General features: G+C 38.5%; 2 protein-coding genes across 3 annotated transcripts; both read right to left on the bottom strand.

Annotated features, from left to right (window-relative positions):
• Nucleotides 1-15,768: 15,768 nt before the first annotated feature.
• On the bottom strand, nt 15,769-23,647 carry FGA (fibrinogen alpha chain). Its single transcript, XM_032631779.1, has 6 exons — nt 23,538-23,647; nt 21,528-21,653; nt 20,564-20,747; nt 19,324-19,469; nt 17,399-18,737; nt 15,769-16,642 (listed from the first exon to the last, which is right to left on the bottom strand). Exons 1-6 carry the CDS (start codon nt 23,589-23,591, stop codon nt 15,933-15,935), a joined length of 2,559 nt encoding a protein of 852 aa, XP_032487670.1. The 5' UTR covers nt 23,592-23,647; the 3' UTR covers nt 15,769-15,932.
• Nucleotides 23,648-34,249: 10,602 nt separating this feature from the next.
• On the bottom strand, nt 34,250-42,720 carry FGG (fibrinogen gamma chain). 2 transcript variants are annotated; one of them, XM_032632840.1, is made up of 10 exons: nt 42,446-42,720; nt 42,300-42,344; nt 41,922-42,105; nt 41,717-41,810; nt 40,045-40,175; nt 39,612-39,745; nt 38,267-38,451; nt 36,535-36,812; nt 35,001-35,170; nt 34,250-34,472 (listed from the first exon to the last, which is right to left on the bottom strand). In XM_032632840.1, exons 1-10 carry the CDS (start codon nt 42,521-42,523, stop codon nt 34,458-34,460), a joined length of 1,314 nt encoding a protein of 437 aa, XP_032488731.1. In that variant the 5' UTR covers nt 42,524-42,720; the 3' UTR covers nt 34,250-34,457. The 2 variants fall into 2 exon arrangements, with proteins under 2 accessions (XP_032488731.1, XP_032488730.1); XM_032632839.1 differs by lacking the exon at nt 34,250-34,472 and having other exon boundaries at nt 34,683-35,170; nt 42,446-42,572.
• Nucleotides 42,721-72,089: the final 29,369 nt, after the last annotated feature.

Here is a 72,089-nt window from a genome sequence, read left to right as displayed (position 1 = left end):
ACACCCCAAAACACACCACCAGATGTGCACCTGCCCACCAGAAAGAAAAGGTCCATCCTCATCCATGAGAACACAGGCACTAGTCTCCTCCACCAGGAAGCCTACACAACCCACTGAACCAACCTTAGCCACTGGGGACAGACAGCAAAAACAACGGGAACTGCGAACCTGCAGCCAGAGAAAAGGGGACCACAAACACAGTAAGTTAAGCAAAATGAGGAGACAGAAAAACACACAGCAGATGAAGCAGCAAGGAAAAACCCCACCAGACCTAACAAACGAAGAGGAAATAGGCAGTCTACCTGAAAAAGAATTCAGAATAATGACAGTAAAGATGATCCAAAATCTTGGAAATAGAATAGAGAAAATACAAGAAACGTTTAACCACGACCTAGAAGAAATAAAGAGCAAACAAACAGTGATGAACAACACAATAAATGAAATTAAAAATTCTCTAGAAGGGATCAATAGCAGAATAACTGAGGCAGAAGGACGGATAAGTGACCTGGAAGATAAAATAGTGGAAATAACTACTGCAGAGCAGAATAAAGAAAAAAGAATGAAAAGAACTGAGGACAGTCTCAGAGACCTCTGGGACAACATTAAACGCACCAACATTCGAATTATAGGGGTTCCAGAAGAAGAAGAAAAAAAGAAAGGGACTGAGAAAATATTTGAAAAGATTATAGTTGAAAACTTCCCTAATATGGGAAAGGAAATAGTTAATCAAGTCCAGGAAGCACAGAGAGTCCCATACAGGATAAATCCAAGGAGGAACATGCCAACACACATATTAATCAAAGTATCAAAAAATTAAATACAAAGAAAAAATATTAAAAGCAGCAAGGGAAAAACAACAAATAACACACAAGGGAATCCCCATAAGGTTAATAGCTGATCTTTCAGCAGAAACTCTGCAAGCCAGAATGGAGTGGCAGGACATATTTAAAGTGATGAAGGAGAAAAACCTACAACCAAGATTACTCTACCCAGCAAGGATCTCATTCAGATTTGATGGAGAAATCAAAAGCTTTACAGACAAGCAAAAGCTAAGAGAAGTCAGCACCACCAAACGAGCTCGACAACAAATGCTAAATAACTTCTCTAAGTGGGAAACACAAAAGAAGAAAAGGACTTACAAAAACAAACCCAAAATAAATAAGAAAATGGTCATAGGAACATACATATCGATACTTAACTTGAACGTGAATGGAATAAATGCTCCAACCAAAAGACACAGGCTTGCAGAATGGACACAAAAACAAGACCCATCTACATGCTGTCTACAAGAGACCCACTTCAGACCTAGGGAGACATACATACTGAAAGTGAGTGGATGGAAAAAGATATTCCATGCAAATGGAAACCAAAAGAAAGCTGGATTAGCAGTTCTCATATCAGACAAAATAGACTTTAAAATAAAGACTATTAGAAGAGACAAGGAAGGACACTACAATGATCAATGGATCAATCCAAGAAGAAGATATAACAATTGTAAATATTTATGCACCCAACATAGGAGCACCTCAAATTATAAGGCAAATACTAACAGCCACAAAAGGGGAAATCGACAGTAACACAATCATAGTAGGGCACTTTAACACCCCACATTCACCAATGGACAGATCATCCAAAATGAAAATGAATAAGGACACACAAGCTTTAAATGATACATTAAACAAGATAGACTTAATTGATATTTATAGGACATTCCATTCAAAAACAGCAGAATACACATTATCCCCAAGTGCTCATGGAACATTCTCCAGGATAGATCATATCTTAGGTCACAAATCAAGCCTTGGTAAATTTAAGAATATTTAAATAGTATCAAGTATGCTTTCTGACCAGAATGCTATGAGACTAGATATCGATTACAGGAAAATATCTGTAAGAAATACAAACACATAGAGGCTAAGCAACACACTACTTAATAACCAAGAGATCACTGAAGAAATCAAAGAGGAAAACAAAAAATACCTAGAAACAAATGAAAATGAAAACACAAAGACCCCAAACCTATGGGAAGCAGCAAAAGCAGTTCTAAGAGGGAAGTTTATAGCAATACAACCATACCGTAAAAAACAAGAAACACCTCAAAGAAACAACCTAACCTTACACCTAAAGCAATTAGAGAAAGAAGAACAAAAAAAAACCCAGAGTCAGCAGATGGAAAGAAATCATAAAGATCAGATCAGAAATAAATGAAAAAGAAATGATGGAAATGATAGCAAGATCAATAACACTAAAAGCAGGTTCTTTAAGAAGATAAACAAAATTGATAAACCATTAGCCAGACTCATCAAGAGAAAGAGGGAGAAGATGTAAATCAATAGAATTAAAAATGAAAAAGGAGAAGTAACAACTGACACTGCAAAAATACAAAGGATCATGAGAGATTACTACAAGCAACACTATGCCAATAAAATGGACAAACTGGAAGAAATGGACAAATTCTTAGAAATGCACAACCTTCCGAGACTAAACCAGGAAGAAACAGAAAATATGAATAGACCAATCACAAGCACTGAAATGGAAACTGTGATTAAAAATCTTCAAACAAAAAAAAACCCAGGACCAGATGGCTTCATAGGTGAATTCTATCAAAAGTTTAGAGAAGAGATAACACCTATCCTTCTCAAACTTTTCCAAAATATAGCAGAGGGAGGAACACTCCGAAACTCATTCTACGAGGCCACCATCACCTGATACCAAAATCTGACAAAGATGTCACAAAGAAAGAAAACTACAGGCCAATATCACTGATGAACATAGATGCAAAAATCCTCAACAAAATACTAGCAAACAGAATCCAACAGCACATTAAAAGGATCATACACCATGATCGAGTGGGGTTTATCCCAGGAATGCAAGGAATCTTCAATATATGCCAATCAATCAATGTGATACACCATATTAACAAATTGAAGAATAAAAACCATACAATCATCTCAATCGATGCAGAGAAAGCTTTTGATAAAATTCAACACCCATTTATGATAAAAATCCTTCAGAATGTAGTCATAGAGTGAACTTTCCTCAACATAATAAAGGCCATATATGACAAAATCACAGCCAACATTGCCCTCAATGGTGAAAAATGGAAACCATTTCCACTAAGATCAGGAGTAAGACAAGGCTGTCCACTCCCACCATTATTATTCAACATAGTTTTGGAAGTTTTAGCCACAGCAATCAGAGAAGAAAAAGAAATAAAAGGAATTCAAACCCAAAAAGAAGAAGTAAAGCTGTCACTGTTTGCATATGACATGATACTATACATAAAGAATCCTAAAGATGCTACCAGAACTACTAGAGCTGAAAAACTATTAGAGCTACTCAATAAATTTGGTAAAGTAGTGGAATAAAAAAATTAATGCACAGAAATCTATAGCATTCCTATAAACTAATGATGAATTATCTTGAAAGTGAAATTAAGAAAACACTCCCACTTACCATTGCAATAAATAGAATAAAATATCTAGGAATAAACCTACATAAGGAGACATAATATCTGTATGAAGAAAATTATAAGACACTGATGAAAACAATTAAAGATAATACAAATAGATGGAGAGATATACCATGTTCTTGGATTTGAAGAAACAACATTATTAAAATGACTATACTACCCAAAGCAATCTACAGATTCAATGCAATCCCTATAAAACTACCACTGGCATTTTTCACAAAACTACAACAAGAAATTTCACAATTTATATGGAAAAACAAAAGACCCTGAATACCCAAAGCAATCTTGAGAAAGAAAACAGATCTGGAGGAGTCAGGCTCCCTGACTTCAGACTATACTACAAAGTTACAGTACAAAGCTACAGTAATCAAGACAGTATGGTACTGGCACAAAAACAGAAATATAGACCAATGGAACAGGATAGAAAGCCAAGAGATAAACCCACGCACCTATGGTCACCTTATCTTTGATAAAGGAGGCAAGAATATACAGTGGGGAAAAGACAGCCTCTTCAATAAGTGGTGCTGGGAAAACTTGACAGGTACATGTAAAAGAATGAAATTAGAACACTCCCTAATACCATACACGAAAATAAACTCAAAACGAATTAAAGACCTAAATTTAAGGCCAGATAGTATAAAACTCTTAGAGGAAAACATAGGCAGAACACTCTATGACATAAATCACAGTAAGATCCTTTTTGACCCACCTCCTAGAGAAATGGGAAAAAAACCAAAAATAAACAAATGGCAACTAATGAAACTTAAAAGCTTTTGCAGAACAAAGGAAACCATAAACAAGACCAAAAGACAACCCTCAGAATGGGAGAAAATATTTGCAAATGAAGCAACTGACAAAGGATTAATCTCCAAAACATACAAGCAACTCATGCAGCTATATATCAAAAAAACAACCCAATCCAAAAATGGGCAGAAAACCTAAATAGACATTTCTCCGAAGAAGACATACAGATGGCCAACAAACACATGAAAGAATGGTCAACATCATTAATCATTAAAGAAATGCAAATCAAATCTACAATGAGATATCATTTCACAACGGTCAGAATGTCCATCATCAAAAAATCTACAAACAATAAATGCTGCAGAGGGTGTGGAGAAAATGGCACCCTCTTGCACTGTTGGTGGGAATATAAATTGATACAGCCACTATGACGAACAGTATGGAGGTTCCTTAAAAATCTAAAAATAGAACTACCATACGACCCAGCAACCCCCCTACTGGGCATATACCCTGAGAAAACCATAATTCAAAAAGAGTCATGTACCAAAATGTTCATTGAAGCTCTATTTACAATAGCCAGAACATGGAAGCAACCTAAGCGTCCATCAACACATGAATGGATAAAGAAGATGTAGCACATATCTTCAATGGTATATTACTGAGCTATAAAAAGAAACGAAATTGAGTTATTTGTAGTGAGGTGGATGGACCTAGAGTCTGTCATACAGAATGAAGTAAGTCAGAAAGAGAAAAAAAAATACCATATGCTAACACATATATATGGACTCTAAAAAATAAAAAAAAAAAAAACTTGCTCCTGAGGAACCTAGGGGCAAGAAGGGAATAAAGACACAGACCTACTAGAGAATGGACCTGAGGATGTGGAGAGGGGGAAAGGTAAGCTGTGACAAAGTGAGAGAGTGGCATGGACATATATACCCTTCCAAACGTAAAATAGCTAGTGGGAAGCATCCACATAGCACAGGAGATCAGCTCAGTGCTTTGTGACCACCTAGAGTGGTGGGCTAGGGAGGGTGGGAGGGAGGTAGACGCAAGAGGGAAGAGATATGGGAACATATGTATATGTATAACTGATTCACTTTGTTATAAAGCAGAAACTAACACATCATTGGAAAGCAATTATACTCCACAAAAGTTGTTTAAAAAAAAAAACATATGTGCAGTCATGGAGTAGGTGAGACATTTTTTTTCTTTTTTGAATTTTTTTTTTTTTTTCCTGCAGGTGGGCCTCTCACTCTTGTGGCCTCTCCCGTTTCGGAGCACAGGCTCCGGACGCACAGGCTCAGCGGCCATGGCTCACGGGCTTAGCCGCTCCGCGGCAGGTGGGATCTTCCCAGACTGGGTCACGAACCCGCGTCTCCTGCATCAGCAGATGGACTCTCAAACACTGCGCCACCAGGGAAGCCCCGTTTTTGAATTTTATTTTATTTTTTTATACAGCAGATTCTTATTAGTCATCAATTTTATACACATCAGTGTATATATGTCAATCCCAATCACCCATTTCATCACACCATCATCCCCACTCTCCTACAGCTTTCCACCCTTGGTGTCCATACGTTTGTTCTCTACATCTGTGTCTCAACTTCTGCCCTGCAAACTGGTTCATCTGTACCATTTTTCTAGGTTCCACATACATGTGTTAATATACGGTATTTGTTTTTCTCTTTCTGACTTACTTCACCCTGTATGACAGTCTCTAGATCCATCCACGTCTCAACAAATGACACAATTTTGTTCCTTTCTATGGCTGAGTAATATTCTATTGTATATATATACCACACTTCTTCATCCATTCGTCTGTCAATGGGCATTTAGGTTGCTTCCATGACCTGGCTATTGTAAATAGTGCTGCAATGAACATTGGGGTGCATGTGTCTTTTTGAAATATGGTTTTCTCTGGGTATATGCCCAGTGGTGGGATTGCTGGATCATATGGTAATCCTATTTTTAGTTTTTTAAGGAACATCCATACTGTTCTCTATAGTGCCTGTATCAATTTACACTACAACCAATAGTGCAAGAGTGTTCCCTTTTCTCCACACACTCTCCAGCATTTGTTGTTTGTAGGTTTTCTGATGATGCCCATTCTAACTGGTGTGAGAAGATACCTCATTGTAGTTTTGATTTGCATTTCTCTAATAATTAGTGATGTTGAGCAGATTTTCATGTGCTTCTTGGCCTTCTGTATATCTTCTTTGGAGAAATGTCTATTTAGATCTTCTGGCCGTTTTTGGATTGGATTTTTGTTTCTTTAATATTGAGCTGCATGAACTGTTTATATATTTTGGAGATTAATCCTTTGTCCGTTGATAGTTTGCAAATATTTTCTCCCATTGTGACGGTTATCTTTTCATCTTGTTTATGGTTTCTTTTGCTGTGCAAAAGCTTTGAAGTTTCATTAGGTCCCATTTGTTTTTTGTTTTTTTTTTAAATTTCTGTTACTGTAGGAGGTGGATCAAAAAAGATCTTGCTGTGATTTATGTCATAGAGTGTTCTTCCTATGTTTTCCTCTAATAGTTTTATAGTGTCCGGTCTTACATTTAGGTCTTGAATCCATTTTGAGTTTATTTTTATTTATGGTGTTAGGGAGTGTTCTAATTTCATTCTTTTACATGTAGCTGTCCAGTTTTCCCCTCACAACTTATTGAAGAGACTGTCTTTTCTCCATTGTATATCCTTGCCTCCTTTGTCATAGGTTAGTTGACTATAGGTGTATGGGTTTATCTCTGGGCTTTGTATCCTGTTCCATTGATCTATATTTCTGTTTTTGTGCCAGTACCATATTGTCCTGATTACTGTAGCTTTGTAGTATAGTTTGAAGTCAGGGAATCTGATTCTTCCAGCTCCATTTTTTTCCCTCAAGACTGCTTTGGCTATTCGGGGTCATTTGTGTCTCCATGCAAATTTAAAAATTTTTTGTTCTAGTTCCATAAAAAAGGCCATTGGTAATTTGATAACAATTGAATTGAATCTGTAGACTGCTTTGGGTATTATAGTCATTTTCACAATATTGATTCTTCTAATCCAGGAACGTGGTATGTCACTCCATTTTTTGGTATCATCTTTAATTTCTTTCATCAGTGTCTTATAGTTTTCTACATACAGGTCTTTTGTCTCCCTAGGTAGGTTTATTCCTAGGTATTTTATTCTTTTTGTTGCAATGGTAAATGGCATTGTTTCCTTAATTTCTCTTTCAGATATTTCATCATTAGTGTATAGGAATGCAAGAGATTTCTGTCCATTAATTTTGTATCCTGCAACTTTACCAAATTCATTGATTAGCTCTAGTAGTTTTCTGGTGGCAGTTTTAGGATTCTCTATGTATAGTATCATGTCATTTGCAAACAGTGACAGTTTTACTTCTTCTTTTCTAATTTGTATGCCTTTTATTTCTTTTTCTTCTCTGATTGCCATGGCTATGACTTCCAGAACTCTGCTGAATAATAGTAGTCGGAGTGGACAACCTTGTGTTGTTCCTGATCTTACAGAAAATGCTTTCAGTTTTTCACCATTGAGAATGATTTTTGCTGTGGGTTTGTCATATATGGCCTTTATTATGTTGAGGTAGGTTCCCTCTATGTCCAGTTTCTGGAGAGTTTTTATCATAAATGGGTGTTGAATTATGTCAAAAGACTTTTCTGCATCTATTGAGATGATCATATGGTTTTTATTCTTCAATTTGTTAATATGGTGTATCACATTGATTGATTTGTGTATATTGAAGAACCCTTGCATCCCTGGGATAAATCCCACTTGATCATAGTGTATGATCCTTTTAAAGTGTTGTTGGATTCTGTTTACTAGTATTTTGTTGAGGATTTTTGCAGCTATATTCATCAGTGATATTGGTCTATAATTTTCTTTTTCTGTAATATCTTTGTCTGGTTTTGGTATCAGGGTGATGGTGGCCTCATAGAATGAGTTTGGGATTGTTCCTTCCTCTGCAATGTTTTGGAAGAGTTTGAGAAGGATGGGTGTTAGGTCTTCTCTAAATGTTTGATAGAATTCACCTGTGAAGCCATCTGGTCCTAGAATTTTGTTTTTTTGGAAGATTTTCCATCACAGTTTCAATTTCATTACTTGTGATTTGTCTCTTCACATTTTCTGTTTCTTCCTGGTTCAGTATTGGAAGGTTATACCTTTCTACGAATTTGTCCATTTCTTCCAGCTTGTACATTTTATTTGCATAAAGTTGCCTTTACTAGTCTCTTAGGATGCTTTGTATTTCTGGTGTGTCTGTTTTAACTTCTCCTTTTTCATTTCTAATTTTATTGCTTTGAGTCCTCTCTCTCTTTTTCTTGATGAGTCTGGCTAATGGCTTATCAATTTTGTTTATCTTCTCAAAGAACCAGCTCTTAGTTTTATTGATCTTTGCTATTGTTTCTATTTCATTTATTTCTGCTCTGAATTTCTGACCTTTCCTTCTGCTAACTTTGGGTTTTGTTTCTTTTTCTTTCTGTAGTTCCTTTAGGTGTAAGGTTAGATTGCTTATTTGCAGTTTTTCTTGTTTCTTGAGGTAGGCTGGTATAGCTATAAACTTCCCTCTTAGAACTGCTTTTCTGCATCCCTTAGATTTTGGATTGTCGTTTTTTCATTGTCATTTGTCTCTAGGTATTTTTTGATTTCCTCTTTGATGATCTGTCCATTAGTGTAAGTGAGGTTTTAAAGTCCCCCACTATTATTGTGTTACTGTTGATTCCCTCTTTTATAGCTGTTAACAGTTGCCTTATGTATTGAGGTGCTCCTATGTTGGGTGCATATATATTTATAATTGTTATATCTTCTTCTTGGATTGATCCCTTGATCATTATGTAGTGTTCTTCCTTGTGTCTTGTAACATTCTTTATTTTAAAGTCTATTTTATCTGATATGAATATTGCTACTCCAGCTTTCTTTTGATTTCCATTTGTATGGAATATCTTTTTCCATCCCCTCACTTTCAGTCTGTATGTTTCCCTAGGTGTGAAGTGGGTCTCTTGTAGACAGCATATAGATCAGTTTTTGTATCCATTCATCAAACCTGTTTCTTTTGGTTGGAGCATTTAATCCATTTGTGTTTAAGGTAATTTTTGATATGTGTGTTTCTCTGACTGTTTTCTTAATTGTTTTGGGTTTGTTTTTGTAGGTTCTTTTCTTCTCTTGTGTTTCCCACTTAGAGAAGTTCCTTTAGCATTTGTTGTAAAGCTGGTTTGGTGGTGCTGAATTCTCTTAGCTTTTGCTTGTCTCTAAAGCTTTTGATTTCTCCATTGAATCTAAATGAGATCCTTGCAGGGTAGAGTAATATTAATTGTAGCTTCTTCTCTTTTATCACTTTAAGTCTATCATGTGACTCCCTGTGACTTGTAGAGTTTCTGCTGAGAAATCAGCTGTTAACCTTAAGGGAGTTCCCTTGTATGTTATTTGCCGTTTTTCCCTTGCTGCTTTCAATAATTGTTCTTTGTCTTTAATTTTTGCCAATTTGATGACTATGTGTCTCGGCATGTTTCTCCTTCGGTTTATCCTCTGTGGGACTGCTTCTTGGACTTGGGTGGGTATTTCCTTTCCCAAGTTAGGGAAGTTTTCAACTATAATCTCTTCAAATATTTCCTCTTTCCTTTCTCTCTCTCTTCTCCTTCTGGGACCCCTACAATGTGAATGTTGTTGCATTTAATGTTGTCCCAAAGGTCTCTTAGGCTGTCTTCATTTCTTTTCATTGTTTTTTCTTTATTCTGTTCCCCAGCAGTGTATTCCACCATTCTGTCTTCCAGGTCACTTATCAATTCTTCTCCTTGAGTTATTCTGCTATTGATTCCTTCTAGTGTATTTTTCATTTCAGTTATTTTATTGTTCATCTCTGTTTGTTTGTTCTTTAATTCTTCTAGGTCTTTGTTAAACATTTCTTGCATCTTCTCGATCTTTGCCTCCATTCTTTTCTGAGGTTTTGGAACATCTTCACTATCATTATTCTGAATTCTTTTTTTCTGGAGGGTTGCCTATCTCCACTTCATTTAGTTGTTTTTCTGGGGTTTTATCTAGTTCCTTCATCTGGTACATAGCCCTCTGCCTTTTCATCTTTTCTATCTCTCTGTGAATGTGGTTTTTGTTCCACAGACTGCAGGACTGTAGTTCTTCTTGCTTCTGCTGTCTGCCCTCTGGTGGATGAGGCTATCTAAGAGGCTTGTGCAAGTTTCCTGATGAGAGGGACTGGTGGAGGATAGAGCTGACTGTTACTTTGTTGGCCAGAGCTCAGTAAAACTTTAATTCACTTGACTACTGATAGGTGGGGCTGGGTTCCCTCCCTGTTGGTTGTTTGGCCCGAGGCAACCCAACACCAGAGCCTACCTGGGCTCTTTGGTGGAGCTAATGACAGACTCTGGGAAGGCTCAAGCCAAGGAGTACTTCCCAGAACTTCTGCTGTCAGTGTCTTTGTCCCCACAGTGAGCCACAGCCACCACCCGCCTCTGCAGGATACCCTCCAACACTAGTAGGTAGGTCTGGTTCAGTCTCCCTTGGGGTCATTGCTCCTTCCCCTGGGTCCCGATGCACACACAACTTTGTGTGTGCCCTCCAAGAGTGCAGTCTCTGTTTTCCCCAGTTCTGTCAAAGTCCTGCAATCAAATCCCACTAGGCTTCAATGTGTGATTCTCTAGGAATTCCTCCTTCCATTGCCGGACCCCCAGGTTGTGAAGCCTGACATGGGGCTCAGAACCTTCACTCCAGTGGGTGGATTTCTGTGGTATAAGTGTTCTCCAGTCTGTGAGTCACCCACCCAGCAGTTATGGGATTCGATTTTACTGTGATTGCACCCCTCCTACCATCTCACTGTGGCTTCTCCTTTGTCTTTGGATGTGGGGTATTTTTTTGGTGAGTTCCAGTGTTTTCGTGTCGATGATTGTCTAGCAGCTAGTTGTGATTCTGGTGTTCTCACAAGAGGGAGTGAGAGCATGTCCTTCTACTCTGCCATCTTGGTTCCTACCAGCTTAGGTCGTTGAATTATTCCTGTTCATGGCAGGAGACACTAGAAATGAGCACTGGCTTAAAGGAGTCCACAATCTGGTGCCATAATAACATAAACAAATATGGCAGAGTTATAGATGGACTGTGTTATTTTTGAGATGTGCACAAAAACTATGAGGGTTCAGAGGACAATTCCTGTCCTATGTTCTGTAGTGGGCATTAAGGAAAGGGTGACAGAAGGAACATTGCTGAGCTGTATTTTAAGTGATGAAGGGGAGGCTTCTAGGAAGCATAGGGAAAGACACAGAATCTTTAAAGGAGCTGGTATCCCAATACCAGTGAGAAATTCAATGTAATTGAAGTGTAAAGTGAATGATTGTAGAGGCCTAAGGAGATCAATTTGCGAAACAGCTTGTATGCAAGAATAAAATCTTTTAACCCAACCTTGAGATAAGTCCTTAAGCAGGAGAAAGACCTGTTTGGATCTATTTTTTAAGGTAATTTGTGGAGGAGGAATGAGCAAAAGAATCGTGGTGAAAGACAACGTACAGATTGGGAGAAAATATTTGCAAACTATGCTATCAACAAGAGATTAATTTCCAAAATATATAAACAGCTCATACAGCTTAATATCAAAATAACAAACAATCCAATCCAAAAAAATGGGCAGAAAACCTAAATAGACATTTCTCCAAAGAAGACATACAAATGGCCAATAGGCACATGAAAAGATGCTCTATATCGCTAATTACCAGAGAAATGCAAATCAAAACTACAATGAGATATCACCTCACACCAGTCAGAATGGCCATTATTAAAAAGTCTAAAAATAATAAATGCTGGAGAGAGTGTGGAGAAAAGGGAACCCTCCCACACTGTTGGTGGGAATGTAAATTGGTGCAACTGTTATGGAGGTTCCTTAAAAAACTAAATATAGTGTTACCATATGACCTAGCAATCCCACTCCTGGGCATATATCTAGAGGAAACTAACTCAAAAAGATACATGCACCCCAGTGTTCATAATAGCACTATTCACAATAGCCAAGACATGGAAGCAACCTAAATGTCCATCAACAGATGAATAGATAAAGAAGATGTGGTATATATATATATATATATATATATATATACACAATGGAATATTACTCAGCCATAAAAAAATAATTAAATAATGCCATTTGCAGCAACATGGGTGGACCTAGAGATTAACATACTAAATGAAGCAAGTGAGATGGAGAAAGACAAATATTATATGATATTACTTATATGTGGAATCTAAAAAAATGATACAAATGAACTTATTTACAAAACAGAAATAGACTCACAGACATAGAAAACTAAGTTATGATTACCAAAGAGGATGAGGGGGAAGAGATAAATTAGGAGTTTGGGATTAACATATACACACTACTCTGTATAAAATAGATAAACTACAAGATCCTATTGTATAGCACAAGGAACTATATTCAATGTCTTCTAATAACCAATGATGGAAAAGAATATGAAAAGGAATATATATATATACGCATATATATCTATCTCAATCACTTTGCTGTACACCTGATACTAACACAGCATTGTGTAAATTGACTGTACTTCAATAAAAAAGTAAAGAATGGTAGTAAAGTGAGAGGTTAAGAGACTGTTAAACAGCGCAAATGAGAAAAGATTAACACAAGATAACAAGAGCATAACAGTGTTGTACGAATGGCCAATTTTAGAGTAGGAGATGGTTTGGGAGTAGATCAAATAGTTGATTTAAAGGAAGAATAGAAGCTGAGAAGGAGCCCAAGTTTTCTAGATTAGGAAATAGGAGAGCTAATGAGGCCCCTGACTAGGATAAGAAATAGAGAGATACAATAGGTTTTGATGGGAAGGTAATTAGTTAATCTTAGATTAATGAGAAATATCTAACTGGATGTGTTCAGTATGAGTTGAAAATATGGATCTGAAGGTCAGGGCTGAAGTTTTAGATTGTTATCATCAGCCTATTGATGGTAATTGGATCTGTAGTGATTGTCAAATCATCCAAGGAGAAAATATACTCACTTGCAGAGTGAGAAAAGATGGACTGCTAATTGCTTCCCTCAAACTCTATCCTCCATCTCCTCCTAATTTTAATCTTGTGTCTAAGAGAACAGGCAAGGTGTCTTGACTTCTTCAGCAGCTTGGCCTGTGTGACTTATGGGACATAGAGGATGTGCTCTATGGAATGTCCTAGAAAGTTTCTTAAAAGAGGCAAGGCACTCCTTTCTCTTCTGTCTCTCCTTCTTCCAGATTGCACAGGACAGAATGTTTGGGACGTGATGTAAACTTGAGGATGGAAGTTATTTATTATGATGCAGCCTTCCTAAAGACCATGGGAACATATTCTTGTAGAGTTTTCCATCTTATTTAAGCCACTTGTGTCAAACCTAATCCCAACTAATAAAAATGAGTACTAATGTTATTGCAGTGAGAAACTCCTACATTTAAGGAATGATCTGAGAAGGAATTGCCGGTTGCAAAGACTGAGAAAGGTGAGACAGAAGGGCAGGGCATACTAGAAAGCAAGAGAGAAATACAGCTTGAAGAGGTAGATGGAGACAATAGTGGCAGATGTTTGAAAAAAATCAGGCAGAAGGGACTTGAATATAGGACCTTAAATTTAGAACTCCAAAATTCCTGTTGACTTTTAAGAGAGCAATTTCAAGAGAGTGGTAACCAAGTGAAAGCTAAGTTAAAGTGGGCTTCTAAGTGAATGAGAGTCAGAGAGGCTGAATTAGTATTTAATTTCAGGAATTAGGGAAATAGGGCAATAGGTTAAAGATAAGATAAAGTGGAAAAAGAGATGCTTGGTGTCTTTTCTCACAACTAAACTGTATCTCTAATTATCATGATTCTGCTAATATTGGCTATTGTTTATTAAATTAAGAGGTTGCTTATTCTTTGCTAATAAACTCAAAGCCTTCAAAATAAATGAGAAATGAATGGCCCTTCACAATCAAAGTTGATTTCATTTTGGGACCCAATTCTTTCCCTAATATTGTGATATTCTGGAAAATAAAATACTTCCAACTCCAATTCTGTGGAGGCAGATGTGTGGGTGTAAAGGTGGTAGGCCAAGAAATACTATGGCACTCTAATGTCTGAAATGAATGAAAATCCTTTTAATTTTGAAGAAGTTCATATCCAGTTATACAAAGTTGTGGGGGACGTCACTTATTTGTATGAAGGGTTTTCAACAGCACATAAGGAAATGCAAGGATACTGGGGCTTCATATGTGACTCATTTGCAAGTTCTTTTACTCACCTTTTTTCTGCTCCCCAGGCACTGGACAAGAGCCCTGGTGTCTTTCCTTCTTCTCTCCCCTCCTCCCTACCTCCTTCTTCTTCTCCCTCTCTTCCTTCCTTCCTTCATTCCTTCCTTCCTTCCTTCCCTCCTTCCCCTTGTTTCCTTCCTAGGAGAAAGGATGCATTTACATTAGGATAGAAACTGTGCAAGTGAGGGCAATGTACTGGGATCCCAATATGCTTGGAATATTTTAATACATTTCCAAGGGTAAGTGGCAAGTGGTTCTCACTAGAAGAAAATGTGAGTTAAAAATTGGGGCCAGGAGCTAAGTTCACCAAGATCAAAGATGATCTACTTTTAGATCAAATAAAATACTGACCAATGTAAACATGTTGAATTTATGGATATGGCATAGATCATATTTAGTGAGATGGTTTCAAGCGAATGTCTTACTTTAATAACAAGTATTACATCACAGGATATACTTTATGATTGGTGAAAAATGAAGTCAAATGAATGCTGTGGGGATTTTTTATTAATGTGTAAGTTCAATGTTTTTGGACTACTTGTAAATATTTAAAAGGTTTTTTTTTTTTTTTTTTTTTTTTTTTTGCTGTACGCAGCCTCTCACTGTTGTGGCCTCTCCCGTTGCGGAGCACAGGCTCTGGACGCGCAGGCTCAGCGGCCATGGCTCACGGGCCCAGCCACTCCGCGGCATGTGGGATCTTCCCGGACTGGGACACGAACCCGTGTCCCCTGCATCGGCAGGAGGACTCTCAACCACTGCGCCACCAGGGGAGCCCTATTTAAAAGATTTTAAATGCTTTTTTTTTCGTGTATTTTTCTGAAAGAAATTGGTTAGACCCTAGGGAAAAAATTCTATGTGCATTATGATCTTCATTGGAAGACTTAAGAAGTAGATAGATCTCTATTTCTGTTAGGAAAGAATGCTTCTCCTGCCTTGCTGGATTTGCTTGCCAACAGAAGAGATGAATGTACTTAGTAACGTGTAAATTCCTATACAAAGTCCAGCCAGTGTTCAGTTCAATGATTCGCAACTTAAGATATTGGTTTAAAACCATTCAAGTAGAATGGATGAAATTACTTTTTTACTTTACAATGACCCCATGACTTTGGGTGGTGTGGGAAATGGAGACGTTCTCAGAACTCCACCCTTAAGTGTTGCAGAGAGGACCTTCCACTCAACACCCCCTTCCTGATGTACCGAATGTCCCTTGGTGCATTTTAATAAAAATTTTAAAACCCACAGAGCTATTTTAAAGCTTTAAAGTTCATATATCTTTATTTTTTAAAGCACTAATATGTCTCAGTTACGTTTAGCTACAGTACAAAGAATAATAAAATAGCACCCAAGAATTTTTAGTAGGCTGTAAAGAATCTCAACTCCTATCTCCTCCTTAATTTTTTCTCCTCTTCACTAAACACAAAAACAGAGTGCTCTCACTGCCACTCCTTCAGCCTATTGTGTTCCAAAGGGCCGGATTTTCATGCGAACAGCCCTGAGGGAATAATCCGCACCTCTGAAGGGGACCCAGACCACTCCATTCTCAATCTCATAGGGACTGTTGTCCCTGGGGTCATAGGAGCCCCCGGGGTAGTAGATGCCATTGAGATTGGCTGCTTGGCAGTTGTTGTACCACCAGCCTCCTCCGTAGACTTCGGCACAATTGTCTTCCCACTTGTCTGCATCCCTGTCGAAGGTGCTGAAGCGCATGCCAGCATGAGAAGTGTACTCTGTCCCTTCCTCTACAGAACCCTCAATCAGAGCATCACCTGCCGTGCCCTCGTAGGAGGAGACCTGCAGGGCATAGCCTTCTGCCTCAGAGCCTACCCTCCAGTGATATTCTGCATAAGCCCCTTTCCCAGCCCAGTCTTCTAGTTCAACCCGAAGGATGGAGCCTCTCAGGGTTAGTAAGTGGAGGTATTCGTTGCCTAGCCAGAATTCTCCTTCTCCCTTGTCATTTAGGCTGCCGAAACCTTTCTTGTAGTCTTGCCAGGTCCGGTTAAAATTCAGTGAGCCATCCATTCTTTGCTGGATCAAAAGCCATCCTCCCAAACCGGTCTCTTGATCACAATAAACAGAAAAAATCTTACTGGATCCCGGTAGCTTGATATTGAAAATGCCACTTTGGGCACCTGAAGGATGTGTTTGGAGGGCATCATAACAGTCTAAAAAAAAAAATTAAGCTGGTTGGAAGAACTTACTCTCATTTAACTTTACAAAGTTAAATGGCCCGGATTAAATGAAGGCAGATACTGGCTTTCTTTCCCTCCCTCCCTTCCTTCATTCCTTCCTTCCTTCCTTCCTTCCTTCCTTCCTTCCTTCCTTCCTTCCCTTTATAGAGAAAGGATGTGCTTACACTGGGATGGAACTTATGCAAGTAAGTAGCATTTATACATACACATTGCAAGGGGGATTTTTCTCAATGAATTTGGAATTTCACTTGCACATCCTGATTAATGGCAAGTAACCAGCAAAGATATCTAAGCATCATTTAATACTAATAGCACTTGTTTTTAACCTGATCTCAATGTCAACTGAGACACACACTAAAAATATGATTAATCAGTTGAGTGACAATTTCCAATGGCACACATTTTGAATGGTAAAAGAATTTGGTTAAACAAATTTTAAATTGAGTTCCAGAGGGATTCATTCATTCATTCATTTAACATGTATTTATTGAGTGCTGACTCCACACTGCTAGGCATTTGGGAATACAGAGATGAACATGATAGACAAAGTCCCTGCCCCCATGGAACTTACAGTCTAGCACAAAAAAATAAGCAAAAACCTGTAATTTCAATAAAGCATGATAGAGGGCTAAGAAAGAAGTAAAAGGTGCTATGGGAGACATATTGTAGGAGTAATGAACTTAGTCTAGGGGGTCACGGAAGGCTTCCCCAAAGGAGAAGTGCTGATACCTCTGGCAGGGCGAGTTTTAGCATGGCCTCTCTTGGTGGCATGTGCTCCTCTGAAGCCAAGATCCTCTTCACTTTCAGCCTCATCTGCCATTTTATAGCCCTTGCTTTCAAACGTGGAGCCTCCTCTGTTGATAGTCATGCTACTGCTTGCAAACTCTTTGCCATGACTTGAAGTTTTACTACTGGAAGAGACCTCAGGTAGGCCGAGGTGGTGAGAGCTGATATCCCCTAAGTCTGAGACCGTAGAATGGATCTTACTGTCAAGCTCCTTAAACATAGGGGAGAAAAAACCATCATTGTGCCTACGAAAGAAATCATCTAGGTTACCCTTGCCAGACAACTGAAAGTCTAAATCTGTGTCAGTACAGTCAGAGCCATCTTCGGAGTTTACCACTTCTTTGGTCATTTCTGTGTGACCATCGGCATGTGTAATAGTCCTTGTGACGATTTTAGAGCATGAACGACGAGTGGTGGTTGTGTGACCAGAGGTCTTCTCACTACCAATCAGAAGCTCTTTATCTCCTTTAGTAGTGACCAGTTTACCTGTGTGAAGCTCTTTCTTTGTCCCTGGACTTATATTTCCTGACACCTCTTCAAATGTGCCCCAGTCTGGGTTGGAAGGCCTGATGTTCCCATGCCCTGAGCTATCTGGCCTAAAACTTGCAGACACAGAACTTCCAGTGTTCCAAGTGCCAGCGCTTCCGGGATCAGGATGGCCAGTGTTCCATGTGCCAGCACTTCCGGTCTCAGGGCGTCCAATGTTCCAAGTGCCTGCGCTGCCGGGATCAGGATGGCCAGTGTTCCAAGTGCCAGCGCTTCCAGGATCAGGATGGCCAGTGTTCCACGTGCCAGCACTGCCGGGCTCAGGGCGTCCAATGTTCCAAGTGCCCGCGCTGCCGGGATCAGGATGGCCAGTGTTCCAAGTGCCAGCACCTCCAGGTCCATAGATCCCAGGGTTCACATTTCCAATACTACTAGTTCCAGGCTTCCTGGGGCTTTCTGATGCTGATCCTGTTCCATGAGATGCAGAGTCTCCTCTGGCTTGCCCATCTCCACCAAACCTCTCTAACTCCATTTTCATCTGCTGCGTGTCCAGCAGTGCCTTCCACTCTGGAGGGGCCTGCTGAAGCTGGCTCTTGAACTCTCTGGGAATTGGGCCTGGAACTGGCCTCATTTTTATCAGTGGTAAATATTGACTGTCTCTAGAGGGAAGTAAGTCTATGGCAGTAACCTGTTCAAGTTGCTTCTGCTGATCTTTATAGTCCTCCAGATCTACTTTATGTTCTAAAGCCCTATTGCATGACCCTTTGCAAGATCGGATCTTAATATCAATGTCCACCTAGAGGGGGAGGGGAAGATAAAGAAAAAAGGTAGCTATAATAAACTAGGTCTATTGAGTTCTTAGTAGTTAATTTAATTTTTGGAAACTGTTCTCATTTCTTTGACTTGGAGACCTACCAACCAATACTTCATTTATGTAGTATCCTCAGTGAAAGAGAGGTTGGGTATTCTAAGGTTGGTCAGGATAAGCAATAGGAGCATCTGGATTTATCTTAGAATAGATCAAGAGCAAAGTGCTATTCCCTCTGAGAGGAGGCACTGATGATGTGATCCTCTGTGAGACTGAGGCTGAAGACTCAGAGACACAGTGATGTCAGGGACAAGCAGGGGCTGGAATAAGACACAAGGACTGAGTTTTTGCTTTTGAACTTTACCATTTTACGTGCCCTTGGAAATTTTACTTACTAGCACTGAGATTTTTTCTTCATCTGTAGAGTGGGGGAAATAATACTTACTTTGTAGGTAGATGATGGCTATAACACATTGCTTTACATAGAGTAGGCATTTAATGAATGACTGTTGCCTTCCTTTCCCTGCTATTCAAAAACAAAGAAATCTGGGGTCAGAGCCACATAATTACTCACCTCCAGTCGTTTCATATCTATCAGCTGATCCCTGACATTTTTCTGCAGAAGGTGGATATGCTGTACTTGTTCTATAACTTTGCGCTTCAGGATCTCAATTCTGCTTCTCAGATCTTCTGACACTTGGCTAAATGTATTTTCATTGTCTGAAATAGCAAATATGGGTACTGAAGTAGCTGCTGAGTGATTTGCTTGTAATAGCCAGCAAAAGAAGGAAATTGGCTTATGGATATTCCCCATTTTACTTCTATAATAGTTTGGACATTTAATTTGGGATTTCTAAATCTATTAGGCGTTTGATATTTGGACAATATCCTTCAGTCATCCATGGATATCACTTAAGATGCCTTATTAGTAATCCAAATAAATGCAGAAGACAAGAACTCTGAAATTTTAAAGGCATAATTGAGATAAAATAATCAGTTCGATTACATTCCAATTATTTCATTATATCCTTAATCAAGGGACGTGAATATATTCTTGGATTTTCTTACTGAAAAGGTTTTCTTCACAGTTATAGATTTGAAATTGTTCCTAAGCTTTTTTTAGGTCAACAAGATCATGCACTTGCCAGTTGCTCTTGCACCATCAACTTTAAATTAGCCATGTGCCTCCCAAGGATATAAAGAGTCAAGGCAAGGTTTCAGGAGCTGAGGCCTTACTAAACTCACTGCCCATGTCCAGAGTGAGTCCAGAGTTTCCTAGTCCTAATGAGACTTAGTCCTAAGCCTATGAGAAAGAGACAACATGGCTCTATATTTTAAATTAAACAAAACAAAACAAAGCAAAACACTTCATAATAAGCTAGGTGGAGTCTGTGGGTTGCACTCCCAGCCCCACCACAGGATAGCTTTGTGCCTTTGGCCTTTGAGAAAGTCCCCTGACCTCTCAGTTTCCTCCTTTGTTAGACAGAAACAGAAGTATCTACTCAAAAGTTTGGGCTCATCTCATTTTCCATGTATACTCTTAAAAAAGAACACACTTAAATCCTAGTCTTTGGTCCAAAATGCTGACTTACTTTGTGACCTTAAAGCAATTCTAAACCAACCTCCTTTACATGATATAAATAACAAAAACAAGCCCCTTCCTTAAAATTCAGGGATATCGTAAAGGTGTATTTTTCTGCATAAAGTACTTTGGAATAAAATCACAGTTGTAATAAGGAGACATCATATCTACTTCTGATTCTTGTTGTTTTGGTTGTGTGCTATAAAGTCAAAGCACTAAGTGTAATACTTACTCTTAGAATTGGTAAAATCTCCTCTCAAAATATCGATTATGTTCCTGGTCAATGTGTTAGAGTCCTTATTGTTCTTCTGATAATCAAATAGTGAATCTTTTAGTTTATTTATTCTGTTTGTAAAATCTTGATTGACTTCTTCAATCAATCCTTTCATCCTGCAGCCAGAAGGGCATTTGTAGTTCTGGAATGAAGAGGAAAAATTACATTAAGAGTCTATCTCTTGGAAACAGACTTATGGGTGCCAAGCAGGAGGGAGGGTCGGGGGGAGGATTGGGAGTTTGGGATTAGCAGATGCAAACTAGTATATGTGGAATGGATAAACAGCAAGGTCCTACTGTATAGCCCAGGGAACTATATTCAATATCCTGGGATAAACCATAATGGAAAAGGATATGAGAAAGAATATAAATATATAAAACTGAGTCACTTTGTTATACACTAGAAATTAACACAACATTGTAAATCAACTATATTTCAATAAAATTTTAAAAAATAAATTAATAAAAGAGTCTATCTCCCTGATCCAGTATAAATTTGAAGGTTTCTATGAGCCCCCACTGCTCCCCTCCCCAGTCTCTTCAGATCATCTCTTGACCTAAACGTAGTTTAAGAGGGCTAGTCAGAGATCTTAAAGAAATTCTGGAATGGGGGTCCACTTAACCATAAATTAGAACCCATGAAATCCAGAGGTCGTAATACTCAGGTTCCTAGTATTTGCCTGAACGTACAACTAAAATCCAATCTGTTAATCCCACCAATGACCCAGAGTCTCAGAGGTAATTTAAACAGTGGTCTCAGGACTAGGTTCCTTTCCATCTGTCTTCTTTAATTTGATATGTAAGGAGCTATTAGATTATTTCCCACTGGACAAGTTTTTTGTGACCTAAAGTGTCAGCCTGTGTGAGCTGCCAGCAGCACAGGAAAGGACTGTCCTGCTCCACTTCCTGTGCCCACGGCTCACCCAGTCTTCATCAGAGCAGAAGGGCCAGTCCGACTCTTTGCAGGCAGACTGCTGTTTTTCAACGAGCCTTGGGCCACGCACACCTCCTCCTTCAGCGATAAATTCACCTTCACTGGGATCTGCCGCCTTTAAGGATTCATAAACACACAAAAGAGAGGTCTTTAAGCAGATAAGGAGGAGATGCTGGCATGCCTGTAAATCCCAAGCAAGGGATCCAAGGGGCTCTGCAAGTTTCAGGTTTCTTTTCTTTGAAATGAAAATCCTAATGCCTATTTCATGGAGTTGTGAGATTAAAGGAGTGTACAAATCTCAACTGTGTTCTACACTAAACAAGCATTTAATAAATGTTAGGAGCTTTAAAGGATCCATTATAAAAGGAAAATTATTTGAATCAACAAGCTTAGTTAAAAACTGCCTTTACATTTTCATTCATGTCTGGAGATAGAAAAATAATGGAAAAACTCAGTTCTTTCTCCTCTAACTCCTGTTTTAGTAGGAAAAAACCTACACCATCTTAGCTTCAGGTCTGTCTCTCCTTCAAGTGTCTACCACAATGACCTTATGGGTCTATAATTTGAGCAAGTATATACAAGGACACAAATGTAGCCAATTCAGACTTAGAAATGCTTTTTGGGTTACTCACATAATAATTTATTTTTATTTGAAATGGAAAAAAGTACACTGAGAGCAAAAAAATAAAAAAAGGTCCATGACAGATACATTTTTTGGAACACCTTATAATTAGAAATACAGATTAAAAAAAAAATTTCTGTTGTGATCAAGTGAAATAAGATATATAGATATTCTTCCAACAAGATGTTATATCCTAAGAAATCAATGTTGGTTTTAGGTTTTAGTTATTTTTATTTTGTTACCACCAAGTTACAAGGATTTTTATGACTATCAATCTCAGTAGTTTATTCTTATAATTAGTTAACATTTTCTGTCTCATTCAAAAAAATACCCCAATAATAGTAATATTAACTCAAGAATAACTTATTTAAATGAACAAGTACAGTCTTTTCATCTAAGAAATAAAATCATAAATTCAAACATACATTGGAAAAAGTGGCACAAAAATAAAAACAGGCAAAAATTAAATATTTATACCAATAAGGGAGAAATAAATGAAACATGCATTATGCAAAGTATAACCTTAACAAATGATGTTAGTCTTGTTTCCCATAAAAATGTTTACTTATTATTTGTATAAGGGAGAAAATTATGTTAGAAACACTCTTTAGTTTCTTCTGCTCTGGTATTAGTGTTTATGAGCAATAAAGGAAAAGAAATAAAACAGAATAATTCACAGTCTGGAAGTAACTGAGATTTTGGAACATATTTACCATGTTTTTATAAGATAGAAGTTGAAAAATCTTGTTGAATGAAGTTTCTCTTCTTTTGCATAGGTCTCTGGAGTCAAACTTTAGGAATTATTGCAATATTTGTAATTATCTTAAAAGAACACAATTGCTTCCAAAAAACGTGTTGCCTATCAATTAATCTCTTCCAATTTTGCTATGTAATACGTTTTCAAAGATAACTAATTTGCTTCTTATTTGTCTTAAAGAAACACAAAAACAACCTTTCAGAAAAGCTACATTAAACCACTGTTCTGCTTATTATGGACAAATAGCAATAAAATAATAACTAGGTTAAAAACTATTATCATAAGAATGTTCTGTTCTGTTAACTAGCAATCCCAAGGCTTTACAGTAACAAAGGTGGCAAAAATTTCTTCTCTTTGAAAAAATCCAATGTAGGACCAAGCTATAGGTGTCGAAGAGTCCCCTGTGAATTTATATGCTTTGGTCCCACTAAGTCTCCCTCTGAGGGTGATATTACCCTGTATTCTTGAGGTGTCAAGCCCATCTAGGGACTTGCCTCCACTGGCTACAGCTTATAAAGCTAACCGTGTGTGAGGACGTACACATGGCTGACTCAGACCTGCAAGCTCTTTGTGGAATAAACACCAGAGAGAAAGAGAAGAGGAAATAAAGAAGGCCATACCTGAACTGCGCCCATCACACTCAGGACCAGGAAGAGGACCCTCACAGAAACCATCTCTGCCGTGGGTGGGGCTGGCTCAAGAGGAGCACTCCAGCTGAAAGAAAGGAGGACTGCCTCCACGCCGAGTTCCCATCCCATTTAAGTCTGCAGGAGGTCTGATTAATCATTATCTTTGTCCCGTTGACACAGTCAACATGCACCCTGCATCCCTTGCTCCTTCTGTAAAGTTGGTGTCCCAGAAGTTCTTGCTCAATTCCCTAAGCTTGTTTGCTTCAGATAAGCTGTTGCAAAGGTAGCCCAGTTCGTGGAAGATCCCACATTCCAGGAACAGGGTGACTTTGGGAATGCAAAGGGGAACATGGGAGGATCTATCTCTACTCGAGTACTTGAAAGAATATAGAGGGTGGTGGAGGCAGGCTAGCTGTAGCCCACCAGCAGAGATCTAACAACTGAGATTTCACTTTATGCAGGAATTATGGTTGGTTGATCTGACTTTTGACTGACTGTGGTGATGAGCTGATCCTGAAGGCCTTCGATGAGCTTCCTCTATCCAGAATGGTTAAAACAAGCAGCCCCTGGAGCCAAACATTCTAGGTTCATACTTCCAGCTACACCATTTCCCAGCTCCGCTTTTGGACAAATTACTTTACCTCTTTATACCCCAGATTCCTCATTTTTAAAATGGGGATAGTAATAACCTATCACACATGTTTTTATGAAGAATAAATGAGTTGATCCTTGTAAAGCCCTCAGATTGCCACATATCCAAAGGTACAGCAACTGGAAAGAAATAGTATTTTCATGGCACTTTATGTTCTCCAATAACAATTATTATTTCTTTCCAGTTTCTGTACCTTTGGACATGCTAATTTATTTTCCCCGATTTTCATCTCCATATCAAATTTTCTTGTCTAAGAGTTGTCAGATTTAGCAAATAAAAGACCAGGATGCCTAGTTAAATTTGAATGTCAGATACACAGCAAATATATTTTAGTGTAAGTTTGTCCCATGCAATATTCAGACGTATTCATACTAAAAATGTGTTGCTGTTGTTTATCTGAAATGCATATTTAACTGGGCATCCTGTAATATGACTGCCAATCCTACCTTGTCTCAAATGTTGCTTCCTATGTGAAGCCAACCCTGATCATAGTGTAACAGCCAAAATTTATCGAGTGTTTACTAAGTGCTGGTGACTTTGTTGGACACTTTACATAGTACCTGATTTCGTGTCTCCAATTGAAAGCAATCTCTTGTTCTTTCATATTTCCTTAGACCATGTACCACTCATGACATTTATTACTGCAGGAACATTGTCCATCTCTTCCACTAGATCATAAACTTGAGAACTGACATGTTTTAATGGTCTTTATATTCTCCCCAAAAGGTGTGGGGCTTCATTGAGCAAGAAAGCATGAGCGGGTTCCACTGTTGTGAAATTGAGCCCCGTCTCAGGCTCTGCGGGCATGTGAAGCTTGCTGTAAATGGGTGAGAGCCCTGGTACAAGGCAGCACCCTCCTACACTGCTTGCTCCATGGAAGGTTCTTTGTCTGATCAAGCTCACCTCTGATGTGGCTTTTTTGAAGCAACTTCAGAGCTCAGAGAGAACCCTAGAGTCTTATCCAGGTTATGAAGGGCAATGACTCCATGGAAAGCTGGGTTACACTTGTCCACAGTGGTTGAACTAGCAAAATGCCAGGAATGTATAGGATCCAAGACTGACTTCACCAGATGTTTTCCTCTGCCCACAAGAAGTGCCTTTCTTAGGGGTGAACGTGGTATATGCAAGAAGTTCCCAGACAGTAATCTGGTGAGCTTCAGTTGACTTGGCTGGACATAATCTGATTGAGAGTAAGTAACAGAAACCAGTGTGACTGAATGCCAGCACTCTGGTGCCACGTTTGGGCTTTTCCAAGGTACCACCTGTGGCACCATCCTTGCTGTTCCATGGCTCCTTCAAGTATCTGCGTGTCTCACTCCCTTACTTCATCCAGGGCTCTGCTCAGATAGCACTTCTTCAGAAATGCTTCCTTTGACCACCCAACCTGAGTTGGTTTTCACTCATTTTACTTTATCACTACTGGACAGTATATATGGGAAAGTTCTTTGTTTATTTTTTGTCTCTTCCACACTAAGTTTCCTGAAGCCGAGGCACACTGTCTAGTACAACGCCAGGCATAGGGTGAGTCCCAGTGAGCATTTGTTGGAGTGTTGGAAGGCTGCAACAGTGGCAGCACAGTGCTGGAAGGACAGGGGGCTCTGGAGAGAGTGAGATCTGCACACCAGCTGAGTGACACGGACAAATAAAATTCTCTGAACCAGCTTGTTTATCTGTAAGATAGAGGTGACAATAATTATCTTGCAGTGTAGAGATGACAATATTTATCTTGAAGTGTTGTGAGGATTACATAAAATGTGACACTATGTAACATGTTCGACATACACATTACAAGCTCCAGAAATGGCTCCTAGAATGTTCCAATGTCCCTAAATAAAAAGGTCCTATGTTATCTCTCCAGTGCCACAATTCCCTAACCAGGCACCTTTGGGGCTCTCTTTGGGCCTAGCACTGCAGGAGTGAGCACCAGGCTGGGCTCTTTACCTCACAAGCAAGCCTTATTATCAGCTATGGAGAAGTAGGTTTTGTTTAGACAGAAAGCCATGCAGGTGAATAGGCAACAAATAATGCAAGGAATATCATTTTTTTATTGAGGTATAGTTGATGAACAACATTATATAAGTTTCAGGTATACAACATAGTGATTCACAATTTTTAACAATTATAGTTCACTTACACTTATTATAAAATATGGGCTATATTCCTGTGTTGCACAAAATATAGGAGTATCATTGTTTAAAAGCATGTGACAGTAAGTGTCACTTTTACACTTTTACAAGTGTCACCCATTTTACAAGTGTAAAAGCGGGGAAAAATTAAGAAATTTCCAGTTTCTTAGACCAAAACCACTGTGTATTGCATTTTTCCCACAGATGACTATATCCTATTTTCCTTAGCTCTAATGAGAGGAATGTTTCATTTATCCTTTGAAATTAATATAATTTCTCACAAATTATAAGTATTTAAACTCAGGGATTCACATATTTGTTATGCCATCACATCAGGCAGCACTGGAATAGATTTTATTTGTATGATGTATAATGTATGTAAAAAGAATAGAAATTCTATAGCTGTAATTATGTTTCACTTTTAAACTGTATCTACACACCAACATTTATACATGAGAGTAAAATACAGATCCAGTTATTTAAATACTTGCCACTGTGTAAGCATAACTTTAAAATACAAGCAAAATTAGGGCTTCCCTGGTGGCGCAGTGGTTGAGAGTCCGCCTGCCGATGCAGGGCACACGGGTTCGTGCCCCGGTCCGGGAAGATCCCACATGCCGCGGAGCGGCTGGGCCCGTTGAGCCATGGCCGCTGAGCCTGCGCGCCCGGAGCCTGAGCTCCGCAACGGGAGAGGCCACAACAGTGAGAGGCCCGCGTACCGCAAAAAAAAAAAAAAAACCAAAAACAATAAAATACAAGCAAAACAAAATAAAATAAAACAATCCTCAGCTTTCTTTTGAATGGGGTATTTGTCCTTCTGGGGGCTACATCCCAGGAAAGTAAAAGAACATCCCTTTCTTTACCAATTTATTTTAAATGTACTGAATTCTGAGGACAGTTCACTTACTTATTCCTTCGTTTGACTATAACAAACATTTATTGTATGTCTACTATTTGTCAGTCCTGCATGCCGTGTTCTTGAGATAGAAAGGCAAATAATGTATAGACTTATACATTCGAGTTGCTTACAATTGGGGAGCAAATAAATACATGTGCAGATAAGAAGTTAAACCATATAAAATTGCCATTTTTGTAGATCAAAATGATGAATGTCTGCAATTTCATATGATTTAATCTGATATAAAACAATGAAAAAAATTCCATGAGGTAAGTTCAAAGTACTTTTAGGCACAGAGTAGAGGCTGAAATATTGTTTCTGCATTGTTTTCTGTCACATTTTGTGTAAAATGTTCCTTAAATTATCAGATTTAATTCAAGCCTAAAAATGAAAGATGCTTTTGAAAAAATACTAATTGTAAGTCTTTTAGCATAAAATTCTGTATGAATCTATAAATTTATTATTCTCCTAATAACAAGAAGATAATGGTACCTTGACAGGAAATATTTTGTTAAAATGATATTAAGTGTACACCTGGAAAGTATCAGAATTAATTTCTAAATTTTGAAATGCCTGAATTATAAAAATATAGGAGGTTCTGGCACTTATACTACTCTTTCAGGGCCTCTGCCTCAGATTTGGACAGCAGTGACAGATCTATAAAGGATTTACTGGAAAACATTGGCAAGGCTCCTTAGCTTTGTGTATATTATTTTCTCTCCTTGTCTCCTGCATTTCAAGAGTATTACAGAAATTTGTTTTTAACCAATCTGCTTACTGTGAAAGGTGAATGGGATAGCATGATGATTGACCTGAGAGGAACTAATGGGACTTTTACTTTCAGAACTCATCAGTACTCTGACTGCAGATGGTTTTCCTGGAAGTTATAGCTGTAGAAAGAAGTTGGGAATTTCCTTAAATACACAGAAATAATTCTGAACTACACTTATGAAAATGAGGAAGGAACAAAAGAGGTTTTCTTGATGGTTCCTGATTCTATCACACTGCATTTCTCTTTAATCTCTTTATTCAGGAAAGAAATCTACTTTATTTCTTATAATTAAACTGTTCCAGGACGAGTAGCCTTTTAATTGAATAATTTTTTAACATTTTTGGAATTAAATTCTGTAATGTTCCAACAATAGAATGATCATCCTCTATTTTGTTTTTATGCATGATTTTCATGGTCTTTTACTTAAGCACTTTTTTTTTTTTTTTTTTTTTTTTTTGCGGTACGCGGGCCTCTCACTGTTGTGGCCTCTCCCGTTGCGGAGCACAGGCTCCGGATGCGCAGGCTCAGCGGCCATGGCTCACGGGCCCAGTAGCTCCGTGGCATGTGGGATCTTCCCGGACCGGGACACGAACCCGTGTCCCCTGCATCGGCAGGCGGACTCTCAACCACTGCGCCACCAGGGAAGCCCCTACTTAAGAACTTTTAATCAAGTTTCCACTAAGTCTTTATGTGTGTGTGTGATGTATGTATGTATGTGTGATGAGTGTGTATGAGAGAAAGAGAGGTGAAGGTGAGGTCCCTGAGTTTTTGCCACCGCTTTACTTCCTTTTTTTTTTAACTGCATTATCAATTAAATAATTCATTTTTCAAGATAGATCAATTTCACTTATAGTGTGCTTTACTAAATTTTACTGGAATTATCAAATTCTTTGTTGAATGTGTATTAAAGTATAAATCCTTTTTTGAAATGTAAAACCATTATGCAGATGAATAATCAAGTGATGTATTAATATCAACAACATGAATTCATTCCACCATCATACAGCTTAAATCCACTTAATTTGGCACACTGCCGATTTCATTGTGGTTCTTCTATTAAAGATTAGCAAACATGATCTATCAGTTGGTATTTATTTAATAGGGATGCACTGAGATCTGGGGAAATAGTATCTGTGAGGTATTTAGACTTTCCACAGCAAGGAATTATATGAAAATTATGGGGTAATTTAATTATCAAGATCCATTTAATTCTCTGTGATTCTTCTTGAAACCTATTTTTAACTGACCATTCTATAGTAAAACCAAGGCAATTTAAAGAAGGCATTTTGGTAAAATTTTGCTTAGATAAAATTCAACAAAAATTATTGAGCATAACAGCAGAAACCCAAACTGAGGGACATTTTACACATTCTTGACCAGTCCACCAGAATATACTCTAAACAATCAAGTTCATGAACAACAGGGAAAGACTAAGAAATTGTTACCAAATCTGACTAAGGAAATATGACAACTAAATGTAATGTATCCTGGATGGGATCCTGGAACAGAAAAAGGACATTAGTGTAAAAACTGATGAAATCTGTATAAAGCATGGAGGTTAGAAAAGAGTGACTACTAGGGTTGGTTTCTTAAGTTTTGACAAATGAGCCATGGTAATGTCAGATGTTAACATTAGAGAAACTGGGTGACAGGGGTAGGGAACTCTCTGTATCTTCTTTTCTGCAAATTAAAATGTATTCTGAAATTTAAAATTTATTAAAATATAAAAGCCAAAACATTAAAGTTTTACAATGATGTTTCCAAACTTAACTGACATTAGATTCAAATCTCATGCAGCAATACCAATCTTAACAGCAAAAAACAATTCAGTTTTGTTTTTGTCTCTGGAGCAATTTCACATGTAATCTCATTTGACCCTTCCCACAGCTTTGTGATACAAAAAGAGCGATTTAGGAAGGAAAACATTTCCAGTCCAAGGTCTCTTAAATGTTAGATGATTTTTTTTCTAAAAGTCACACTTTACCTATTTGTCCCTGAGGCCACTTTCATCACAGAATGGAATCTGCCCTACTCTGTTTATTTAGGGAGAGTCAACATTCAGATTTATTTAGGAAGGAATCCCATCTACCTCAGGTTACTTCATGCTTTTAAGTTAACAGCAGAAGCAAACCTGGGTGAAGATCTGGGAAATGAGAGAGAGGGTCAAGAATACTGAATTTGGGATTTGGAAAAGACAGTTTTGAGCCAGTTGAAGATCTGATTAACTGTCATGACCTGAATTTATCCATTTGGACTTTCAGATATTTCCCAATGAAACTGAGATGAACAAGAGCTTGAAATTTCACCAGCTAGCCTTCCCAAAAGGCTTTCAAACCTGCAACAAAGGTGTGTTCTACAAGTCAGTGGTCAAACCTATTATCGATGCTCACAACGGGTCATGGCTACAAGGCCATTTGGGCCAAAGCTCATGTTTACAAGGCCAATCACTATCTACCTTTAGTTCATTTTCCTTCTTAAAGGAAAAAAATATATTAATACTCTTATTGGATGCAGATCATTATTGGGGAGTGGTTATGATTTATGTACACTTTTATAGGGCCAATTAATTCTCTGATAATTCCTATGTCCCAAAGTAATTTTTGAACTGTCTCTCAAGAATCAGTATCATCAAAATTATGTTCTTTGACCATAATGAAATGAACTTAGATGTTAATTAAAAATACAGTTTTAAAAAGCACAAGCTTTGGAACCAAATTATATTCACTTTTTAAGTCTTCAGTTCAAAAGGAGATCACAGGAAGTTACAAAATACTCAGATTGTGGGTAGATCTTAATGGTGCTGAATGGAAAAAGTAATAAATATAATGAAGACCTTAGTAGTGTTTCTCAAAGTGTTTGTTCTAAACGACCAGTTTTATTAAATTTCTAATCAGTCACCGACGTATTAGCTTATAAAATGCAATAAAAATAATTTCTAGTAAAATAAAATGTAAAAAAGCAAAAATATAGGCCAGTTTTTTTATTATTAGATTCCAAAGACATATAATTACATTCGAATAAATACAATCATCACATGCATAATATAGCAAAAATGTTTCTACATGTTAATTCTCAATTTTTTTACTTATAATGCTGACTAACAAAAAATTTGTGGATCAGCATTCTGAGAAATACTGATGTATAGCACGATGCCATTTATATAATTTAAAAATACATAGCACAAACAACCCATGATTTATAAGAATATGTACAAATAAACATGCATCAAATCTGTTACAATGGTTGATTATTAAGGGATTAAAGGAAAGAATCAGAGTGGCCCAGCACATATGAATGTGAATGGTGTGCCAGAAGTATGACTAATTTAACTTCTGTCTCTGGGGGACACACACACACACACACACACACACACACACGGGAAAGGTATATGAAACAGTCTTTCCCACACTCTTGGTCTCTTTATCATCAACTTAGTACTTTCCATCTACTTTAACTCATCTTACTATCTTTAACTCTTTTTTTCCCCATTCTTTTTGAGCTACATTAAACTGATGAGAAATCATCAGTAGATTAATTTTCCCCAGGGTTAAATGTGCATTTTGTTTTTCACTCCAGTCACCTGAATTTATATCTACAAAGATATCTACTATGTATAACTTGGCTTAGTTTATACTGTTCAGAGTTAAGAACTTTAGACCTTGTAAGTTCTCAAATACGCTGTCTATACTTACATGTTTTCACTTCCCACTCACTTTCAGCCTACCCACAAATCTGAAACATGATCTTTAAAACCAAACTACTAAACATAACAAAGAATTGAAAAAAAGCTATAGCACTTCAGAGGTATATTTAAAAATCTTGATAATGTCCAATAAATGACTGTTCCTGTCTGCTGATTAAAGAACTCTGCCCTGTAGTTCATGACCTGAAGTCATAGTATCGGTGCATCTGTACCAGTACCCTTATTTTTGGAAACTTCCCTCTGTGGGTTTTTCAAAGTGTGTGACCATGCACATCTGTTTTGTACTTAGCCGTCCTATTTTGCAGTGACCTGAGTTTTGTGTGCCCAGAAAGCGAAGGGAAGGGTTGGGTATTAGTTATCTGTGATTTGAGCTGTGCAGAAAAGTAATCTGTCGCTAGGAGGCTCCAAACTCTTTGTTTCACTTAAAAGTAAATTTTTAAAAGTTGATTTGTCAAGATAATCCTTTCATTTCTATTTTATTTGTGGAGACATGATCCAATTGAGTGTGGAAGTACATATCTTGCTTCATTTCTTAAGCTACAACCCTTCAATGTTCACCATTGAATATTAATAACTAAACAAGTAAAAGTTTGAAATTCACCTTTTTATCTCTACCTAATTGGGTTTTAAATTAACTACAAAACTAACAACATGCTCATTATAACAAATCAAACAATGCAGAGGTATAGAAGGAGAAAGTTAGAAGCCCCTTCCCACTAATCAATCCTGAATTACCCAGCATACAGACCGTATATGTACTCTGGACACTCACAAAAACAGGGACCTCCAAAATGTTTATGAAAGAATGTTATAATGATATTTCAGAAGAAGCATTGGAAAAGTGGTCATGGGAAAAATAAGAAACTTTTGGATTTGTTTATATTTATTTTGTTTAGTATTTTTATTAAATTTTATAAATCGATTGGGGAAAACAAATACATACAAATAATGCATGCATGTCAAGATTACATTTTGTTCAAAAGTATATGCATATATACTTTTACATACTCATTGTAGAATTGTTTTTCATCTTAAAATTTCACATATTATTTAGTAAATGTCTCTATGCTCATACAGAGATATTATACTTATTATGTAATCATTGCATTCTCTTCCATTGTACTAATAAACCACCTTGCTTGTCCATTTTTCCACTGTTAAATATTTTCTAAATTTCCCACTGTAATTAAATATTTATTTAATATTTAAATATTATCTATATTTCTATAAAGAGCTATTTTCTTTTTCAAAAATAATTTTCTTGGGATAAATCACTAGAGTGATATTATTGCATTTAAACTTATGAATATTTACATAACTCGTCCTGTCTATGACCAAATTGCTCACCTAAAGGATTTTATAGATTCTCAAAGGGTAGAATATATGCATTCTGAATTTAGAAGTGGTTTGGAGCATGATGAGGTGGGAACAGGTAAGGCTGGAAGCAAGATGGAAAACAGGAAGGAGGCATTTGCCATTATCCTGGCAAGAGATATATATCCCAACTAGAACGGTGGCAGCTGGCATAGAGAAGGAAATGAATATAATAAATATTTAGGAGGTGGATTTGACAGGCTTGAGGATATGGGGAGGGAAGAATAAGGAAGACTTATTGCTGGTTTTTTGGAACTTGAGAACTGGACGGAATAGAATAGTACTGGGAGAAAGGAGGATGCTACTATGTGATATATACCCAGCACAGGGGCTAGTACAATGAAGGAAGTCAATAAATGTTAGTTGAATGGATGCCTCATGCATACATGAATGAATGAGTGCTACAGACAATGAATCAATGTTCCTATTTTCCCAAAGCCTCACAAGTATTTGGCTGTATCCCTAGAAGTTTACTTAACTGGTTTTTATCTCCTCAATAGGATGCTTTTAAAATCAGAACTTATGAGAACAAGGAAGCGAAAGAATTAGGAAAGAAATTGTGAAAAGGAAGAGAATCCAAAGCCAATGCTCAGGACTTCAGAACAACCAGACCTCCCCCCATGACCCCATAAAATTAGTCAATTACTTTTCATGTTCAACCTTATGCCAACTGATGTAAATGCAGCTATTCCTTACAGAAAGTTAGCGATTCCTGATCTCTGGCTACTGCAATAATGGCTCCATTCTGCTCAACTTATTCAACAGTGAGGGGCTGAGCAGATTGTTCCCTGGATCTCTCTGTCCTGAGTTATAATCCTCTCCAAGTGCCCACATATGGCCACAGGAGCCCGGAGCTAAAAGGATTTACTGGGAGAATCCCCAAACAGCCTTACGTCTTCAGCTGCACTGGGGTACTATGAACCTGAGTTATGTGATTGTGACATGTGCTTATGTTTTTATATCAAATTTTGTCATTTTGGGTTACTGTATTTTTCTGTATTTGGCTTATAACCCCTGGAGGGCAAAAGCCATGATTTCTATTTCCTTCATAACTTCCCAAGAGTCAGGTACAATGTTTAGGATAAAGTGAACACTGAGCAACTACTGATGATTGTCCAACTGTAATTATCAAATTGAAGGAAAGTGATGGCTTTTAGGTCAATAAAATGTACCATGTATCTAGTCTTAGGAAACAAAATGTTTATTGAAATGGTGTATAGATAAATTACAAACAGCATAAAACTGTTAGTGGAGTTTTCAGCATGGGTTCTTATTACTCTTAAAATGAAGTGAGGCTTTGCAAGTCCACTGTCCCATAGGCAAAATATTATATTTTTCTTTTTAGATAGAGTCATTTCATAAGTAAATCACCTTTGAAACGGTCTTTTATACATCTCCAGCCTATGACCAAAACAAAAAATATATTAAAAAGATATAATTATCTCCATTTAAAAAGAATAATTAAATATGAATGATTTAGGGGTAATAAATATGGAAAAAATACTTAGTCATTTGAAATGCTAGAGTTTGCTCCTATTATATTAGTATATACTAAACTATTTAAGAAATAATTTTAAAAATCACCAAGACACAATGACGTGTGATCATTAAAATGCAAACTATCACAATGATTTTATTACATCTTCAGGAAATAAGCTAAAATATTATTATCTCATTAAATAAACAAATTTTAAATAATTCTGCATTCAGTCATTTGGGAATACAGTCCAAAGTGAGTTTTAATTGCCATTCAAGGCTAACTATTCTTAATAAAAGACTTAAAATTAATAAATACAGTAAGAGAAAATGGGAAGAAAATTTCATAAAAGTTTCTGAAACTTTGTGGGTTAATAGAAATGAACATCTATCTAATCCTCAGGGTAAAATGACTTAGTCATATTCTATTTCAACATGGTGTTCTGGTCTGACCTGTTTGGCTCCCCCAAGGTGGTGTTGCTGTCCTTCTCCAATGGCGATTCTGTTATATGGGATTAATTTCATGGTGGTTTTCTTCATTGAATACCACCGGGATTTCCAAGTGGCCCAAATAATGCCATTATCATAACCATTAGTAGTAGATGTTTTTGAGTAAGTGCCGCCTAAAACAAATTGTAGATGCACATATCACTGCTCTTGAATCTCTTCCCCTCAGAAAGTCTATAAAGAACTGTCTATTATGAAGTCCATTGTCATCTACATCAGATTTTATAGTGTTATCTACTAACTGAAAATATCCTTAAAGACTCCTAAATTCTCCATTTACAATTGACATAAACTTATTATTAAACAAACTCTTACAGCTGTGTTGTGCTTTCTGGTGACATCCATACTTTAAATGTATTCACTGCTAACAGGCTTAGAACCCCAAATTTCCCCAATTGGTCTCTCTCCCTAAGTTTAGCCATCCTGGATTCAGCTATGATGGACCACCTTTCTGAAAACAGGTCATAATTCCTCATCAGATGATCTCAGGTCATCTGAAAAACACAATTTTACTGGAAAATACGAGGAGCTCAGTTCTGGAACGTTATTTTACATCTCCATTATAAAGTGGAGGCTAGGCTGAAGTGCTTTCACCTCGTTCCTGGACACTAGATCTCTTGTGATTTTGTAAGGGATTGTCGGAGTCTAGTACTGGAGGGTACCACAAGCTATCAACACGGCTACTCTGGATCATATGGATCAGGCACCTTCCCTGAGAGCTTCTTCTAATTACATGGTTTGTTGGTGCAAAGCTAAGTTAGGTTTCAAAAAAAAACATTGTGAAAACCAAAAGGTAAGTTTAAGTAGTTTTTAAGAGGATTCCAAGTCACCTCTTGGCTAGGACAGTGCCCTAGGGAGGGAAGATTGCTCATTTTAATGGATGAGGGTTTCCCCATGCATACCTGTTGGGTAGTTACAATAGTTTGTCAGTAAGTAAAACCAGTGTTCAAAACTACTCCAGTCTTAGAGCAAACTATAGCTTGCCCTCCCCTTGTCCTAAAATAAGTGTCTACCCTCCTCAGGCTGGACTCCTCTCCTCTTAAGCTTTCATGGACATCTGCCCTCACCAATACATCCCTGCTCTTTGCTTAATTCCTCCAGACACCTACTCACAGTTTACTGGATCTATCTGACACATAGATCATGGGAAGCTGAACCAAGCTACTGTGTTAACAAGCATAAACATGGTAATGTTAGTCCATCCAGATCATATATATGGTAAGCCTAGAGGAGACACCATAACCCAAAGCATCAACTCTGATGGAGGCACGATGAATACCACTGCATAGTTTGCAGCAGTTGGATTTCTTGTAGAAGGACCAATTTCAGGTATAAGCTAGCAGTATTCAATTCTGGTTTAAAATAAAGAACTATATACTAAGCTCTCAATATCTTTATTCATTTCCTTATATTTATTTATTACCTTTTATAAAAATATAAACTATGCACAAATTCATGCATCTAAGGAAGAAAGGCATACCTTGGTAATAAATTCCATTGAGGTGGCCAGCATGACATTTGTTCATCCACCAACCAGATCCATCCTGTTCAGCGCAGTTGCCTTCAAACTTATCATTGTCGTTGTCCCAGGTACTGAACTGCATGCCATTGTGGGATGTGAAAAACTTGTCACTACTATCCTCACCAAAATCATAGCCATCAAACGCATCTCCAGCATCTCCACCAATGAAGTAGGCATATGTCATGCGGTATTTGTCACTTTCATCTTTCACCCTGAACGTAGCATAGTCTGCAGTACTACAAAGAAGGGAATAGAGACCTTAGACCCTGAGCCTCAGAAGGCATCTCAGAAGTTCTCTCTTTCATAGGACAATTGTTTGGAATTTTAAACTTTGCTTCTTAATCTGAAATGTGCTCATTGAATAAATTTTTCTGTAAATCTGGCAAGGGAAAATGGATGTGGGAACCCGCACCACCCAGGATGGGTCTAGAAGCCTTCAAGGAAGGCTTCTAGTCCCAGGAAGACTAAAAACTTCCACCATCTGAATGCTTTTTGCCTATAGGATCCTAATATCCAACCCAGATATGTGGATGAACCTGACTAATTTCGTATTTTCCACTTTTATCTCAGTATGTAGCATGTACACACAGTTCTCACAAACCACATTCATTATCTGACAGTGAGTGACAAACAGTGCAGCAAACTTGAAGGAGCTACAGTTCCATTAGGCACTCATACCATCTAAAGTGTGAAGTCCTAAAGGAGTTTTCCTTTTGCAAGGCAGTGTGGCAGTGACAAGAAGGAGGGTTTCCTCAAGCATCACAGAAAAGAAGTTCCCTGTATGGCCCACAAAACATGAGCTATAGGATCAAAGAGAGATTCTCCCCTGGAAAAAAAGTTGTGAATGAGGGCAGAATTCTATGGAGTTCAGGGAAGAATGGGCTTTGGTGCATGAATAGAGATTTCCAGAAAACATTTGGCTTCCCTGATTTCTAGGACTTGGGATATAGGAGATGTTCTCATAGGAGGTCTACTGACTATGGTATTATACTTTCTGGTTAAAAACTTTAAAAAGTAAAAATACATATTTGGGCACAGACTATATTTCATCATGCCACAGACGTAACAAGAGGGTTGGATATTGTTTTTAATTTTAATTAGGCATACAACACTCAAAGTGCCCATACAGCTCTAGCTCACCAAAGAAGCCAGCTGGTTTCATTTTAAAGTAGCTCCTGGATTTGACTGACTGCATGGTCATTAAAGCACTGGGAAATCTGAAGAAGCTAGATTCACTCTTCAACAAGGATAATCACTAAGAGGATGGGTTGTAGAGTTAAACTGCCTGAGTTTAAATCCAACCTTTACCATATACCAACGATGCGACCGTGGAAATGTTAATCTGTAAAATGGGATTAATAGTAGTTCCTGCCTCATGAAACAGTTATTTGGATTAGATTAAATTATAATTTCATGTTCAATTTATGGTATATATTAAATGCTCAGGAAATACTAGCTATTATTTTGTACGGTTCCAGGGTAAGTGGATTGTACCAGAACACTTAGATCCTGCCTAAATAGGACCTAGCAACTTGGACTGCCCAAGAACCAAACTGACTTCTGGGGAACATAGTTGGATGTGCTCTTCGCATCTGTCTGACTGTCTTCCCCACTGTTCTGTTGAGAGCTGGAAAGTGCATACTCCAGACTGTCTCTACGGTAAAAAGTTAAAAGTCCTTTCTAATAGTACCTGGTTCTGCCATTCCAATCCTCCAACTGCACTCTTAATACATATGGGATGGTAGACTGTGTGCTTATCAAATGAATCTTCTCATTTCCCAGCCAAAATTCTGTGTTTCCAGTAGGAGACAGATGTCCAAACCCTTCTTTATATTGAATCCAGTTTTTCTTGAAATCCACACTGCCATCAAGCCTCTAATTACACAAGTGTATGGGCAAAAGGAGAGAGTGGATTATCAGTGCACACACAAAAAAATTATAAACATTTTGTCCAAAATATGGAGGGTATGATTTCATCATTTACTAAGTGACCCTGGACTAGCTGCTTCAGTTTTCTCACCTATCAAGTAGGAATAATGATGCTTACTTCTTAGGGTTGTTGCAGGGATTACACCAGAGAATGTAAAAGTACTTAAAAGAGCGACTGGCACATGATAAATTATAAACTAGTAGTTTTAAAACTACCAGTAGTAGTTTTAAGTACTATAACTACTAGTAGTTATTATAAAACTAGTAGTTTTTTTTTTTTTTGGCCATACGCGGGCCGCTCACTGTTGTGGCCTCTCCCACTGCGCAGGCTCCGCGGCCATGGCTCACGGGCCCAGGCCCTCCGCGAACCGGGGCACGAACCCGTGTCCCCTGCATCAGCAGGCGGACTCTCAACCACTGCGCCACCAGGGAAGCCCAAAACTAGTAGTTTTAAAAAGACTCCCAGGAGACTCCAGAACACCAGCTTGATATTGCTGATTCTTGTACTGATGGTAGAAAGATCAACCTATTGCTCCATCTGTGTCTAGCAGCCAGAGCTCACATCACTCGCTGGCTCTGAGTGCCCCCTGCAGGATTAGTTGTAACAGTGGTCAAAGGTAAACAATGCAAGAGGATTTGCAGTGAGTGCCTGGAGCTGGCAAAGGCAATAGAGGGTCCTGGTCTTGGAACAGCCTCAGTGTATCCTCTGGGTGACATCATCTTCTTGTGATGGGCAGCCCTAGGTCTTGATGTACCTGTCAAGAGAGGTCTCTTCGAGTTCTTTGTCACTATGATATTGTGATTATGTGCCATCATGAATCTACAACAGCAGGGCCAGCATAGTAGAGAGTCACAGCACAAGACTGAAACCAGACTATATCCTTACTCTGTTACTTATTAGTTATGTGACTTTGGGCAAGTTATTGATGCTCAGCCTCTTGTGCCTGTTTCCTCCTCTGTAAACAGGGACAAGAAGGCAAAAACTACCTCAAAGGGAAGTTGTGGGTGTTAATTGAGTTAATGTTCACAAGGTGCTTGGAAACATATCGGGCATATAGCAGAACAATTAGGTGTCTATTAAATACGTTTGTTGTGGGAAAAAATACCTTCTGAAACACAGTCCATCCATTTCCAGACCCATCAATTTCACAGTAGACTAAGAACTGCTGCTTAGCTTTCAGAGGTTTGATAAAGTAAAGCCCACTCTCTCTGGCCCCCTTATTGGCAATGTCTTGACAATCTGAAAAAGAAGAAATGTTTGTGGTGGTTTGAAATCCAGGTAAGACTGTGCCAGCCTTGAAAATGAAATTTTTAACTTGTCGTAAACTATTCATTTCCTGAGAAGTATTTTCTTACTTCTCACGTGATTATTCCTTTAAAGTATTTTTTTTTAGCTACTCAAGAAAAGTCTAAGCAGACTGTTTAGATTTAATAGCTAGACATTTTCCAATGTATTTGTATACATTCCAATACATACAATCTCCTTTACTTTTTATATTTGCTTTGATGAACTTAATCCAATATAAAACTTTCACTTACCTTTCCCAGTTGTATCATGTATTTTCACTGTATCTTGACAAGGTTCCTGACACTTTGCTTCCAGTTGGACCACTTTCTGTTTCAGGTTGATGATTTTTTGATTATTTGAATTATATATTTCCTGTAAAAATCTATAAGCAAAATAATAAGATAACCGACTATTCCTTTTAGAGGAATAATTTTGTATATTCTTTTAAAAATACCACCTTATTTTCTCAAGAATTATTTCCTGATAAATTACTCCATTCTTGGAAAAAGTGTAAAATGACGTTAATAAATAAATTGAGGTGAATTAAAATTCTAAGCTTTTTGGAAAAGAATATAACAGGGTCCTTGCCAATAAACAGTATCATTGTTAAGTGGCCTTTCTGAATTGTATCTTTTGCATAAAGGGCAGCAGATAATGAGGTACACAAGTGATGACCTTGATTAATAGGAAGACCCTCTGGTGATTATTCTTGGGACAATATTCTTAGGGAAAGAAAGGCCCTGTTCTGAAATTCACATGTGCTGAAGCATTATTCCTTTTCACTTGTGGATTTACTGAGGATCTGTTTATGGACTTCAATCTTATAACTTACATAGGAAAAGTATCTGGGGCACTACCTTACCTAAAATAAAATAACAGACATTTTCCCTTTCTTCTTAGTGTTTCTATTTACATAGCTTCAGAAAAAGGCTGGGGGAAGTGAAAAATCCTGCTTTTGTTGTTTCTCACAGGGTTGCTTGTACACATTCAGAAATGATAGAAAACTACCTACAGTACATAGACTGTCTTCTCTTTCTTTGAGGTTCAGGATAGACAAACTATTTGACCACGTTTTTCTCTACTGCGCCTTTTAGAAAATTTCTACACTGTAGTCTCCTTCAACTTCAATGATGGGCAATAATAATGCAAGTCATAACGCTAATAATATCACAATAATAATAATAGCCCTCTGATATCAAAAAGAGGATAAATCCCTCCTGGGCCACTTTTCCTCAGCCACCATTTATCTCAATTTCTTATACTACTTTGAGAAAAATTTAAGAAAAAAATTGAGGAAGAAACTAAAACTGTATCTGAGACCCTATGTTCAGAAAGTCTATGAGTCCCTGGGAAGTTGTTAACAGAGACATCTTACTTTCAAGAGAAGGGAGGAGAATACGTAATTGCAGGTTCCATGATCAACAGGTAGTTTTACAATGTTTGTTACACTTATCTCTTAAAACACATTTTTTTCTGCTCTGCCTTCAGTATGATTTACTTTTGCAGCCAAGATCCTTCCTATGTCTCTGCTTACAAATTCCTCACCACACATTTGTTGACATTCTTATAAAAAGAATTTTATTTTCAACACCCATATTCCCATCGGTTTGAATTTACGTTGTAAGACAAATGGGGGTGAGGGGAAACATTTTGGTAAATACGGTCATAAAGCATTTGAAGACACCTAAAACATCCTTCTCCCACATGATTATTTTTTTCTACATCATTATTAAAAAGCAGTTACAATCCAGTACAACTCATACTGCCTAAATGCTTCTATCCCCACTGGGTTCAAGATGGTCAGGTATCATGTCAATTAGATACAAGTAGAAAAAAATAAAAAGATTTCTTCTACTGAAGCTCGGAATATTGAGTAAACACTATCTCAGTCTTGGAGAGCAAATTGAAACAAAAGATGCTTACCGAACTGTTGATTCATGTGTTGAAATCAATGTTTCGTATTTCATAATTTCTTCCAACATTTTCTTGGAAATCTTGGTAGCACTTTCTATCCCGCCTGTAACATGGGATCAGAGACATAAAAACACATGAACAAACAGAACCACTGAAATAACAGCAAAAGAACTTCACAGATGAAGTTCTCAGTCAGTGGTGGTTAGATTCTCACTTGGCTTTGCTGGTCCATCAGAGTGGTAGCTGATCTGGATTGCTTTGACCAACTCTCTGGCTTCTGACGTCTTGTTCTCAACCTGACGTAAGATGCCTTCCAAATTCCGTAGATCCTTGTCTACACTGGTTTGGTAAGTAGACAGGAAGTCTGCAATTCCACAGGTAGTTGGGCAATAACTACCCTGAAAATACAATAATAGAGTGCTTTAAAATCCTGATAAAAAGCTACATAAGATCTACTAATCAAAATAGGTAAAACCTAGACTTCATTTAAAAAAAAAAGTCTAAACTGCCAAATGATATTTGCGAGAGAATTTCTTTTATTTCTCTGCCCACGTCCAGTGCAAACACAGCGAGAAACATAAAAACTACTTACAAATCTTTCATCTAAGATGCAGCAGTTGTCTCGGGTAGCAATATACTAGAGGAGAAAAATACAGACATTTCACTAGTTTATCGTATATTTTCTTATTTTTAAGCTTTCTGTTTAAAACAACTACGTTTTGTAAACAGCACACTTACTGCCAGGCATGTTGAAGAGAGCAATGAAAGAGTGTAGAAGCAGAGGATTAAACTCCGGGGGTGTGAGGACCAACTCATGGTGTCGGGGGTGCCCGGTGGTCCAAGCCTGAAGGGTCAGAACTGTGACATTTCGGTTCCAATTGTCCCTTTATTTAAGTTCCGAGGATGGCAGGACCGCCAGTGGCTGGAGCTGATCACGGGGCTTTCTTACCACGGGGGCGGGATGTCTTTCCAGTCTCTTTGTCCTCATCCTGGCCCCGGACTAATGTTTAGTCAGGTTCCCAGGTTTTGCACACAGGTCTAAGCTCCTCCTTTCTGGCCCGGCTCAACCCTCCTGCGAAGCCAACTCTTCTGCAAAGGCTAGTGAAGCATTAGCCTTAGTTGCGATGAGGAGGGAGGGCGCCGGGGAGGCTGTGGGTTGCAACAGTTTCCCGTACAGGCGGAGAGAACAAACACACAGCTGACCTCGGCCAGAACAAACCGCCCCAACCTTAAGACAGAGCCTGGTACCATAACCCAAATACCCCAAATTACCGCAAGTCCTTTCTTAGACCTGCGATGAAGGATCATTAATTTTAACCTGTGCCTATGGTAGGTGGAGGCTTTGCCTTCCACCAGGTCTCAGCATGTCACTCTTGACAGGAATGAATGACACTGGAAATGTATTCCTGCCCCACTGTGTTGGCCATTTTCTTTTTTTTTTTTAATTGAAATATAATTAACATATAACATTATATTAGCTTCAACTGTGCAACATGATTTGATATTAGTATATATTATGAAATGATCACCACAGTAAGTCTAGTTAACATCTGTCAGCACACATAATTACAAAAAACTTTTTTTTCTTGTGATGAGAACTTTTAAGATCTACCCTCTTAGCAACTTTCAAATATGCAATACGGTACTATTAACTATAATCCTCATGCTGTACATTATATCCCCTGGACTTATTTTATAGCTGGAAGTCTGTAACTTTGGACCCCCTTCACCTATCGACTATTTTCATAGGTTCTCAGTTCGCAGTGGGCTTTTTTTCCCAGATGGTAGCCTAAGGATACATGCCCCCCCCATTTTATTTATTTTATTTTGTTAACCTTTTTTTTTATTGCAGTATAGTTAATTTACAATGTTGTCTTAGTTTCAGGTGTACAGCAAAGTAATTCAGTTATATATATATATGTGTGTGTGTATATATATATATATATATATATATATATATATATATATATACACTTTTTCAGATTCTTTTCTCATTACAGGTTATTACAAGATATTGAATATAGCTCCCTATGGTATAGAGTAGTTCCTTATTCGTTATCTATTTTACACATAGTAGTGTGTATATGTTAATCCCAAACTCCTAATTTATCTTTCCCCCACCCCATCCCCTTTGGTAACCATAAGTTTGTTTTCTATGTCTTTGAGTCTATTTCTGCTTTGTAAAAAAGTTCATTTGTACCATTTTTTTAGATTCCACACAAATGTAATACCATATGATATTTGTCTTTCTCTGTCTAACTTACTTCACTTAGTATGATAATCTCTAGGTCCACCTATGTTGCTGCAAATGGCATTATTTCATTCTTTTTTATGGCTGAGTAATATTCCATTGTGTGTATACCACACAGCTTCTTTATCCATTCACCTGTCAAAAGACACTTAGGTTGCTTCTATGTCTTAGCTACTCTAAATAGTGCTGCAGTGAACATTGGAAGGCATACATCCTTTCAAATTACGATTTTCTCCAGATATATGCCCAGGATTGGGATTGCAGGATCATATGGTAGCTCTATTTTTAGTTTCTTAAGGAATCTCCATACTGTTCTCCACTGTGACTGCACCAATTTATCAATACATTCCCACCGACAGTGTAGTGAGCTTTTGAGCTCAACTCCTCCCTCTGTCTGGAAGCACCAGCTGGTGGGGCACCACACCTGCCACAGAGGGGAAACAAGTCAGGAGCCTACTTTGTTTTCTCTGAGGCTCCATCTCGTTACCACAGAGGAAACCCTGGCTACAGGAGGCAGGGGCTAGGAAAATCCACGTCCCATATACGTGACTGGGAGCTTAACTGAAGGAAAGGGCGCAAAATGAAACATTAGGCGGGAGCTGTCCTTTGCATTCTGCCCCTAGAGCTTCCTTGTATATTGGGACAACATGCTTACCATCATCTCCTATTGATAATTTACAATTATGCAGTATCACTACCCCTACTTTTAATATCCCTCATTTTATTCTCTGAAAGCAAGCTTACTGCAAATTTTGATTAAATATTTAGTGGGAGAAATACATCTAAATTGAAAGAAATACTAATACTTCAATGTTTAATCCTAAATATTTACAAAGGAATACTTGTTTTGATTTGAAACAAAGATAAAAATGTTCCTACTCAGTAAATAATCAATAATTATTATAACAAAATGAGTACATCAAAACCAGATTTGTTGCCTTTTCTTTCCTCCTTAACAGTTACCCTCTCTGACTTACCAATCATTGCCAATCACATCACCAACCACCAGCCAATTAAAGCCTCACAGTCATCCTCCTTGTTTATTCATCTCATCAGTTGTCGAAGCTTATTATTAAAACTATTTTCTCACTGCCATTTATTTTTTTTATATAAATTTACTTATTTTATTTATTTATTTTTGGCTGCATTGGATCTTCATTGCTGCACGCGGGCTTTCTCTAGTTGTGGTGAGCTGGGGCTACTCTTCATTGTGGTGTGCAGTCTTCTCATTGCAGTGGCTTCTCTCTGCAGTGTTGCAGAGCACTGGCTCTAGGCACACGGGCTTCAGTAGTTGTGGCACGAGGGCTCAGTAGTTGTAGCTTGTGGGATCTAGAGCTCAGGCTCTGTAGTTGTGGCACACGGGCTTAGCTGCTCTGCGGCATGTGGGACTTCCCGGACCAGGGCTCGAACCCGTGTCCCCTGCATTGGCAGTCTGATTCTTTCTTTTTTTTTTTAACATCTTCATTGGAGTATAATTGCTTTGCAATGGTGTGTTAGTTTCTGCTGTATAACAAAGTGAGTCAGCTATACATAAACATATATCCTCATATCTCCTCTCTCTTGCATCTCCCTCACACACTCCCTATCCCACCCCTCTAGGTGGACACAAATCACCGAGCTGATCTCCATGTACTATGTGGCTGCTTCCCACTAGCTATCTATTTTACATTTGGTAGTGTATATATACGTCCATGCCACTCTCTCACTTCATCCCAGCTTACCCTAACCCCTCCCCGTGTCCTCAAGTCCATTCTCTACATTTGCGTCTTTATTCCTGTCCTGCCCCTAGGTTCTTCATAACCTTTTTTTTTTTTTTTTAAGATTCCATATATATGTGTTAGCATACAGTATTTGTTTTATCTTTCTGACTTACTTCACTCTGTATGACAGTCTCTAGGTCCATCCACCTCACTACAAGAAACTCAATTTCATTTCTTTTTATGGCTGAGTAATATTCCATTGTATATATGTGCCACATCTTCTTTATCCATTCGTCTGTTGATGGACACTTAGGTTGCTTCCATGTCCTGGCTAATGTAAATAGAGCTGCAATGAACATTGTGGTACATGACTCTTCTTGAATTATGGTTTTCTCAGGGTATATGCCCAGTAGTGGGATTGCTGGGTCATATGGTAGTTCTAGTTTTAGTTTTTTAAGGAACCTCCATATTGCTCTCCATAGTGGCTGTATCAATTTACATTCCCACCAACAGTGCAAGAGGGTTCCCTTTTCTCCACACCCTCTCCAGCATTTACTGTTTGTAGATTTTTTGATGATGGCCATTCTGACCAGAGTGAGGTGATACCTGATTGTAGCTTTGATTTGCAGTTCTCTAATGATTAGTGATGTTGAGCATCCTTTCATGTGTTTGTTGGCAACGTGTATATCTTCTTTGGAGAAATGTCTACTTAGATATTCTGCCCATTTTTGGATTAGGTTTTTTTAATGTATATATTGAACTGCATGAGGTGCTTGTATATTTTGGAGATTAATCCTTTGTCCGTTGATTCGTTTGCAAATATTTTCTCCCATTCTGAGGGCTGTCTTTTAGTCTTGTTTATGGTTTCCTTTGCTGTGCAAAAGCTTTGAAGTTTCATTAGGTCCCATTTGTTTATTTTTGTTTTTATTTCCATTTATCTAGGAGGTGGGTCAAAAAGGATCTTGCTGTGATGTATGTCATAGAGTCTTCTGTCTATGTTTTCCTCTAAGAGTTTTATAGTGTCTGGCTTTACATTTAGGTCTTTAATCCATTTTGAGTTTATTTTTGTGTATGGTGTTAGGGAGTGTTCTAATTTCATTCTTTTACATGTAGCTGTCCAGTTTTCCCAGCACTGCTTATTGAAGAGGCTGTCTTTTCTCCACTGTATATTCTTGCCTCCTTTATCAAAGATAAGGTGGACCATATGTGTGTGGATTTATGTCTGGGCTTTCTATCCTGTACCATTGATCTATATTTCTGTTTTTGTACCAGTACCTTACTGTAGCTTTGTAGTATAGTCTGAAGTGCGGGAGCCTGATTCCTCCAGCTCTGTTTTTCTTTCTCAAGATTGTTTTGGCTATTCAGGGTCTTGTGTTTCCATACAGATTGTGAAATTTTTTGTTCTAGTTCTGTGAAAAATGCCAGTGGTAGTTTGATAGGGATCGCATTGAATTTGTAGATTGCTTTGGGTAGTATAGTCATTTTCACAATGTTGATTCTTCCAATCCAAGAACAAGAACATATCTATCCATCTGTTTGTATCATCTTTTTTTTTTTGCGGTATGCGGGTCTCTCACTGTTGCGGCCTCTCCCATTGCAGAGCGCAGGCTCAGTGGACATGGCTCACGGGCCCAGCCGCTCTGCGGCATGTGGGATAATCCCGGACCAGGACACGAACCCGTGTCTCCTGCATCGGCAGGCGGTCTCTCAACCACGGCGCCACCAGGGAAGCCCTGTTTGTATCATCTTTAATTTCTTTCATCAGTGTCTATAGTTTTCTGCATACAGGTCTTTTGTCTGCTTAAGTTAGGTTTATTCCTAGGTATTTTATTCTTTTTGTCGCAATGGTAAATGGGATTGTTCCCTTAATTTCTCTTTCTGATCTTTCACTGTTATTGTATAGGAGTGCAAGATATTTCTGTGCATTAATTTTGTATCCTGCTACTTTATGAAATTCATTGATTAGCTCTAGTAGTTTTCTGGTATCATCTTTGGGATTCTCTATGTATAGTATCATGTCATCTGCAAACAGTAAGAGTTTTACTTCTTCTTTTCCAATTTGGATTTCTTTTATTTCTTCTTCTTCTCTGATTGCTGTGGCTAAAGCTTCCAAAAATATGTTGGATAATAGTGGTGAGAGTGGGCAACCTTGTCTTGTTACTGATCTTCGTGGAAATGCTTTCAGTTTTTCACCATTGAGAATTATGCTGGCTGTGGGTTTGTCATATATGGCCTTTAGTATGTTAAGTTCCCTCTATGCCTACTTTCTGAAGGGTTTTTTTCATAAATGGGTATTGAATTTTGTCGAAAGATTTCTCTGCATCTATTGAGATGATCACATGGTTTTTCTCCTTCAATTTGTTAATATGGTTTATCACATTGATTGATTTGTGTATACTGAAGAATCCTTGCGTTCCTGGGATAAACCCCACTTGATCATGGTGTATGTTCCTTTTAATGTGCTGTTGACTTCTGTTTGCTAGTATTTTCTTGAGGATTTTTGCATCTATGTACATCAGTCATATTGGTCTATAGTTTTCTTTCTTTGTGACATCTTTGTCTGGTTTTGGTATCAGGGTGATGGTGGCCTCATAGAATGAGTTTGGGAGTGCTCCTCCCTCTGCTGTATTTTGGAAGAGTTTGAGAAGAATAGGTGTTAGCTCTTCTCTAAATGTTTGATAGAATTCGGGTAGGTGGATTCTTAACCACTGCACCACCAGGGAAGCCTTCACTGTCACTTCTGTTTTATTGCTATTTTCTATTTCCATGGCCAATGTCCTAGAGAAGACCCTTTTATTTCTTGTCTAGACTGCTTGTCTATGCTGCCTATTAACTGATTTCCCTTCCTCCACTTCAGTTACCTCCTGCTCCAAATCAGTTGTCATATTGCAGACAGATTCATCTTCCTATAAATGGAGCTCTGATTATGACATTCACCCGCTCAAAAACCTTCCATGACTTTCTATATCCCATCACAGTGAATGTAAACATAACAAATGTCCCTTCCTACCACTGTTACTTTTTCTCTCTTGATTCTATTTCCAACACTCTCTAGTCTAACCAAATTGAATCACATAATATCCCTAACGTGCACCATATTTTCCCATCTCTCACATGTGTTTCTTTTTTTACATGCTGCTCCCTCAGCCTAGATTGCCTTCACACAAACTCCTGCATCTCTGGCTGTGTCTTGATTCCTGCTTCCTCCAAAACCAAAACCTAAGCTCTGGAGGCCAGCTCCACCTCTTTCATAACATTTATAGCAACCTAGAATTGTATATACACATGCTACATCCACCTCATTAGATTGTAAACTGATTTTTATGACTATTGCCCCTAGCATAACAATATTAAACACTCAATAATCATTTGATGACACTAAATTGAATTGGGCTGGAATAAATAAATAAAGTTTAAATAAAGTTTACATTTCTAATAGCCCTTAAAACTTCCAAATTGCAAAAATAAATGACTTCGACAAGGGTAATTATGTAAAGGTAAATGAATAATCAGTTAGAAAGTAGCTATTGGTAAGGTGGGTATATAAAAATTACTAATTAGAAATCAAGATAGCCATCGTCTACAGAAACAATAACCAGTTAAAATATATAATGGAAGAAAAAATTGCACCTATAATTTCCACCACACAGACTCAAATAGATAAAATATCTAAGGAAAAATTTAACAAGAAATAAGCAGGAAGATTGATATTATTAAAAATTCCAAATAATACTATCAGGATACAAAATAAGAACTGGAAAAATACTCATGTTTTATGCCTAAATAAAAAGAATCAATAAAAGTGTCAATTATTTCCATGATAATTTAGAACTGTATTGATACCGCAATAAAGCTAAAAATGAGATTTTTTTCTTCTTCTCCTTCCTTTCTTTCTTCCTTTTTTAAGAACTAGATAAGATGTTTCTAAAGTTCAAATGAAAAAAAGAGAGAAAATTATCTTGGAAAATTCTAAACAAGAAGAAGAAAAATGAGGGCAAAACTATCTCTCAAATATTAAAGCATATTATAAATCCATAATTTTTTAAACAATGTGCTATTGAATTTTTAAACAATAATACTATAGGTAGATAGATAAATATTGTTGAGATATAAGCCTAAATTTATTTTGGTGTTTACTATAATCAAGTTGGCATTGCATATCAGTGATGACAGAAAAAATTATTCAATATATGGCATTAGTATGGTGTTAGGATAATTGGGAAGCTATCTGCAACTAACTGCAGGTTGATACTGTAATGCTCCCCAGAGCAGAGAGCATCTTGTTGTCTAATTTAGGTGGAAATGCCACCTAAATTAATTCTACCCATCAAAGATGAAATGATAATAGAACCAGTCTGCTCGCCGTATGAAAAGGTGTCTGTCCTACCAGTAAGTGTGTTGGGCAGAGCATGTTGTCAATGTAGTTCTTTTGTTGAAGACCATAAAATATTGATTTCTTGAATGTAAGGTAACAATTTATAACTTTATGTTTACCTTTTAGGTTAACATATATATAATATATATATAACTTCATACTCACAAGGTTAATAAACAGTTAAATTGGGAAATTGGAGATTCTATCTTATCCAGTTTTAGAAGTGCAGTATATTCTGGTTTTTGCTGACCTGCCTTGGAATCTGATATGTGTTATCAGAATTTTATAGAAGAGACTTGTTTTTTTACCACAGTCTCAAGTCCTAAATCAGAATCCTATCAGAAAAGATGCTCTCTGAGAGAAAATGGCCAACAGTGACTTAGTGACCTACATTGGCCTTGCATTCAGTCACTTAGGTTTGTTAAATTTTAACTAGTTGTTCTCATCCATGTTTGGGACACATTTTTTCTCTGATAAATTGTAAATGATTAATGAATTCCAGGGAAGAAGAGTATTTCTTAAATCAAATTTCTTCTACTCCCCAGTTGGTTTTCTGAGAAAATAGCAGAGGTAATATTTAAGCCAAAATAATCATTTTATTTAATGCAGAGGTCAATGAGCTTGCTTACCGGAATAATAATTTTCCAAATCACCTATTATCCAACTATTTGTGCTCTGATTTGAAAATATAATTTTCAAATATTTCAAAATATTGCTAACAGTCTTCATGTATATCGGTCATGCACCCTATGAGCCCCCTTTTCTGTTTTGTTCACCTCTGCTCCAAATTATTTGCTGAATTTGAATTGGATTATGTAGAGTTAAATTTAAGACTTCCTGACCTGTAACAGATGATAAAGACCTAAAGGATTAATAGAAAGAACCACTGATTCTGAGCATCATCTTTATGTTTCACGTCATGCTGTAGTTTAGTTGATGTTGTTTTGTATATTCTGTCATTTATCCTCACAACAAACCTTGTAGGTAGATCTGATTATCTGCATCTTATGAATGAAGAGAGTCTTTAGGAGGTTATGATGATATATGCAAGGTCACTGTGCCAGAACGGGGTTCCAAATCCATGGGTCCAGGGCCTGCACTCTTAACCATGACTGTAAATAGAATCATGAAACACTTCTTAATCTAAGGTGATATACAGATACAAAATGTTATTATGAGAACCAAACTTATTCACGGATGGAATGGGTTGCTAGTGGAGTTTATGGATTTTAAAAAATAATGTGTGTATGCATATGCACAGGTGTGTGTGATTGTATGAACATATATTTACATCTATCTTATCTATCTAATCTGCCTATCTGTCTTCTCTGGATTAGAAACAAGGTTGGCTGTTACCGTCTTTCTCAAACCTGAATTTTACTTATTTTATAACGCTTGTATTTTCAGCCCAGTTTTAGATGGAAGCAGTTTTTCAATGCTGACCACATGGTTCAAGTAAATAGGAGTTGATGAATTGAATTCTCTCAGTAGCTTAAAGGAAGATACGTCAGTTGGGTGGTCCAAGGAAGCGCAAATCAATGCTGACAATGATATGTCTATTTTTCTAATAAGAAACCATTTATAGACCTAATTTATAGGATTACTCTTCAGAATTGGATTTCCTCAAAATAGGCAGAAAGAAATGACCTGTTGACACTGTTGAAAATCAGTCCAAGCTAAGCTGTCTGTTAGAATATTTGCTTTGTTTATAAAAACAACCCAGGGAAAGTGAAAATGAAAATGTTTTCTTGATAGTCTATGAACAATATGCTTTTGGTTTCACTATGTAAATCAAAGACAGAAGAACAACGTGGGGCACGTAATATAGAGTTCTCCCTGGGGGTGGGGCAGTAGTCACAGGTTGGGTGTTGAGCTTCTTAACTTTACAAAGAAATTTTCATTGGATGTGTCCATGGAGGCATCTGGCTGAGGGCAGGGATGTTCAAAAACTGCTACGGATGGCATTTAATTAATTATGCATGAAATTAAGCAACTGAGTGTGTTAAGAGAGAAAGATTATCCTAATCTGAATTACATCCAGAGCCCAAAATGGCCAAGAATCAGCCATTTTTAATAGTGGCTGGAGATTAAGCAATGAGCTGAGGCTGCCCTGGATTGACACTAATTGGATTGGAGAAGGTAGATTTAAGGGTATGCTGTGCCAAGTTGGTCCATTACTGAGTTTCTGGTGTGTTTGTTTGTTTCTATCTTCATGAAATTTGCAATTTGTGATCCCTTGCCCTATGAAAGAATTTTCACTATTAATTTTCATTCCTCTAAAGAAACTCTGGTCATTTTTGGCCAACAAATTATCTTTGGAGAAAAACAATTATCTATTCCCAAAGAAGGAGGGAAGATAAGAATGCTGTCAGATCAACAAAATGATTCATCTTATCTCACTTAATGCCTACATTTACTTTAACATTCTGTCTTGAATGAGGGCAAATAAACATTTGTAAGGCTTGTATCTTTGTTTTAAATTGTAACTGCTTGGGTTAATTTACTACCTTACTGTGATTGTACTATAATCATTTCTGTTCCAAGTTAAGTCCACAAAGAATACACTGTGTATAAAGGCTAACTTCTTATTGACATTTCGAAGGATGTTGCTTCATCCCTGAAAGGTGACATGTGTTGCTACCCTTCTTCAAGCAGAGATTGCTGTGTATGTTTTACCTTGAGTGATGGTGCAGTGACCTCTGATCAGTAAACAAAGATACGATTTGTAAAAGCCGAAATATTTACTGAATGTTTTGCAAGGAAGACCAGAGTGTAAACCACACTCTTGGTTGATTACTATTGTGCCTGCAGGACTAACTCGGACAAACTTATCCATCAAGAAACAAAATAAGTCAAAATTCAGAACACTGTGTCTCATATTTTATAAACAACACAGAGGAAATTCCATTAACCAAGATCCAAGAAATTAATTGCTTAATCATTCATCCCTCTAGGTCAGAAAACTACCCAATATTATTATTTCATCACTTCCTGTGGATCTCATCCAATATGCCATATTAGGTTAATTTCATCGATATCTCATTCTGCATCATCGCATTATGGGTGTGGAAGACCTCTTCTCTCCACTGTTCCTCATGTCCTCCTCATGTGGCAAACTGCCTCTGGCTCTGACACACTGACTGTATAGCATCATCCTAGGAAAATTCCTGAAATAATGCTTAATCAAATATGCACCCCAAAATTTGGTTAAAGGGTCACTGAACACATTCCCATGATGCTCCTCTGCTGGATCTCAGACCAAATGCTTATTGAGCATGTACTATACGCCAGGCCCTCCTCGTCCAACACAATAAACAAAATAGACAAAATCCTGCTCTCAAGCAGTTTACCCTCTAGTGGAGAGAAGGAGCCGATAAACAACATATTATGTAATGTCAATTGGTGACAAAGACTGTGAACAAAAATAAAAAAGACCTCAGGGAGTCAGTGCTAGTTGAGGTCTGGTGATCGGGGAAGCACTCTGCTGGGTGCTGTGACTTTGCTGGTTTTGTGGTGGGAGAGTTGCCAAGTGCATGGCTGGCTCACCATTGTCACTTGGAGGTCCCCTGCAGGGTGGTTGATTTGGGGCCAACGTACATATTTTTTTGATTTGGGGTTGTCAGAAATTTGACAAGCCCACGTAAGTGACAGAGTGAGAATAAAGTAGAGGAACCCTGTGAAAGTTAGCCCCAAAACACCACGAAGTCCATCTACTCACATCTACTCACTACTGTCAAGCCTGGGATCCTCTGATGATGCCATTTTCCTCATCAAAAGCCTCCAAGGACTCCTTATCTCCTACCCAATTAAATATAAACTTCTTGGCCTTGTATTTAACCTTCTCTGCAAAAATATGCTCAGTATAACTTATCAGCCGGATCTTCTAAGTCAGATTGAGGTTATCACAATCCCATAAAATTTTAAGATATTATTATAATCATGTAATAACTAATTAATTAAAATAAATTTTATGTAAGCCCCATGAAGGCAAGGATTCTTATCCACTGTTAGCTGCAGCCCTTCAAACAGTGCACTCAATGAATATCTGTTGAATAAATAAAACATATTTCATGAAAATATTACTAAATACTAAATATTACTGGAACAATAAAATAAAATATTAAAATGCAGTTTGAGGCAGAGCACATGACCATTAAGGGACTTACAAGGTCAGTCAAGAAAAGAAAAGACAAAGTACACCGGCCTTGAAAATATCTGTTTCAGAGCAAAATCTCTTCTCAGATGCAGCAAGACAATCAGATGCCACAGGGCGGGTCAGTTATAAAATGGGAGCAGCTGCCCATGGATGAACCATGGGGATTCTTCTATGTCTGCATTTGAGTGGCATCAGGAGGGGAGAGAGACACTCACTGTGACTATGTGACTGAACGGGACCTCACCCGTATTTAATTTTTGGAAAACAAAAGCAAAACTATATAACACTTTAAAACAAATACAAGTTTGAATGATGGCCATAAAATAGGCTGGACAAGTCCCCAGATGCCAAAAACCAGGAAGAACTTCCAGGACCTGACAGTCACTGCCTCTCTGGATCCTCTCTATGAAGTGTAAGGAGAGAAGGCTACACACAGGCCTCTGAGCTACTCCCACTTGCCTGGAACAAGTGGGTTCTAACCAAACAGCAAAACCTTAAAAAGTTAAATAAAATTCTAGAAGATGGGAAATAGAAGAATTTATAATAGCACTGTGTTTGGGAGCTACATTAGGCCCCTGCACTAACATAAGAAAGTCTGGAGCACACAGGACTTGGGTTAGTGTGTGTGGTAAGGAAAGCCAAAGGCCCTTCACCTGCCCTTTCCCTTAGGCTTGTCTGTCTGGTCCCGTGCTTTAGCCCAGCTCACTCACCTGTGCCCCAGGCCAGCATTAATATGAGGGGTCATGGCTTATATTTGGGAAGCTTGCAGGGTTTTGGGTTCCTGAGTCCATTCCACTCCTCAGCTACCATTTGCAACGAGCCTCAGACTGCCACACCCCTGCCTGCTGTGAGGAAACCCTGGGAAATTCCTGAAATAATTTACTTAATGTAGTAAATTACGTTAGCTCCCCAGCCTACTTGAGCATGTTGTGACACTTTCTTTCTCCTTTCAGGAGTCTTGCCTACTTCCTGCTTTTCCAAGAACAGGGTCTGAAACACTCATGTGGTATGAATGGATTGATCTACGCTGAGGTGTTACTTCTACCAAGATTGAAATTTAAACTTGAGATAAGACTAGAAACCAAAGATATGAGCTTCTAAAGATAGGATTTTAGGAAACAGCTCTTGGGAGAGAATTACGGGATCAAATAACGTAAATGAGGTGACTAAGAGTAGTTGTATAAAGCAATTTAATGGTGTAAGGACAATATTTTATTTCTATGTTAAATACTTGGATTTTCTTCTCTGTGACTTTTTCCTTAAAATCCTCCTTAGATTTCTGTTGTATTTTGTTTAAAGATGCAGATTCCTCAGCTTCCTTCCAAATCTACCGAATCAGTGTATCAGGATATGGAGCCTAGGAATTTGCATTTTATCAACAAGCTTCCCCAGATGATTACTAGGCCCAGGAAAGTAGGGGAATTCCCTGCCTTACACTGGGCTGCAGGGTCATCACACCTGCTTTACATAAGGGGCCCGATTTCTACTCAGCCATCTCAAAGCTCACTTAATTCAGCTCTGTTATATTTTATTCTGAAGACACGTGAAATCATTTATTGTGACAAAAAGAATAAAAAACCAAACTGCATCAGTTCCTTCTATTTAAGTTAATATTAGATTTTTGGTAATTCAATTTATTGATATGTACTGCTTTATGAGTTTTGCTTCAATGCAGCCAAAAGAACGAAAAGTAGACTGGCGCCAAGTCCAAGGCCTTAACACAGCACTGGAGTCCTTGCACGTACAAAGGGCTCAAGAAACAGTTTGGAGAGATGCAAGCACTTTACAGAAATAGACTAGAAAGGACTTAGGGAAGGACTGAATTGGGAGGCTGTGGAAGGGAGGAAAGAGTCAAAGATAATAACTGAGGGGTAGAGGAGATGGGAGGCCATTAACAGAAATAGGAAAATGAGAAGAAGGAAGTGGTTTAGGGGAGAGAGAAGATGGGCCCAATTTCCAACATTTTAAGTTTGAGCAGTAGCAAGACCTGTTATAGGTGATGGCTTAGAAGTGCTGGAGACAGAGCTTTGGGCATGAGAAAGGACTTTGAGTCGATGGTAGACAATGAGTTTCTCAGAAGAAAATATGGTGTGAAAATAAAAGGACCTGAGAACAGAACTTGGACCTGAATTTCAGGCTAACAGGACAGATAAGGAAAGAATGGCTCTGTTCCTGCCGCACGCCCCAATCCTACAGACGTACAAAGACTTTCAGATCTCCAAAGTGAAATCCCTCAGACTTGAGTTCACCTATTTATCTGGGCCTTGGAATGCTTTCAAATTAAAAAACAATAAACAATATTATATAGAGAGAACCTTCTCTGTTAGATAATATGTTCAACAATACAGAACGAGTAGTGGAGTAGTCATTTTATTTATTTAGTGTCCTATGGAGCCAGGAGCAGGTAGACTGTCTAGTAAATAGATTTTGTTTTGTTTTCCAAAAATTAAATACGTGTACTGAATTTCCTGAGGGTCTTGGAGGAATCTGCTGGATTGCATAGTGAATGGGTTTAATATCACACGTGTTATTGTAGATGTCCATGATTACGTAGGGCTTGGCTAGAGCTAGTGACCAGAGTATAAGGAATTTAAGCATGCTTTCTTTTCAGACCCTAGGGTGGAAGGTAGACCCTCTCTGATATGTAATGTAATAGCGTCACCTGCTGGTGAAATTAGACAACAACACTCACACTTGGGTGAACGCACACCTCTCCGCTCAAACTGCCACGTAGATTCTTGCAGGTAAAATACCCTCCTACACACTCCTTTTGCATATATATTATTTATTGTCTGAATGTTAGATTTCTCTGCTTTTGTGCTGATGAAGGGATGGTGAGGTGGGAATCAATCATCAGCCACTGCCAATGACCAGCATTCAAAGTGGGTTCTCAGGTCAGAACCCTGAATCCAGAATTCGGGTGTGCATCAGTTTGGGCCTGGTGGAGCGGTGGGTGCTGGGTGTGTTTGGCTGCACTTCCTACTGGGTCTTAAGATGTTACATAAATAAGCAAAAGAGGGCCCCTGTTCATTGGCTCCTGACTTGTGAAGACAACAGGCTGGGATCCATGAACTCAAAAGCCTGTGGGCACCAAAGCCAAATTTTCATATTTACAACGAATTCGGTTGTTTTAAACACTGCCTAGATGAGCAGATTTTTAGCTGTTTAGAAATGGCCTGCTTTGCATACCCTGAGAAACTGCTTCCAGCATCTGTGAGCCACAGACCAGAGAAACTTCGTAGCTGTTAGAGACTTCGCTCTGCTGCTGCCCTTTGGTAGAGCCCTGACACAGAGACTCCCAGAGGGGCTGCTGAGCGCCCTCATCTAAATGTGTAAGTACCTCCCCCACGCCCTCTCCCTGAGAGTTCCCTTACCCTCCTACTCTTCTGGGTGCTGCCCTGTTCCGCCAGAGCCTCTGATGGTCCTATGCTGTTTGGGACTCCCCTCCCCGTCTCCTGCATGCAAACCTATCAAAGTGTTGCCCTAAACCTTTGGTACTTTCTTTTTCCTTGATCAGACCCAGTATCCCTCGAACTCACTATATTGGGCAGGATAGGCCTTGCCTGGGCAGGGGGAAAGAGATGAGCTTCATAAATGGACATAAAGCAAGTTGTTGTATGGTCATGGCCGTACACATCCTCTGTGCTTCCTCTTTGATCGCTCTTGTTCCCCTTCAGAAAACAACAGTATTTCCCAAATAGGAGCCCAGAGGGCTTGGTGGTACTGGCTGTCCCTTCTCAAAGTGTCCTGGGGGCCTGGCCACAAAGAGGATGAAAGCTCAGTGTGTAGGTGCTTAAGTATGCTGTGCACTCCTCAGGGAAGAGATGTCCCCTCTGTGTACAATGGCAGGACTGTATAAGTCTGCATTTAGTCAAGGGCACCTGTGTTCTCAGCATTGCTAGTAGAGTGCAGGAATGATGGAGCTGCTCGGAGAGGAAGTCCAGCTCAGCATGAAGCCTGAGAAAGGGCATGAGGGACTGAGTCTAAAGCCCAGGGGCTCAGCATTTGAAGGTTATGAAAGCTTCACATGCTTTCCAGGCAATTCCTTCTCTCTCTGGATGGCTAAATGTACGAAAATAGCATCTCTCTTCCTGTGGTTAGATAAGGATCAGAATGATGGATACCAGTCCAGTCTTGCCTGAACCACTTACCAGCTCTGTGATACTGGACAGTTCCTTAGCCTCCCTGTGCCTACATTTTTTGCCTGTAAGATGGAGACAATAACAGTACCCACCTTGTATATTTGCTGTGAGGATTAAGTGAGGCAGTGTAGCATGAGAGCTGAGAGCACTGACACTGGAGCCAAGACCACCTGTGGGGTTTGTTTGTTTTATTTTAAATTTTTGAATTTTATTTTATTTATGTTTTTATACAGCAGGTTCTTATTAGTTATCCATTTAATACATATTAGTGTATATATGTCAATCCCAATCTCCCAATTCATCACACTACCGCCACCCCCCTACCACTTTCCCCCCTTGGTGTCCATACGTTTGTTCTCTACATCTGTGTCTCTATTTCTGCCCTGCAAACTGGTTCATCTGTACTATTTTTCTAGGTTCCATATATATGCGCTAATATACGATATTTGTTTTTCTCTTTCTGACTTACTTCACTCTGTATGACAGTCTCTAGATCCATCCATGTCTCTACAAATGACCCAGTTTCGTTCCCTTTTATGGCTGAGTAATTTTCCATTGTATATATGTGCCATATCTTCTTTATCCATTTGTCTGTCGATGGGAATTTAGGTTGCTTCCATGACCTGGCTATTGCAAATAGTGCTGCAATGAACATTGGGGTGCATGCGTCTTTTTGAATTATGGCTTTCTCTTGGTATATGCCCAGTAGTGGGATTGCTGGGTCATATGATAATTCTATTTTTAGTTCTTTAAGGAACCTCCATACTGTTCTCCATAGTGGCTGTATCAATTTACATTCCCACAAACAGTGCAAGAGGGTCCCCTTTTCACCACACCCTCTCCAGCATTTGTTGTTTGTAGATTTTCTGATGATGCCCATTCTATCTCACTGTAGTTTTGATTTGCATTTCTCTAATAATTATTGATGTTGAGCAGGTTTTCATGTGCTTCTTGGCCATCTGTATGTCTTCTTTGGAGAAATGTCTATTTAGGTCTTCTGCCCATTTTTGCATTGGATTGTTTGTTTTTTTAATATTGAGCTGCATGAGCTGTTTATATATTTTGGAGATTAATCCTTTGTCCGTTGATTCATTTGCAAATATTTTCTCCCATTCTGAGGGTTGTCTTTTCGTCTTGTTTGTAGTTTCCTTTGCTTTGCAAAAGCTTTTAAGTTTCATTAGGTCCCATTGGTTTATTTTTGTTTTTATTTCCATTACTCTAGGAGGTGGACCAAAAAAGATCTTGCTGTGATTTATGTCAAAGAGTGTTATTCCTATGTTTTCTCTAAGAGTTTTATAGTGTCCAGTCTTACATTTAGGTCTGTAATCCATTTTGAGTTTATTTTTTTGTATGGTGTTCAGGAGTGTTCTAATTTCATTCTTTTACATGTAGCTATACAGTTTTCCCAGCACCACTTATTGAAGAGACTGTCTTTTCTCCATTGTATATCCTTGCCTCCTTTGTCATAGATTAGTTGACCATAGGTGCGTGGGTTTAGCTCTGGGCTCTCCATCCTGTTCCATTAATCTATATTTGTGTTTTTGTGCCAGTACCATATTGTCTTGGTTACTGTAGCTTTGTAATATAGTCTGGAGTGCGGGAGCCTGATTCCTCCAGCTCTGCTTTTCTCCCTCAAGACTGCTTTGGCTATTAGGGGTCTTTTGTGTCTCTATACAAATTTTAAGATTTTTTGTTCTAGTTCTGTAAAAAATGCCATTAGTAATTTGATAGGGATTGCATTGAATCTGTAGATTGCTTTGGGTAGTATAGTCATTTTCACAATGTTGATTCTTCCAATCCAAGAAATTGGTATATCTCTCCATCTGTTTGTATCATCTTTAATTTCTTTCATCAGTGTCTTATAGTTTTCTGCATACAGGTCTTTTGTCTACCTAGGTAGGTTTATTCCTAGGCATTTTATTCTTTTTGTTGCAGTGGTAAATGGGACTGTTTCCTTAATTTCTCTTTCAGATTTTTCATCATTAGTGTATAGGAATGAAAGAGATTTTTGTGCATTAATTTTGTATCCTGCAACTCTACCAAATTCATTGATTAGCTCTAGTAGTTTTCTGGTGACATCTTTTAGTATGCTCTATGTATAGTATCATGTCATCTGCAAACAGTGACAGTTTTACTTCTTCTTTCCCAATTTGGATTCCTTTTATTTCTTTTTCTTCTCTGATTGCTATGGCTAGGACTTCCAAAACTATGCTGAATAATAGTGGTGAGAGTGGACATCCTTGTCTTGTTCCTGATCTTAGAGGAAATGCTTTCAGTTTTTCACCATTGAGAATAATGTTTGTTCTGGGTTTGTCATATATGGCCTTTATTATGTTGAGGTAGTTTCTCTCTATGCCTACTTTCTGAAGAGTTTTTATCATAAATGGGTGTTTAATTTTGTCAAAAGCTTTTTCTGCATCGATTGAGATGATTGTATGGTTTTTATTCTTCAATTTGTTAATATGGTTTATCACATTGATTGATTTGCATATATTGAAGAATCCTTGCATCCCTGGGATAAATCCCACTTGGTCATGGTGTATGATCCTTTTAATGTGTTGTTGGATTCTGTTTGCTAGTATTTTGTTGAGGATTTTTGCATCTATATTCATCAGTGATATTGGTCTGTAATTTTCTTTCTCTGTAGTATCTTTGTCTGGTTTTGGCATCAGGGTAATGGTGGCCTCGTAGAATGAATTTGGGTGTGTTCCTTCCCCTGCAATTTTTTGGAAGGGTTTGAGAAGGATGGGTGTTAGCTCTTCTATAAATGTTTGATAGAATTCACCTGTGAAGCCATCTGGTACTGAACTTATGTTTGTTGGAAGATTTTTAATCACTGTTTCAATTTCATTACTTGTGATTGGTCTGTTCATATTTTCTATATCTTCCTGGTTCAGTCTTGGAAGATTATACCTTTCTAAGAATTTGTCCATTTCTTCCAAGTTGTCCATTTATTGGCATAGAGTTGCTTGTAGTAGTCTCTTAGGATGCTTTGTATTTCTGCAGTGTCAATTGTTACTTCTCCATTTTCATTTCTAATTATGTTGATTTGAGTCTTCTCCCTTTTTTTCTTGATGAGTCTGGCTAATGGTTTATCAATTTTGTTTATCTTCTCAAAGAACCAGCTCTTAGTTTTATTGATCTTTGCTATTGTTTTCTTTGTTTCTATTTCATTTATTTCTGCTCTGATCTTTATGATTTCTTTCCTTCTGATAACTTTGGGTTTTGTTTGTTCTTCTTTCTCTAGTTCCTTTAGGTGTAAGGTTAGATAGTTTATTTGAGATTTTTCTTGTTTCTTGAGGTAGGCTTGTATTGCTATAAACTTCCCTCTTAGAACTGCTTTTGCTGCATCCCATAGGTTTTGGATCATCGTGTTTTCATTTTAATTTGTCTCTAGGTATTTTTTGATTTCTTCTTTGATTTCTTCAGTGATCTCTTGGCTATTTAGTAACTTATTGTTTAGCCTCCATGTGTCTGTGTTTTTTTCCCCCTAATTAATTTCTAATCTCATAGTGTTGTGGTCAGAAAAGATGCTTGATATGATTTCAATGTTCTTAAAGTTACTGAGGCTTGATTTGTGACCCAAGATTTGATCTATCCTGGAGAATGTTCCATACATACTTGAGAAGAAAGTGTAATCTGCTGTTTTTGGGTGGAATGTCCTATAAATATCAATTAAATCTATCTGGTCTATTGTGTCATTTAAAGCGTGTATTTCCTTATTAATTTTCTGCTTGGATGATCTGTCCATTGGTGTAAGTGAGGTGTTACAGTCCCCCACTATTATTGTGTTAGTGTTGATTTCCTCTTTTACAGCTGTTAGCAGTTGCCTTATGTTTTGAGGTGCTCCTATGTTGGGTGCATATATATTTATCTTTTTTACATCTTCTTCTTGGATTGATCCCTTGATCATTATGTAGTGTCCTTCCATGTGTCTTGTAACATTCTTTATTTTAAAGTCTATTTTATCTGATATGAATATTGCTACTCCAGCTTTCTTTGATTTCCATTTGCATGGAATATCTTTTTCCATCCTCTCACTTTCAGTCTGTATGTGTCCCTAGGTCTGAAGTGGGTCTCTTGTAGGCAGCATATAGTTGGGTTTTGTTTTTGTATCCATTTAGGGAGCCTGTGTCTTTTGGTTGGAACATTAATCCATTCATGTTTAAGGTAATTATCGATATGTATGTTCCTATTACCATTTTCTTAATTGTTTTGGGTTTGTTTTTGTAGGTTCTTTTCTTGTCTTGTGTTTCCCACTTAGAGAAGTTCCTTTAGCATTTGTTGTAGAGCTGGTTTGGTGGTGCTGAATTCTCTTAGCTTTTGCTTGTCTGTAAAGTTTTTGATTTCTCCATCAAACCTGAATGAGATCCTTGCCAGGTAGAGTAATCTTGGTTTTAGGTTCTTCCCTTTCATCACTTTAAGTATATCATGCTACTCCCTTGTGGCTTGTAGAGTTTCTGCTGAGAAATCAGCTTTTAACCTTATGGGAGTTCCCTTTTATGTTATTTGTCATTTTCCCCTTGTATATTATTTTTCATTTTTCCCTTGCTGCTTTCAATAATTTTTCTTTGTCTTTAATTTTTGTGAATTTGATTACTATGTGTCTCAGCATTTTTCTCCTTGGGTTTATCCTGCCTGGGACTCTCTGCACTTCCTGGACTTGGATGGCTATTTCCTTTCCCATGTTAGGGAAGTTTTTGACTATAATCTCTTCACATATTTTCTCGGGTGCTTTCTCTCTCTCTTCTCCTTCTGGTACCCCTATAATGTGAATGTTATTGCGTTTAATGTTGTCCCAGAGATCTCTCAGGCTTTCTTCATTTCTTTTCAGTTTTTTTTCTTTATTCTGTTCTGCAGCAATGAATTCAACCATTCTGTCTTCCAGGTCACTTATCTGTCCTTCTGCCTCAGTTATTCTGCTATTGATTCCTTCTAGTGTATTCTTCATTTCAGTTATTGTATTGTTCATCTCTGTTTGTTTGTTCTTTAATTCTTCTAGGTGTTTGTTCTTTAATTCTTCTAGGTCTTTGTTAAACATTTCTTGCATCTTCTCTATCTTTGACTCCATTCTTTCTCCGAGGTCCTGGATCATCTTCAGCATCATTATTCTGAATTCTCTTTCTGGAAGGTTGCCTATCTCCACTTCATTTAGTTGTTTTTCTGGGGTTTTATCTTTTTCCTTCATCTGGTACATAGCCCTCTGCCTTTTCATCTAGTCTATCTTTCTGTCCCACCTGTGTTTAAATTCCAACTTTATGACTTCTAGCTTTGTGACCTTCTCTATGTCTCAGTCTCAACTGTAAAATGGGGATGATTACAGTATTCATCTTGTAGGGTTGTTTTATTTAATGTGTTAATAAATGTAAAATATTTAAAGCAAACTCATAAGAGCTTATTTTTATTATAAAGTAAATAAAACTCTTATAACAGTTTCTGATAAACAGTAAGAACTCAATAAATGTAAACTATTTTATTTTTAGTCACATAACTGCCCCGATAATCCATAAAATTTATTAATCATCCTCTAAAGAAGGGAGGCCTGGTTTCTGTTTCCTTCCCTTTATTTTATTTCTTCTAACTTGAACTCTTGCTCTGCTAAATTCAAACTAGGAAGAGAGCCAGCACCAGGGGACTTGAAAGAAAGATAAGTGCATTAATGGTAACAAAACGATTCAAATATTAAGTTTAAAAAAGGAGACTGGCTCCCCTTTCTTTGTTCACTAATAATTAACTAGATTGTAACTCCCTGTGCATGGTTCTTTTGCATCCCTTTAAGCACCTAGGAATTAATATTTGCAGTCATCCTGTGTGCCAGCAGGCTTTGATTGGATGGTATTTATAACTATACAAAAACAAAACAGGTTCTTCATGGTCCTGGATGGAGAAAAGAGCTGACCTTCATACAGTTCTCTAGCTCCTTGGAAGAGAATATGGGGGCTCCCATATCTTTATCTTGCTGGATTTTTTCCTTCTCAAACTCAGAATTTGGAAGGGAATGGGGAGTGCAGGGAGAATCTTTAAGTTTTTGGCACAAACTCCAAAAACAGAGGGGAGGAGCTGAGCCAGCAACCGTAAACAACGTTTTGCAGTCGTGGTTGTTGGAATCGATCTTAGGGGGACCTGACGTGGGGCTTCAGAGCCAAGCTGGGTGCGGTGCGGCCAGGCCAGCAGGGGGCGTGCGGGCGCTGTCACCCCACGGGTTGGCAGAGCAGGGTGCGGGCATGGGCTCAGGCATCTGGGCTTCCCAGCGCGCTGCCATGAGTGGGGCCCTGTGCACTGCACCTGTTGAGGGTGACTCTCCCGCCCAGGCTCGGGCTCCCGCTGCCGGCCGCCTCAGACAGAGGGCCCTGCACACTGGGCACCCAGGCCGAGGCGGGTGCGGGGTGCCGGTAGGGTCTGGAGGGCTGCGCCGTGCTCTACTCCGTACTCTTGGGCTGCGCTTCCGCCTTCTGGGGACACACGGCGGCGTCAGGTAACCGAGCAGCAGCCCGCAATCCCGGAAGGAGAGGTGGGAAGGGAGGCACGCCAAGTCAGCTGCAGCCTTGGAGCGAGACCCCAGGCCTGGGCCCCGAGTCCGAGCTGTGGCACTTGGACTCTGCCAGGCCGGAGCCTCACCACGCACCCAGCCCTGGAGGAGGGTCGGCCGGGTGCACCCTCTTGCTGGCCTGGCGAAGTGCCTGCCTTCCCCAATTTCCCAGCCCGTGATGGTCAGTCCCTCCCTCCCCACCCCGTCCTCAGTGACTTTCCTGTTCTGAGCCTCTTCCAGCTCTTTTTCATTCATCCCCTGCTCTTCTTCCCTTTAGAAATCTTCACTTCCTAGTCTGCAAAATCATTCAGCAGACGTTGGCAACAGAGTGGATTCCTTAAACGATCCAGCCTCTTTGGCTGTTGGGGGTTGTGAGTTTCAGGGGTGGGAAAGGGACTGCTTATACCTGAATGGTTTAGGACTTTCTTGTGCCTTTGGCCCCCTACAAATTTTGTTTGAATTTTTTACATTGAAAGTGAAAATATATCTTCCCTCTCTCCCTCTTTTTGAGCACCTTGATAACTCAAATAAAGGAAAGAGGATGGGGGATCCGATCACCTCTATTCAAGTCCTGATTATATGTAGCACTAGTAACATACGGTAATCAGGTCTGGGGGTATTGATTCATCTAATTGTTTACATGGGAATCATCTAGCAAAACACAATGAACAAAGAATTCATTTTGAGGAGATGCAACATTTCTTTGCATTGAAGTGTGTTTGACACCTGGGCCTGCCCTGGTTGTAGTGTCTGTCTATTTGATTTGAGGGCCATTGTCTCTGTCATGAAATGCTAAACCATTGTCTGACTGTCATTGTGCCCAAAATTCTACTGACATTTATTCCTGTTGGTTTGTGGTCTTAGTGTTCTTTTAGAGCCCTCCTCATGCATGGCAGTTACCACAGGAAGGATGGCATCATAATAGGTTACTGTAGAAGAGCCTGGTCTGGGATTCAAAAAACAGGGCTAACTTCTGAAGGCCTGTGTTCAGTGTTTCCTTCTGGGCCCAGTTCTGTTGCTAATTGGCTATGTGACCTTGGTTGTTCAATTTAGTTAATCTCTCAGAACCTTGTTTTTCTCATTTCAGGGAAGCTAGTAGTACTACTAACCTCCATCCATTGGCCAATGACTGTGCGAAATTCAGTGGTCAATTTTGGCCCTCATCCTTCTTGACCTATCAGTGGTATTGGACCAAATCGATCACTCTCTCCTTAAAATGCTTTCTTCTGGAAGTCTTGCGAAGATTTCTGCCTTCCTCCCTGCCCACTCCTTCTCAGTCTCTTTGACTGGATCCTCTTCGTTTCTTGTTAAAGTGTGGAGAGTCCCAGGCCTCTCCTCTGTCTCACCTACTCTTTAGGTTTGATAGACTCCATATTTATGCCTCCAACATGGACTTGTCCTCCTGTAAAATCCGTATTTAGGTATCCTGCTGCCTTTTTGACATCTTTTGTAAAAGGCATCTCAGAAGTAACATGTTTAAAGCTGAACTCCTGATCTTCACCCCCAGATCTGATCCCCACCACCACCCCCAGTCTTGTCCATCTCCATAAATGGCAACCCTATCTCTCCGTGCTCAGGCCAAGACCTTTGCAGTCAAACTTGTCTTTCACCATCATTCTAGTGTAAAGCACCGTCCCTCTAATTGGACTATAGCAATAGCCTCCTGCCTAGTCTCCCCTTGCCCTTCTGAAATCTATTCTCCTCACAGCTGCAAGAGCAAGTTAGTCATGTCCTGCATCGGATGAAAACTGTCCAATGGTTTATCTCCTTCAGAGTAAAATCCAAAGTCCTTACAGTGACCTAAAAGACTATGTGAGGGGCTTCCCTGGTGGCACAGTGGTTGAGAGTCCACCTGTCGATGCAGGGGACACAGGTTCGTGCCCCGGTCTGAGAAGATCCCCCATGCCGCCACAAACTAAGCCCATGCGCCACAACTACTAAGCCCATGCGCCACAACTACTGAGCCTGTTCTCTAGAGTCCACGAGCCACAACTACTGAGCCCGCATGCCACAAATACTGAAGCCCGCACACCTAGAGCCCATGCTCCATAACAAGAGAAGCCACCGCGATGAGAAGGCTGCGCACCACAATGAAGAGTAATCCCTGCTCGCCGCAACTAGAGAAAGCCCGTGCGCAGCAACAAAGACCCAATGCAACCAAAAATAAATAATAAATAAATTAAAAAAAAAAGAAAAACACTGCTGACATGTTGACCTCCCAGCTATTACTACATTAGGCCAAGAACATCCTTGTCTTGGGGACTTTGCACTTATTAGTCTCCCCATCTGGAACACTCTTTCCTCAGACAGCTCATGGCTAGCTCCACTTCCTTCTGCTCACTCAAATATCTTACAAAACACACCTTCCCTTGACCACTGCATATCCAATAGGTACAATTCTACCCAATCCCTCTTGGTACCTCTGAACCCCTTACCTTGCCTTATCTTTCTCCACCGCACTTGCCAAATATCTGTTGGATGTTTTTTTCCCTCTTCCCACCCCCTTCCCAGAATGTAAACTCCAAAGAAAATTTTGATCACTGCTGTGTCTCCAGTGCCTAGAACAGTGCTTGGCATATGTCTTAGTCTCTTTGGGCTACTGTAACAAAATACCAGAGACCAGGTAGCTTACAAACAACAGAAGTTTATTTCTCAGGTTCCTGGAGGCTGGAAGTCTGAGACCAGGGTGCCAGCATGGTTGGATGAGGCCTCTCTTCCAAGTCAAAGGCTCCTTGCTGTATTCTCACATGTCAGAAGAGGCTAGGAAGTTCTGTGGGGTCTCTTTTATAAAGGCATTCATCCCATTCATGACCTAAACACCACCCAAAGGCCCCACCTCCTAATACCATCCCAGTGGGCATTAGGATTTTAGCATATGAATTTTGATGGGGACACAAACATTCAGTCCAAAGCAGCAGGTAAATTTATCCATACATCTTTATTGAATGAATGAGTCTGTAAAGTGATTTGTAATATTTATATATTACATAGGCCCATAGGCCACATTCTCAAGACTCTAAGTTTAGAAGCTTCTAGGACACTGCTGTGGTGGGTAGGGGCTGAGACCCAGGCCTAGTTTTGTATTCTTATGGGTGGAGATTTAAGGATCATAGTCTATAGGATGGCTACATAAATGGAGACAGCTTCAAAACCTTCTTGAGGATTCCCAAGCAGTCCTACTTAGGTTGTGATGTGCCTTTTAAGGTGTGATGTGCAACACCTTCTTTAGTACATGCAGGTTCAGAATGACTTCAAGAACCCAGGTACCTGCTAAGGTTTCCCTAGATCCACAGCACACCTCCCTGACAGCCCCACCTGAACAAGGCTAGGCTCCCTAGGGGCCCAAACAGAGTGCACCACCTGGTGTTGAGAGGGAGATGATCCCAACGTTTGAGGGTTCAACCAGGACAAAGTTGTCCTAGACCTGGAGAAGAGATGGGTGTACTTGACCTTGGGACATTACACTTGAAGAAGGGACTTCTTCAGTTAAGAAATTGGGTATGGGGCTTCCCTGGTGGTGCAGTGGTTATGAATCTGCCTGCCAATGCAGGAGACAGGGGTTCAAGTCCTGGTCTGTGAAGATCCCACAGGCCACGGAGCAACTAAGCCCGTGCACCACAGCTACTGAAGCCTGCACTCTAGAGCCCATGAGCCACAACTACTGAGCCCGTGTGCCACAACTACTGAAGCCCATGTGCATAGAGCCTGTGCTCCGCAAGAGAAGCCACCACCACGAGAAGACTGTGCACCACAACGAAGAGTAGCCCCCACTCTCCTCAACTAGAGAAAGCCGCGCGCAGCAACAAAGACCCAATGCAACAAAAAAATAATTAATTAATTAATTAAAAAGAAATTGGGTATGGCCAATAAATGCCTTTATTTTTCAATAACGTAAAGACGGCCTGGTAAGCACTCACAGGAATGGGACCAGGTTTTATTCATTCTTGCCTGGTACAGTGCCTCTCACACACAGTATATCAGTCATTTATTTTACATCGATTTATTCTTTAGGAATATCTATGAGTCTCATATTTATTCAAGAATTCTGGAACATCTACATAACTTGAATTGTTTTAGTTTAGTATTTACTTAACAATAAATATTTCTTGAGCACCGTACTGGGCCTTGGAAATACAAAACAGAATACAACCTATTTCCTGAACCAAAGATCATTTCTATTGGTCTTTCTTGTTTTACCTCCAGGTTTATACCAAATGCAACATGTTGTTTACCTTTCAAAAACCCAGGCTCTCAACAAACAACAATAACTTTTTAAAATGTAAATATAAACCGTAGAGAAATAATTTAAGATGATTATTTTTATATTCTCATCTCTATTTACTTTTATTAAGAGTTCTAATTAACACAGTGTACAAGCAATGCCATTCATTTAATTCCTCAGTAGCCCTCAGCCCCACAGTTAGAGTGGGACAAAGTCACATCCAACTCCGACCCTCAGCTCTATCTCCACAGAAGGTGACTTCAGTGAGGACGCCTTGCAGCCCTTGGGAGAGTGGCATCTAGCTAGGTCTCTGATGCTTCTGCATCCTTGCACCTTCCCTTTTTGGCTTGGGCTCCTTACATGTTCCTGTGCACTGTGGGGAAGGCAGACTGACAGCCAGTTCTGCTCCTTCTTGAAATTTTCCACTATGTCTTCCACTTATTCAGATACTTTTTTCAAGAAAGCATTTTTCGTGAACCACTTCATTTGCTTCTAGACTATTGAATCACTCACTGGCAGATATGATGATTTAAGAATCTGAACAAGGAAACATTTAAAAATACATGATACTCATTTTCAATGTGGTTTCCATCTCTATCTTGGAGTTTGCATTGTCTCTGCAGCCTATGGTGGTCATGTGATTATCGTCAGCCACAAAGCAGGCTTTGTCTGATCTATGTGCCACCCATTTGTTCTCGTCTTTCTTTTCTCCCTTCCCACAATATTCCCACGATTGCAGACACAACCACTTGTTATGCCTTGTTTGAATTTTACACTTTTACTAAACATCTTGACCTGAAATCCCAAGTGAGATTTGTCATCATTCTCTGAAATCCTAATGAAAAGATTCTGTTGCTTGCAGTCTGTAGAACAGTTTAATTGGAGATTGACGGACGTTTCATCAGATGGTTCTGCTTCTCATCTCAAAGTAGTTTCTGTTGACCTTTCTGAGCTGAAATGTCCTGGAGAAATAACATAGAATAAATTATAGAACAATTTGTCTTTCAGTAATTTCTCCTCATATTTTAAAGGGTTTTTCGTATGTATATCACATCATGTCTGAATTTACTCTTATGATTGTAAAAGCCATCCATCTGTCTTATAGCATACTGTAGCTGCATTATATAGGGAAAAATGTGCAAATGACTTCTCAGTAATTAAGCAATACTTCTACACTGCACTTATTTTATGTATTCACATAAGACTTTGCTATGCCAAGGTCTCTGATGTAGTGGAAAATGTTTCCCTGTGAAAAACTTTTACATAGAATCTTTACAGGAGGTCTGGGAATTTCAACAGGTCAGAAGAAAGGGATCCTATGGCAGTTAATAAGAAATTAGAGGTTTAAGTACCCCTTGGTTATGCATAATTGCTTATGAAAAATGAGAGATACGATGTGAAGAAACCTTTAAGAAGAAGAGCTGTTTTGAAATATATTCTCTATTCATTCAGCCATTAATTCAACCAACTTTTGCTAAGTGCCCATCGGGTACAGTGCTGGAGATTTCGGGACCCCACATTAAGACAAAGCTCCTCCCTTTAAACATACCACTATTTAGGAGGAAACAATATTTTTTGATAGTATTTTTCTTTAGACTTTTTATACCTCTTGTTTTGCATTTTGGGAACTGCCTTTGAGGTTTTTAATTAGGAAATAACTTGAAGACAGCCAATTTTCTTAGAACCATGGAAGGAGCAAAACTAGGGGCTTGGTCAGAGCAGATTTCCCCTTTGACCTCTCATATTTGCATCAGACCAAGTTTCGTGAGGGGCAGTGTTGATTTTTGCCTGAATTGATTATAAGCTTGGAATAGCAAAGATTTAAGACCTGATGAATTAGAAATATATCATTTCTTTTACCAAGAGATCCTTGCCATTTGAGGGAAATAATTTTTGGAACACATTGAGAATAGGAATATCTGCTACCACTGCTATAGATATGCTTCTGTTTTCTTGTCTTTTCTGTTACCCTGCAATAATTTACTTTTCCTTTAATCAGCAGGGTTCAGTATGTGGATTTTCACCCTAAAATGACAGTGCTTAGATGTAAAGTACAATGACCAAAAACTCATTGCGATAGAAAGGCAGGGCATAACCCCAAAAAGCATAAGTAAATATCTACAGTTTCTGTATTTGGAAAATGTAAAGCAAATGAGATCTTACACACTTTTTCCAATTTTGATTAAATTATTATTAAACTTAAATTTTAAAAAGTAAATTACACTTTGTGCTTTACTTCCAGTTCCTCAGCTACTATACGGAGAGCAGCTGGATTATTTGTTTTTGATTATCTCTCAGAGATGTGTCTGCTAACTGCTACAAAAGAAAAATCGTCTGTAAGTTAAGTACTGTGGTCATTTTAATGGCCATGTAGCCACACATGGCTAATTATACAAGACAATGTTTATGTGACTTATTGTAAGACTTTAAAATGTGAGGTCTTCTTGTTATTGGGAAAATAATATAAGACATTTGGCTATTTACCATCAGTTTGTCAGAATTGTCTTAAGGAAACACAGCTAACTGAAGAAGAGCTTTGCTCTCAAAGATGGATAGTACAGCCTTATATATAACATACACAAAAAACTAAAGACCTAAGTGCCCAACAATAAGGAAGTGATTAAATAAATGATGAGAGATCAAGGCAATGAAAGCTTATATACCCACTAAAATTATGTTTATGAAAAGCTTTATTAGCAAGGAAATTTGTTTATGCTGTCACGTATGGAACGTGATAAATGTCTTAGTCTTAACTTTGAAATATTTCTGTTAGTTCTATTAGTTCCAGTGGGTTAAATTTTCTTATATTAATATGTAGGGCCTAGATGTTGGCCTGAGGCATGGACTATCCCAGTAGAAATTCCATTCAGACTAGAGAAACATTCACATGATTTAGCTTGTTAGAGAATATGTAAAAGTCTTACTACAACTTTGTTATTTAGTCTATGTAAGTACCTGCTTTTACTTGGTAGAATTAATTTTTATAAAATGAACCCATAGTAACATA

Source organism: Phocoena sinus, chromosome 5 (genome assembly GCF_008692025.1).
Source record: "Phocoena sinus isolate mPhoSin1 chromosome 5, mPhoSin1.pri, whole genome shotgun sequence".
Classification (NCBI taxonomy): Eukaryota; Metazoa; Chordata; class Mammalia; order Artiodactyla; family Phocoenidae; genus Phocoena; species Phocoena sinus.
This window is presented reverse-complemented; position numbering and strand designations above follow the sequence as displayed.

Coding starts and splice junctions, on each gene's coding strand:
- FGA (XM_032631779.1), bottom strand. CDS start 23,591: ATGGTTTCTGTGAGGGTCCTCTTCCTGGTCCTGAGTGTGATGGGCGCA. Junction 19,470..20,563: donor AGATTTTACCAATTCTAAGA/GTAAGTATTACA, acceptor TTGCTATTTCAG/ACAATGAAAATACATTTAGC. Junction 18,738..19,323: donor TAGATATGAAACGACTGGAG/GTGAGTAATTAT, acceptor CTCCCCCTCTAG/GTGGACATTGATATTAAGAT.
- FGG (XM_032632839.1), bottom strand. CDS start 42,523: ATGAGTTGGTCCTCACACCCCCGGAGTTTAATCCTCTGCTTCTACACT. Junction 42,345..42,445: donor TCTCTTCAACATGCCTGGCA/GTAAGTGTGCTG, acceptor TTTCTCCTCTAG/TATATTGCTACCCGAGACAA. Junction 40,176..41,716: donor ACACATGAATCAACAGTTCG/GTAAGCATCTTT, acceptor TTTTGCTTATAG/ATTTTTACAGGAAATATATA.